This window comes from Pediculus humanus, genomic scaffold (genome assembly GCF_000006295.1).
Source record: "Pediculus humanus corporis 1103172107569 genomic scaffold, whole genome shotgun sequence".
Lineage (NCBI taxonomy): Eukaryota > Metazoa > Arthropoda > Insecta > Psocodea > Pediculidae > Pediculus > Pediculus humanus.
The window spans coordinates 12494-74942 of record NW_002987184.1 but is presented as its reverse complement, the minus strand read 5'-3'; the positions used below and the strand labels follow the sequence as shown (position 1 = coordinate 74942).

The following is a 62449-nucleotide window of genomic DNA, read 5'->3' as shown; positions in this document are numbered from 1 at the left end:
TAAAATAAATAAAAATATTATTATTATTATTGTATGTAATAAACGTGTCATCATTATCATCATCATCATCATCATCATCATCTACTTATATTAAATTTTATATTATTATTATTATTATTATTATTATAATCATTATCGTCATCATCATTCTCTCTTTCTCTCTTTATTATTAATTTTTTAATAAATAATTTATTTATTTTCTTTAATAAGTAAAATATTTTTTTCTTTCTTTTTCTTTTTTTTTAACTTAAAACTTTTTTATTAATTAATTATAATAATAATAATAATAATAATTAAATTTTTTTTATTATTAAAAAAATAAATATTTTACTTTTATTAAATTTATTTTGCATTGGCGATTATTCATTTTATCATATATATATATTACAACTTATTATTATTATTATTACTTTAACCGGCGTTCTTATTTATTTAATTTGAATATTTATCAAACAAGCTCCTACAATCTACCATTTATTATTATTATTATTAAAATAATTTTTTTTTTTTTTTTTTTTTGACATCAATTTATTTATTATTTATTATAAAATAAATAATTTTTGAAATGATAATTTAATTCAATACCGAAAAAAAAAATAATAATGATAATGATAATAACAACATTAGATAAAAGTACTAACGGTAATTGATAATAATAATAATAATAATAATAATATAAAAAATTTAATGTGTTCGTTATTGTGACTAAATCTAATATATTAAATTTATTAATCCTAAATTTTTTTTTTTTTTTTGTATTTTTTCTTCTGTTTTTTTGTCCACCATTGATGTTTATTTTTTTACAATTTCACATTTCCACATGAAAATAATAATAATAATAATAATAATGATAATAATTAAAAATAACAAAAAAAAAAAAAAAAACTTAAGAAGATGACGACGACTCTTTGTATCAAATTTTTATGCGTGTAATTTAAGTTAAAAGAAAAAAAATAAAATTATTAACTTTGAATAACCCTGTACAAACAATAATAATAATAATAATAATAATAATAATAATTAAATATTATTGAATCCATTATGAATATTTTTAATTTTTTATACAACGTAATAATAATAATAATAATAATAATAAAAATTAATCTCTGAGTATTTTCTTCTTCTTCTTCTTTCCTTATTATTATTATTATTATTATTATTATTTATTTTTCCATCTTAGTATTTTTCATTAATTAAAAATTATTAATTAATATTATTGTTTAAAGAAAATTTTATGGCCCACCCACCGATACAAACGCGATTAATAATTAATGTACATAACATTTATTTATGTACATTATAAACTTTTCCAAATTGATAAAAAGATGAAGTATTCTGAACAAAATTATAATTTACCAAAGAAAAGAAAATTTTTAAACAAAAGAAAAAATTTTTTTTTTTTAAATAAATAAATAAAATAATCAAAATATCTAAAAGCAGTTTTCCCGAATGGAATGAATTCCATAATAATAATAATAATAATAATAATTTTTTTCATATAAAATTAAACAATAATTTAAAAGGCGTTTTGTGTTTGTTTATTTGTTTACTTGACGACAATAATAATAATAATAAAATTTTTTTTTTTATTAAAATGGCGCTTTTTTTTTTTACTCACAAATTTTAAAAATTAATTATTTATTTATATATAAATCAATCAACAAATAAAACCCATAAAAAAGTTTCTCTCTCTCTCTCTCTCTTTTGTGACTTATCAAATTTTTTTTTTTCATTTACATTTGATAATAACATTTACTACTATTGATTGATTGATTGATTGATTGATTATCATTTATAAAATTAAATAAACAAAATTAAAATTATAAAATTTAAACAAAATGCTTTCTTTTTTCTTTTTTTATTTAAAATACTATAAATTTATTTATTTATTTAGACAACTAAAAGCCTACATAAAATTATCAATTACATATTTTCCGTTATTAATAATAATCATAATCATAATAATAATAATTTAAAAAAAAACAAAATGACATTTTAAAATAAAAATTAATTAATGTGTTAATTTTAAAAATTTAATTTTTTGTCAAGTTAAAAAAAAACGTTTCAACCTTTTAAAAAAGGTTAATAAACCTTTAGCACGTACATCCAACTTTTCTTTCATTTATTATTATTATTATTAAAACAAAAAATTTTTTTTTAAATAGCGCTTTATTTACTTATTTATTGATGTAGAGAAAAAAAAAAATACTGTAATATAAACTTTTAAATTGCGAATCAATGAAATTAATATAAATTATTAATTATTATTATTATTATTATTATTATTATTGTAATATTTCAATGAGAAAATATTTTAAAAATGAGGAATGTTTTTACAACAGTTAAAATAATAATAATTAAAATAAAAACCTAATTTTTCTTTTTATTGTTATTACAATTATTATTATTAATAATATTTTATTACTATTATTCTTTCTCTCTCTCTCTCTCTCTTATGGCTTTCAAATATCTGTTTTAAAAATATTTTCTTTCTTTCTTTCCTGTAGGATTCATTTATGAGCAAAACGACCGTAATATAAAAATTATTTTAAACAAAAATTTTTTAAAAAAAATGATATTTTCAAATCATTCGTTGTACGATTGAGTACATTATTAAATTATATATAAAAAAAAAAACTACAACAGTGTAATAATAATAATAATATTACGGTTTAATCGTTTGCCGTAAATTTTTCTGCATCATTTGTGTTTTTCTCATTCATTCTTATGTCTATCAAAAAAAAAAAAAAAAAATTCGGTAACTACCTTCAATCAATCTTTGCACAAAAAAAAAAAAAAAAAAAAAAATAAATAGCGCTATTTTATATCATCATTATTATTATTATTATTATTATTTTACTTTTCCTAGTAATAATAAAAATGTCTGCTTTTAGATATATATATATATATATAAATATATGAATATATAAATTCAAATTTAATTTAAATAAAAGAAGAATTGAATTATACACTTAATATCTTGCCGTATTTAAATAAAAAAAAAAAAAAAAAAAAAATTATTATTATTATTATATTTAAACGCCATTTTGTTGAAATGTGAATTTTCTTTCTTTCTTTCTATTCTTTTTTTAAACTTAAATTTTTAGACTTAAAAGAGAAAATGAAGAAATTTTTTAAATTTATTTTATATACTGATAATATAAAGTTTTTTTCTTTTCCTTTTAAGGATCCATTTTTGTTTGTTTTAATAATATTAATTTACATGTTTTGAATAGGAGTTTGGCAGTATGGGCATTCCTTTTGGCTAGGAGCACACTGCGTGCACAAAACGTAATGATTGCAAGGGCCTAGAGTTACACTACGATTTTTATCCTCGCATACCATGCACTTTGTTGCCGTTTGTAAATAAATCACCTAAAAAAATAGTCGTTTTATTCTCATTTAAAAAATTTTAAACGAAAAAGATAAGAGAATAATAATAATAATATTTACGATCGAATGATTTTCTCCCCTTAAAATAAAATACTTTTTTGGGGCTTTTTTTTTTTTTTTTAAAATTATCTGACTGAGCCTTGTATGGCGAATTCTACGATTAATTTCCCGAGTTTTAAAATAAAGTTTTTGTTAATATTTGTAAATATTAAGTTAATTGAAATTTACCTTTTCTATCTCTTCTAAATCAGCTCTCAATTGAGCTTGTAATTGTTTTAACGTAGCCATTGTTAATGTTCTCAGTTCGGACACTCTTCTAAGTCCATGCAAAAAAGGACTTTTTTGTAAAGATTCCACCTCTTTTTGAAGATTTTTAGCTTGGTTTAATGCCTATGGTTAAAATTATATACATATATACATCAAATCAAAATAACGATTCACGATTTAAATAAATAAATAAATAAAAATTTAATTTTTAGTACTTCATCTCTTTGTTTTTCTGCTATATTCGCTTTCCTACTATTATCTTCTGCATCCCTTTGCCATGCTTCGCAAGCCGTTCGAGCTCTAGCCACCATTTGTTCCCACTGCGCTACTTGTTGCTTGCACTTTAATATTTCGTTTTGTAGCCTTTGAATCTGTTTAAATAATATATCCATATGTAAGGTTGCGTAACCTTTTTGCGACAATACACCGGAAATACACGAAAAAAAAAAAAAAAAATGTAAAAATGCTTACTTCATTATTAGATAAAGTACCAGGTGAAGAACCAGTAATGAAATTTGAGACTAGAGGTGAATGTGAAACGGCATGATGAGGCGACATATTTTGACTGAAATCATATATTCCTGTCGATTGAAAATTACCCATTTTTGATTGTAAGTGTGTCTGACCGATAAAACTTGTATTCTGAAAATATATAAATATATATGTATTGAGTTCCCCTTAAAAACATCACTGTGTTGTACAAAATTAAAATTCCTTACATTCTATTTTCGTACAATAATTAAAACGTAAAAAAATTTTTATTTAGATTATTTATAAACAAAAACTTTCACACAAAAAAAAAAATTTAACTCTAATTATAATATTTTTTTTTTTAAACGTATTTAATAATAATAATTTTATTAACGGATATTATATGTCTCAAACGCAAGAAGGGGGTAATGTTAAAGATGAAGAAGCAGATTTTGTACCGGAAGAGGTAGACAATTATATAAATGATTATCATTTTTTTGTTTCTGTTTTTTTTTAAAAAAAAAACTTCTTTGTAGGTATCGGAATTGGCGTTGGGAATAATTGACAAAATTATCGGAGAAAATCATTACAGCGAATTAAAAGTGCAAATGTGGACGACGGCTATTATGGAAAGACTTTTAACCGAATTAGCAAAATTAAAGAGACCATTTAAATATATTATTAACTGTTCGCTTCAGCAAAAAACGGGTGCGGGATTGCATTTGGCCAGTGCTTCCTACTGGGACCCGATCACTGACAATTCTTGTACCGTCAAGTGGGATAACGAATTCGTTCACTGTTGCATTCATGTATTTGGCGTGCAAATATAATATTATGATTTAATATTAAAAAAAACATACGTGAAATTCGTGCGAAAAAAAGAAACAAATCTTTTAAAAAAAGGTACTTACTGTATCTATTGCATCTTGAGAATATCTACTACCTAAAAAGTTAAGATGGTTAAGAGGTGATGAAGCTGTGGGTGAAAAATTAATACTTGAATTTCTATCATTGAGACTTGATCCAGGAATATTGACTGGTGCAGAGCTACCTAATAGACCTAAAATAGAATTTATTTAACGAATAAATATAAGTCTATGCCAATAATTAAATCCCAATAATTAAATATTAAATATATATATATATATTACCACTATTTGCTAAGCTCGCTGATATTGAACTGCTAACGGCAGGTGATTCCCTTTCTAAATCACGATCTATAGAAGCTACTAAATTCAAAGGTTCATCTAAATTTAAATCTTCTAATGCATTACCTAAAAAAAAAAAAAAAAATTTAAACAATTTATTTACGTAATTAAAAATCAAAAAACAGTTTTAAGAACAAGTAAGTTACAATTATTTCTTACCAACGACAGATTCCACAGTATCTGTTGAATAAAAGGATCCTAAAATTCCATTTGTATGTACGTTACTAAAATACATGCTTTGTTTTCGCTGGGCTTTGTCTACAGACCCCAACAGCGGACTATCTATTGCCAAAATTTGTTGTTGTTGCTGTTGCAACAAACTCTAATTACAAAAAAATTCAATACTCAAATTTAATAATAATAATTTCATTTTTAAATGCAATCTCGATAGTTGCTATAAATAAAAAAATAACTTACATTACTAAATAAATCGTGATTGCTGTGTAAGTTATGGTTGTTAAAAATACTTTGAGTAATCTTATTTGCATTTGTTAACTGCGCACCAGGTGCTTTGTTTGACGTATTTGAACCTATACTGCTTATTGACGCTGATTCTGAAGCTTCTCCGCTACCGTTCTAAAAATTAAAAAATCATTTCATGAAATAATTCAAAAAAAAAAAAAAAAATGAAGTCGGAAATGATGCAACTTACAGATGATTCACTTTTTTGGTCTTCTTTTTTTGAATCTGGCGGGAATGCATTTGATAATATTTCAGAAAAATAGTTCCAGTTCCATGTCTGCATCGCGAGCGACGCTCATTTCTTCTGTACGATAATAAAAAAAAATTTTTAAATATCACACTTTGAGAATTTTATAATTATTTAAATAAAAACTTACGATCTATGTGTGCAAAAGCACAAAAAGCTCCTCTTGGACAATATCCAGCTTGTTGCACATCATTGCATTTTGTAGATTTGTATATTTCAGGATGAAATTGTTGTTCTGTGCGTGTGTGACAATATGCACAATTATCTCCAGAGTCACAATTAGAAGGTTCACCCCATTCATCCCCGTGTTTAACATTAGGACAAGGTGTAGATCTAAAAGAGCGAAAAAAATTAAGTAATTTTTTAAAAATAATGAGAAAAAAAAAAAAAAAAAAAGGTATAATTTAAATTTACTCATTTCGAAATTATGCAAACCTGTATTTAAATTTTTTAGGACTTCTTCTTTTATCTCTGCTATTGTGATACTGAGGACAGGCATATCCCTGGCGACACAACCGTGGGGGGCGCTTACACGGTTCAGTCTTGTAATTTGACAAAACATATGTACTATCTGTAATACATAATGTAGGCGATAAATTTAAAAACGATTGATCAAGTCATTCCATCAAATGAAATTTCACAATTTCATAGCACTCACCTTGCCATTTTGGGTCTTCATTCATTAAATTTCTTTCCTTATCTAATACATTAGGCCCATTAGGTGTAGCATTTGCATCTCCATCAGGATTTTCTAAAGCTTGAATTTCTTTTATATCATACACTGGTGGTCTCAGATCGTGATTACCATGTGCAAAAGCACAATGGGGTCCATTCTTGACACAAAACCCACGAGAATCTGTATCATGAACACACATACAAGTCTTATAATATCTCAGATGATAACGGCGCTCAGTATCACCGGCTGTGCGATGCAAATATGGGCATCTAAAAAATAAAATAATATTAATAGCAAAACACTTTACGTGCAGTAATTTAAAAACATATTTTAAAAAAAAAATTAAGTATTAAAATACAAAATTAATTGTGAATAGATTTAAATCAAAGAGAAATTAATTAGTTTTTTCCCCAGAGCGATTGAATTGAGTGACCTTGAAAATTTTCAAAAGTAAAATTTTTATTTAGTGAAATATTAAACGTAGGCAAAGTATAAAATTAAAGATAAATAATTAATAAAAAATGTATTTTGCAACAGAATATAATAATGTAAGCTCCCGTCAAAATGAAAAGCAACCTGCAATATCAAATTATATACAAATATGGCGGGAATGAAGTAGAGAAACAGTTTGCATGTGAATGACATTCCATAAGCAGTTAAACATTATAGTATTAATTATAATTTAAAAGAAAGTATTACATGAGTTAAAAGTCTTGGGTGAAAATATATCATTTTATAAAATAAATTTTAACCGCTTCTTTTAAAAAACATATTCAGAGTGACGCAATTCAATAACGGATCCTCCATTCAAAAAAACGTAAACATAAAAATCAGCCATCTTGAATTCAAATATTTGTATAATTTTAATAACTTACTCATCTCCTTCGGGACACAGTCCTGTAGTTTCGTCAAATTTAGTGCAGTAATTATCAGCACTATAGTTAAACGATCCATCTCGTTTCCTTACCGGACGACGACGTCTCTGGTTCATAAAATGCCAATGAAAACAAGTATACGGCCGATGCTGAGTACATTTATGTTGCAAAAACAATGGGCATTGGTCAACTCGAAATTCTTTTAAATACCTAAAAAAACGGAGAAATGGCTTTTAGGATTTGCACCAGAAAGTTTCACCGAGTACACTTTTTTTATTTGTTACACTTTGCATCACTGTAAAAACACTTACGAATAATGATTTGGTTTTTCTGTTTGGGTTGTCAACAAAGGCTTCGACTCCGACGGCATTTTGTGATTCATACTGCTGCGCACGCTATTTGGCGCATCCAAAGTGAATGAAGGTATTTTTCTCCTTAATCTTACTAATAAAACTTTAAAATAAATGCAATTTTTTTTTTAAATCTAATAATATTAAATTAATTATTATTAATTGATATTATATTTTATTTTTATAAAATTATTTTATTTTTTATCTTTTTAAAAATATTTTAACGTTTTTTTATTACAGTAGTGAAATAATTTTATTTTTCATATTAGCATGCTTAAGTGCATTTCATAATCTAATGTTTTTATTGAAATTTGTTCAATAAATTTTTTTTAAATTAAAAAAAAAAGTTATTACAATCTTTTGATATTTTTATTTTAATATTTTTTTTTTTTGTAAAATTAAAAAATTATACTTTATTTAATAAAAAAATAAAATATCTGTAAGCATATACGAGGTAACAAAAGTAAAAAAATATTTGAATGTATTTTAAGTAAATTTATTTATTCAACTGCATTTTTTCACCGGCTTTTTTTTTATGTTTGGCAACGAACTGTACAAATGATTCATCTTCAACTTCTTCGCTTTCTCCAACACCAACCTCTTCACCCTCTTCAGAATCGTCTTCTTCTTCTTCTCCAGGATGCTTTAAATAAACATCAGTAATTTCCCTACTCGCACTAATTTCAGTTATTAGAGGAACTGGTTTTCCTTCAGAAATTAAATTTTCATCATTGTTTTTGTTTTCTTCTGCAAGTTTAAGGCTTTCAAGTCTTTTTCTCTCCCATTCAACTTTATAGTCTTTTTCAAACTCATCTGCAGCTTCATTGATTAATTCATGAAGTCTATTCATTCCATCTCCTATATGAAACAATATATTATAATTTAACGATTTTTTATGCGGGGAAACATATTATAAATTTAAAAAAGTTACCTGAAAAGGCAGATACTCCAACACATTTTAAATCTTTGTAAAAGGTATCTAATGTTAAAGACATGGATCTAGTCAGATTAGATATATAAGAGGTGTCAGCTTCAAGAGCTTCTTGAAATTCTTCAAAATCTTTCATCCATTGCAATGCATAATTGCAATCTACTACATCTACCTAAATGATTATTAGATTTTTTAAATTTAATAAATTTTATAATTTTTGAAAAAATGTGTTTTTTATTACCTTATTTAATGCTACGATAAAAGGAAGACCAGTTTTATACAATATCGAACAAGCATACAACATGTTTGACATAAAAGTAGTAGGAGATACACTTCTGACTGTATCTACAATATATAAAACTATGGTAGGAAAATAAGAGGCTAGAGATTCGCATATAATGTTTCCAGATACAGACCAAGTAAACACTTCAATTTGACCGGGAGTATCGAAAATTACAATTTCAGAGTTTGATTTTTTAACTAAATCGATGACTTGATTAAATTTGGTGGAGAATAAATTTAATGAAGTCACAATACCACCATTTGGTCCCAAGTTATATTTTTCCATAACTTCTTTGTAACTAATTGCATCTCTAATGTCTAAAATGACAAAATAAATATTATTATTATTATTATTGATGTTTTATAAATGAGAATAAGCAGAAATGACAATTTAGTATTTACATTATTGCCAATAACTCACCGATATTTGCCGGGTAGGGTACTTCTCTAACAGCCGGATCTAAATTGACAATATAAGGAGGTTGTTTTTTTGAATGAAGATGTGTAGCTAAACGACGAACCAAAGAAGTTTTACCAGATCCAGCCATTCCCAAAACTAATAAACATATCGGTTTTCTTTGCCAACCACCGGTTTCAGACAGAACGTCACCACATTCAGCCATGATTAAAAAATAATGACAAACACTAAAATATTTTAAATCATTCACAAAACAAAACTAAACTTTAAAAAAAAAGTATATATATATATATGTCTTTGTCAATTAATATAAAATCGTCTTGTTGCCCTTAATATGTCAAACAAATTGTTTTAATTTATTCGGTCATGGATTTGCTAACTATGGCTATATAACAAAAAGCTCCACTTTTTGGAATAGGTTGCTGGGATAAAAATTCACCACCATCGGGAGATTTCCGATATATTTCTGGAATATTACTATCCGCTTTTTGCAAATCCTCAATCCAGTCAATGTTAAATTCTTTTCCATCGGTTGAACTGGGCTACAAAACATTACATATTATTTTTATAAATAATAATAATAATATTCTGTTTTTAATTTAATAATACATAATAGAGATTTTTTTTTCCGTGGCTGTTAAAAAATAAATTGGCTAAAAAAAAGAAAAATGTTGGCATACCAAAAGATGTTTAAGTTTTATAATGGCTTCGGTCGGTGGAGCTTCTGTAAAAGGCGGTCGGAGTTCACCGCTTTTCACGCATGTCAATAAACCATAAATAAATTCATTTCTTATATTCATTTCTTCAATGGTGGCGTCACATGCTCTGAGTTTTCTAATCCATAAAACGACTTTATTTCTATCTGAATGTGAAAAAAAAAAATAAATAAATAAAATAATTTTTTAAACTTATATAATTAAGATATAAAAATATTTTAAAAAAAAAAAAATACCATTTTGATTTTTTAAATTTCTTTTTTTCATATCGTTAATGAGATAAATATTATAATTGCATTCATAATTTAAACTTTTTCTTTCTTCTTCCATTTTTCCAAAGGGTTTTCCAAATAAATTTGTGTAATTAAATAAATAAAAAAAAAAAAATTAAAAATTTAGAATTTTGGTTCACAATTAAAAAAAAAAAAAAAAAAAAAAAAATTTACAAATACAAAGTTGATAAATAATAATAAAAAAAAAAAAAAAAAAAACAACAAGTATAACGAATTTTAATTTAATGGCGAGAACAAATAGAAAACTGAATAGTATTTAAAAAAAATAACTTAAAACTATTCAAAGTTTTTTTTTCCTATTAATAATAATTTAATCAAAATTGAAAATTTTGTTTAAAAAAAAAAAAATAAATACAAATTTTTTTATAATAAGTTAAATTATTTAATTATTATTATTATCATTAATTATAAAAAAAGTATTAAAAAAAAAAAAAACAACACGAAGATATAATATAACAATTCTTATACAAAATGTTTAAAATTACGTTTTATTGAAATTTTATAATAAATTTTGAACGTTTTTTTTAATTAATTGTATTTAAAATATATATATATATATATAATATAAAATAATATTAAAAAAAAAATGTTTAAGTACACCTGAGTTACTTATAAAATCAGAGAGATTAATATTCTCTTTAAAAAATAAAAAAAAAAAAAAAACATTTTAATACTTTTCAATTAAAAATTTATGTTTAAGTAAATGTAATTAAAAAAAAAAAATACTTTTTAAAGCAAGTTATGCAATAATAATAATAATAATAAAATACTGAATTAAATTTATTATTTTTTTTTACAATGTCTTATAATAAAATTAAATTAAAAAATATACTTTTATTGTAAAATACTGTGAAATGAGTTAAAATAAATAAAATTATCGAAGCGTATTTAATAATAATAATAATAATAATAATAAAATTGCAGGCAATACTTGTAATACTTAAATAGTAAGTAACATTTTAAAAATTATTTAATTATGTTACATAAAAAATAAAAAATGAATTGCACCTCGGAATGCTATCAACGTTTTTTTTTTTTTTTTTTTTTTGTCGCGGATTAACCCGAATCGCTTTCGTCATCGTTAAATCCTTCTTTATGCTGAATTTTATTAACCATGAATTTAGCAACGGAAACCATTTTTTCTCTTAAAAGAGCCGAATACAATTCTCCGAAAGTACATTTTTTCGGTTTTCTACCTTTCCATTCTAATAACATTTGATAGGCACATTCTCGAAAACCCACAGATTGATGGGAATGTTCTAAATTAATTAAAACTATTTCTTCTATCCCTAAAGTGCGCCCTAAATTTCTCCAATCCCTCCTCGCAATGCCCAAAGATATTCTCCAAAGGTCTTTGTCTCTTAATTTTCTAGTAGAATTTCTATTAAAAAAAAAAATTATTTTAATTTTACAAAAAAAAAAAAAAAAAAAAGTTTAGCGGGAAATCCCGGAAATACCTGTATTTTTCGTCAGGCACAGTCTTTCGCACTTCCATTTCATCGTCGGTACTCGTGCTCGGTACGGTTTCTGATGCATCAGAAAATTTCCTACGCTTAGGTGCTATAGGTGAGTTGGCCTTGGATGCAGGTTTTGTCCTTTTTTTATCTTTACTAGTGCTGCTGCTCCCTCTTTGATCTAAATAATGTAAAATAGGAAAAATTTTACTGTTACTCATGCAAATTTGAGGAAAAAAAAATCTGACAAGTTGTATTTGAAGCTACTGTACTTGAATCCGCAGAATCAGAATCTGGAAGTCGACCCCAGGGTCTCATTTTCCAAAGTTTTCTCATTGGAGAATCTTGGGAAACGGATCCGGAAGCTCCGGAATTATTTGAACTGTGACTTTGTATACTTCCTGTACTTTCATTACCCGAACCAGGACTCATTATTTCTCGTGACACGACGTAGGTAGCCTATCAATGCAAATTGAATGCAAATAAGACACTGTCTAGACTTTGATTTGTATATTACCACCTATTAAATTCAGTAATTTTTGTACCTGAACGAATTCTTCGAAAGTTCCACCTCTGCTATTATAAATATCCATCATTGCTAAAAAGGGATCGGGAGAAAATCCCAACATATTTTCTATTTCGCTATTTGTGAACCCAAGAACTTTTGCTAATTGTTTCCAATTAGTTCCCTCGGTTATTTTTAAAGATGTTGCAACTTCTTTCATCGGATAATTCACCCATCTGTCGCAGTTTACAGGAGCAGGAATTTGGTGACCATCATTTCCAGCCTTAAAATTAAAATAATAATTTTTTATCGATGCATTTGTATAAATTTTTAAAATTTATTTTTTTTTTACTTACTTTGTGTAAATTAAATTCGAATAAAAGATCTTTTTTCGTCGATACTCTTTCAATAATAACTTTACCAAAAGTTCCCTTTTCTATTTTAGATTCAGGTTTAAATTTGCAAGCATATTGTTTTTCAAAATCTCGTCCTCTAAAATCTGATTCCTCCTTAATCATTTCACTATCTTCTCCAGCTTCAACATCAGCTTCAAACATCTGAGATCTTAATTTCACTGATATTCTTCCAGGTCTAACTAATTTTGGTTTTAAACTGGCCCCTACTCTATATCGATAGTTTGTAACTTCGGGTAATTTTCTAAAAAATTTATTTTATTATTAATAATAGTGGAAAAAAAAAAAACATAATTTATCAGCTTCCATTAAATTTTAATTCTTTTTGCACTTACCTATCAGATCTATAACAGATGACTTCTAGAGCAAATTTGTCATTTTCCTGACTTTCTTCCATAAATGCTTGGCACATCATTGAAAATGAAATGTATGGGTAAAAATAAGTCATTCCCATTTTTGCTTCGTAGAATGTTGCAGACAACAATTCCCACATAATCTGAATTTAATAAAAAATAGTAGGAAACAAAAGATAAAACTTACTGGATTTTATACATATTAGATTACTACTTTTTTTAAAACCTTTTACCTTAAAAAATGAAAAATGATATACTGGAAAAGTTACGACTGGTATTAATGATCCAGAAATTCCATGCCTGTAACCAATAAAATTAAGTGGGGAAAGTTCGACATCTATCTTTTTCCATACCATTGGCTCACCATCATCAGTAGAACTTTCGTAAGCAATTAATTTAGCATTAGGACAAACCCTGATTATTTCATGATAGTTTGGAATAGGTAAAGAAATGAGTACCTGAAAGAAAATATTAAGTATGATAAACTTCTTTACATTGCAGTAGGGATTTAACAAAAGTATTGAAATAGCTTACAGGTAATCTGTTACTATTAAATTCTAACCCATGAGGTCCCAGAGATATAATGGGAGAGGCTAAAAGACTTTTATTGACATCCGAACAATTATCCATTGAAGGCTCATTGTCAAACATAACCTAAAAATATATATATAAACTTGTAGCACATTGACTAAAATTAAAAATGAATGATTTATGGTTTCAAAATAAATAACAGACCCTCAGGCAAGCATCGACATCATGCTCTAAACAGCCTTTTGGAAAATTTATTTCTATGCCTGGAACATTTCTTATTCTAAGTCTACCTCCAGTCCGACAACGAATTCGTTTTAATATTTCTGGATAAGGTTCTTCAAGCACAGCAGTAAAATAATCAAAATTACATGTGGTAACTATTAAACATCCATTACTGAAATAAAAATCAGTATAACTATAAAATAAAATTTCATTAAGCACTTGGTTAATTTAAAAAAAAAAGTTTCTATTTAATATTGTAGTAAGTACAAATATAATTATAAATACTTATTAAGAAAATAAAAATTAAAACTTAATGAATTTTCAAAATGAAATTAATAAATTTATACTTACAATAATATTTTAACTCAAACCAAAATAAAACCAAAGAAAAAATATTCTGTAATCTGTTTTAATCCTTTTTGATAGTAAAAATAAATAGTAAAGGAATTACCTGTAAAAATAATTTCTTTTAGGAAGTCTTTGCCATTGTAAGGCATCACCAGAGTTTGACGATGAATAAAAACAAGATAACCAATTTTCATTTTTTGGTTTCACTCTAAGAGGCACTATTAATATAGCTGGATAAGCTTCAAATAGACAGATATTATGGGGAATAACAGAAACAACTGGACTAACATGATGAATCCTCATACTACTTTCTAAAATTTCCCTAAAATTATTTTAAATTTACAATATTAATTACGTTTACAACATAATAAGATTTACTCTAGAAATAAACAAAAAATTGAAATGGTAAATCGGAATTACTTTGTAAAAAATTTTCTATCCTCTATTTTTAAACTAAAGGCACCATTATAATTTTGTAAATTTTCATTAGGAATGAGTGCAATGACATTTTTCTCCGCTAGTATAGTAACTTTTGGAACATATTGACTCCTAAGGTTTTCTGCATTATTTTCAGGACTACTAGAATTAGGACATTTCCCATTTAAAAATACTGTCACGTCATTACCTGCAAAAAAAAATTTCAATTAAAATTAATAAATTAACCATACGAATGAGAAATTAAATTGTAATTTATTTTAATAGTATCACTATAATTTACTATTATTTGAGTTTGTGAATTCTTCAAAACACAAAGGTTCTCTCAGTCTGCAAGGATCCGAAAAACCACTTTCTAAGCTATCTCTTGATTCGCTTTTCACGCTTTCAGCACATTCCCTAGAGGTATCTGAAGAGGTACCATAACCGTTATCGATAAAGTCTCTCAAAATATTTTTTTTAATATCGTTATTAAAATCTGTATTTTCCAAAAGAGATCGTAAACGATTTCGTGTCAAAACACCAACTATTCGATCGATACATTGTTTTTTAACTCCATTTGGTTTTGTACTATTAACATTAACAGATTTTAAACGCTTTTCAAATACTTCCGCAACTTTTTCCACAGTATTTTTTAAAAGTGCTTTTCGTTTCTCTTTCACTTTAGGTCCACTTTCGACACATGTTTTCAATTCTTCTTTTTTGAATAGACATGCTGTGCTTCTTGTTAAACGCAGAGGAGGCTTGAAAATATTGTTCGTCTCACAATTCATTATACATTGAATGAAAAAATGTAAACACAACAATCGTTACGATCACACAGCTACACTCCCGTAGTTTACTGTTTGGTTTTAATTCGTATTGTTGCCGTCAAATACCGCTACCACGACAAAAATATTTATAAAATTTTTAAAATTGTTGTATGTATGAATGCATTTACCGTTTTTTTATTCTATGCCTTACAATAAAATTATTAAACTCAAACTTACAAACATAGTAATTTCAATTAAATATTTAAGGAAATTATTAACAACTTTACCCCATACAATTTAAAAGTCTTATTAAATTATGTATCAGTAATATTTTTTAACAAACTTAATTTTCTTCGATTACATACACAACGCGACTACAATTGTATTTAATTTTCTTTTTTTGTGTGAGGAAAATCAATTTGTAATAAACTAATATTCATAAAAACAAAAAATAAATATAGATTTATAACATATTATTAAAATAAAAAGTGCGGCGCCTTATAAATATTACATTGAAATTTTAATTATGCAGACAAATAAAAACTAAGTACAAGAAAAAGCAAGTTCAATGTAACATTTTGATGCGACAAACAATTTTTAAAAAAATACAGAAAAATTTTCATGTGATTAAATTTAAAGAATAATCATAAAGAGAGCACACAGCTCATTACTTTCACAAATAATTAAATAAACAAAACTTTTTTCATGCCTAAACCATGAAAATTCATTTTAAATTTAAATATTTACTCTAAAAAAAATTTAATAAAACAACTTAAACACTTAGCATTTAAGAAAATGCAAAAAAAAAAAATTTTCATGTTTGTTTAATATTTACTTCACATAAATAAATAAATAAATAAATAAATAAAACATTATTTATCAGCACAAAAAAAATTTTTTATTATTATGTAATAATATAAACGTAAAAGACAAGACTATATGAAAACTAATATAAACTAATCAAATGTATTTTTTTCAAAAAGATATTCGAAATTTGATAATTTCACATTTTCAATTTTAATAATATTAATAATTATTTATTTCTCATTTTAAATATTATTATTATTATTATTATAAATCAATTAAATTTCATCGATTAAACAATTTTAATAATGAGTATTGGGTAACAAATGATGATTTGTTTTTGTTAATTCACACAACCAACCAAAAAAAAAAAATAATAATAATGATAATATGTGTAAATGTAAATAAAATTTTTTTTTCGAGTTGTTAGTTTAAGAAATAATACATAATTTAAAAAAAATATTATGCTATGAAATAATTAAATTATTGAATTTATATAAAAAAAAAATTAAAATCAGTCGATTATAGAATAACAACAGCACAAGATTAAATTAATTAAATTAATTATTTAACAACGGCAGCAGCAGCAGCAATTTAAAATCATCATCAAATTGTATAAATAAATATATTATTTATATATATATAATTAAATAAAATTTGAAAGAAAGAAAAAAACTATTATTATTATTATTGCAAATTAAATTATAAATTTTTATATCTGTGTGTAAATTAAATAAAAAATAAAAGAGATTTTAATTTTAATTTATTTTAAAATTAATTATAATTAATTTCTTGTTTGTTTTAAATTCCGATTCGAAGTAATCAATTTAAATTTACTCGGTTAAAATTATTATTATTATTATTATTATTATTTCATCACGATTACATTAACAACAACACAAAATAATAATAATAATAATTTTTTTTTTTTTATTTTTACCGTTGATAACCGTCTGTCTTAACTAACTCGTAACTTTTTATTATTTATGCCCCCCCCCCTTATAATTTATTTTTTTTTTAATTACAATTTAAAAATTTAAACAATGATAATGATGATGATTTTACAATATGAGTAGTATATATATATATATATATATATAATTGATTTAAATAAAATAAGCAACCATAATGAAATGATTATTTTTTTTATCCGTGTAAATTATTTAAATAAAAAAAAAAAAAAAAAAAAAAATAAAAAATCAATTAAGTAAATACACGATTAATCACTCACGTTATTTCCCCTCCCCCTCCTCCCGCCCCTCGTAATAATAATAATAATAATAATAATCGTGTAAATGGTAATAAATAAATAAATAAATAAAATCATTTAACAATTTTTTTTTTTCCTTTTTAAATTAATTTGAAAATTTTCAAACTCATTAATAAATATTATTGATTTGGAAAAAAAAATATAAATAAATAAATTATTAAACCTCAACTCTTTTTCGTTATTATTATTATTATCATTATCATTATCATTTTAAATTTTAAAATAACTTTTTTAATTTTAGCAAAACAATTATTAATTTTGTGCAATGAAAATATTTAAATTTTATTTAATTCCATTATTATTTTATTTATTTATTTATTTATTTTTTTATATTTCACTACTTATTATTAATAATTTTTATACATGTATATTTTTGCATTATTATTATTATTATTATTAAGCAGTAGTTAAATTTAATTTAACAAGCCATAAAATTAATTTCATACGTATATATATATACCTATTATTATTATTATTATTATTTTTTTTTTTTTAATAGCATTTTAATGTAATCGTAATAGGTCCAGCATGATATGCAAACGATTGACAACGGACAGCAAAATAAGATACGAATTTTCGCACCCCTCCCATTTTTTCTCATTCTCATTATTATTATTATTATTTTTTTTTTACCTTATATCTACAAAATCTTTTTTTTTATACATTACGGTATTATGCTGCTGGTTTTTTGTATTCAGATTTGAAAAAACTTAAAACGAACCGAAACAATTAATAAATTATTTGTACGATAATAATATCAAGTTGAATATGTCAGTAATCAACTTATTAATAAAAAAAAAAAAAAAAAAACTATTTTTTTTTTTATGTGGAAGACCCTAAATGTATTTTTTACACAGGTTGAAAACTTTTTTTTTAATATATTATTATTATTATTATTTTTTGTTAACCGAAAAAGAAAAGAAAACCATTTAAAATGGCAACTTTAAATTATGGCAAGTTAAATATTATTATTATTATTATTATTAAAAGGCAACGCAAATATTTTTTTTTTTTTTGCCTAAATTGTTTTGTTTTGTTATTTGATTGATTTTTTTTCATTTATTTTAATTATAATTTAAAGCCATCGTATCATTCTTCCTTTCTTATATTATTATTATTATTATTATTATTTCTAGCAGTTAATATAATCTAAAAACTACAATGGCGAAAATATCAGTACAAAAAATTTTTTTTATAAATTATTATTGCTTCTCAACCTTAGAATTTAAAATTAATATTTCAAATTCTACTCGTCTTGACTTATTCTTTCCCCTTTTTGATTAAAATGATTAAATTATAATGAAAAACGCGCATTGTTAGTCAGTTAATTATTTAAAGGTTTCGAACAAACGTTTCCATCCTCAACAAACGAGAGAAAAACCAAACAAACAAAACAATTTGATAATTAGTTAAATGTAAGTAAATGATACATTACACGGTTGTTCCGTACTGACTGAAAACGACTCTGCTAGAATCTGTATCCAATGAAATGTCTTCGGGTGATGCTAAATCGACTCGTACCGTTCCCGAATTGTTTTTCCTACGAGCAATGTTCCAATTTAAAGTTTGAGGAGGTTTCGGAGGAGGTTCTTCGTCTGGACTAAGAGATTCCGTACTTTCCCCCCGAGTTTCCGTGCTTTCTTCACTGCAACCACCTTTACATCGAGCTACCGAATTTGTAACAACCTGAATACAAATAATTAGAAAAAAATTTTAATACGGGTAAAAAAATTCTTCAGGTATGAGACCTAACCTAATGAGAAAAAAAAAAAAAAAAGTTCACTTAAAGTATTGCAGTATAATTTTTTTTAATAAAAAATAACTGAAGGAAAATTGAAAATAAATCTCGTACCTGGGAATCTTCCAGCGCTTTAAGAATATTATTACACAGTTCCGTACCTAAATTTATGGGATCGTCGGAATCCCTGTTGTGAATTGTGATACCGATATGAGCGGGATGAGGGATGGGCAAAGGTATGACTAATTTTTCAGCATTGTACCACTTGTTTTCTCGTTTCCACGGTTTCCACATAAGTTTTTCATTTTTCTTCGATGGAACCATCGAAGACCAAGTTCTGTGACGTTTAATTCTACTTTTATGTGATGATCCAGAATCGCTAACACAATACGTACTCGTAATTTTTAATTTTATTTAATAATAATAAAAAAACGTCATTTTTTTTAAAAATTTTTAATTTACCTTTTATGATCTCCTTTTCGAGGCATTTGACGAGGATTAAAAGCAGACACGTCCAAGTATGGAGAATGAATTTGAATATTTCCTCTAGGTGCGTGTACAGGACCGAGAAGATCGGGGCCCGAACCCAATTCTGCTCCAGAAACTAATTCAATAAAACGTGATAAATCCACTTGAGGATGAGGCTGTGAAAAAAAAAAAAAAAAAAAAAAAAAAAAAAATTTGTTTTTTATCATTGTTGTGAAAAAAAGGGAATAATTATTTAATTTTATTAAAAATTTACCTCGAGTTTAAAACGAGTATCCGTGTCATCTAATGGCGTCAAAAAATCTAGAGAAAATATATCGGCAAAAATTAATGCCACCAAACCAGACCAATCGTTTACTCCCAAACCCCTCGCTTCCCAAAATTCTTCTTCCGTAGCAGGAAGCCTTTGCAAAACGTGAGTCGGATAAAACCTTTCCAACATGAGTGCTCCTTGTTGTAGAGCAATCTAATGAAAGTTAAAAATTAATTAAGTTATCGATTTAAAGAATTATTAATGGCTCTCAAACAAAAAGAGCTTTAAATCACCTTTAAATGAGTAGCAGTTAATTTAATTTTTGATCTGACGGTTCCGCTAAGGCCATTATTTAACTCCCTTCTCCGTCTTTCCAATTTTTCATGGAGACAAGCTAATAAATCCTGACACTCTTTTTCCAAAACCGAATAAACTCCCGTTTTTGAAATTTGAGCAGAGAAAGGAGTAAAACAACATTCAACAAATTGACTGAACCAAAAAAAAAAAAAAAAAATAATGATGATGACGTGTAAGTAACAGTTTTAATTACGATATCAATAGCAAAAATAATTATACGGATTTTAAATTTACCTAAAATCTTTCGTTGGTTGCATTATTATTTGTTCCATTTCATGTTGATAAGCAGACAGTTCGTCTAATTCCATTCTAGCCTCTAAGGAAGCCAAAGCTTGTTCCGGTTTGATTTGATAATAATAATCACTTGCCAAACCAGGTCCGGCTATTCTTTTCACGACGAAACTATCCGAAGCCGGTATCCGACCTCTTTTTTTAATTATTAAATGAAACATGGCAGCATCCCACGTCAAACGAGCTCCGTACCTTGTAAATGCAACTGAAAAAAAAAAAAAAAAAAATAGTAAATTACCGTTAAAACATATTTTTATTAATGCAAAAAAAAAAAAAATCATAGATGTGTAAAACATTACCTGCGAGAATAAACAAACTTATAATGGGACAAATGATTGCACCCACAATAATTGCAGCTATTGGTTGCATGCAACCTTGAATTAATATATTCCAAATTATGGCTTCTAAAAAAACAAAGTATTTATTTTTTGAAGGATCTGGATTGTCCAAGTCATACAACACCGCCATAAACAAATGTAAAAATAGTGTAAACATGGGCATCCTAACAAACAAACAAACAAATAATCGATAAAATTAGTGATAATTAATTCGATAAAATAAAACAAGAATAGTTTTTAAATATTTACCACAGTACTGCGGAAAGAGCGATAACTATACTAACTCCACTAATAACAATGCATATTATCGGAAATAAAGTAGCCCACGCTAGCGTACCAAAAAATCCTTTTATTATGTAATTCCAAATTCTATTTAAATGTCGAGTCATTCCCTTACCAATAAAGCCTAACAAAAAGTATTAAAAGTATGTAAATTACCAACCAACTTTTAATCTAAAAATAAAATTTATTATTTCCATCATTTACCCGTATCCGGTTTCGTTTCAAAATGTGTTCTAGATTTTGAAATGTGTCTCCAAAGCGAACTAAGTCGAGAACATAATGTTGGAGTCACACTGGATTTTTTTGGAAATAAAGTTCCGTTTACCTGAGACAATTCTAAATCTGGCATGAAAGGTTCTACACTAAAGAGAGCTCGGAAACTAACGGGACTACACCAAGGTATAACAATCTAAAAGAATTTACAAGAGTTTTTGATTTTCATCAAAACTTTTTTTTTTTCTTCTCTTCTCATCTTCTGTAAAATAATATTAAACATTACTTACTCCCAATAAAAACATGGCATTCCAAGTCCAAGCCCACGTTCGATGACAATAATTAATCCATCGCCACATGGGCCATCTGGTCGTTGTAACGCGAACGTTTTCTTTTTCAACTAAAAACACGGGCTAAAAATTTTTTTTTTAATAAGTTAATAGTCTTTAAAAAATTTTGGCATTTATATGAAATTTATTTTCATTTAAATTGAACACTCACCTGACTAGGATCTGAACGCGGAGTTGTTATTGAGGTAGGAGTTGAACTTAAAACTGTAGGGATAATTTCTGTAGTTCCTTGAAAACTTCTTTTGATGATCCAATGAGTGGGCATCCAGATTTGAGTTAACCAATGAAAACTTCTGGTTGGATTCTTAACTTTTCGAAGTTCTTTTAATAAAACCGGCTCTCTCTAAAAAAATAATGTATATACATTCATACACGTATTTATAATGATTTTATAACGAGCTAGTAATTTATTTACCTCTTTCATAAAAGTTAAATCACGGTTTAAGAAATAAACAGTTTGAGATAAACGATTATTATTGCATAAAACTAAAGCTTCCTCGTGAGCACTCCATTGACATTCTTCAATAAATTTTGCTTCCGCTTTTCTCAATTTATCTCTCATCCAAGGTCGAATTCTACATAAAACCGGATGCATGTATTCCAGCCTAAGTTTTAAATTTTCTTTGGTTGTTTTTAATTTTTTCTGTACATTTTCTACAGCCCTATAAGAAATGGGGAATAATTTAATAATCACTCCCAAGAAAAATCATCAAGAAAAATTAATAATATAATAAAAAACCTGTGCATTAACACAACTGAATTTGCTTGTTCTACAAAGAGTTTTGGTACTCCTTCTCCTAAAGCCATAAGATCCGGATGTGATAAGATGCTAGAATAAACCCTTTGCAGGTATTCTTTCATGACGGCATCATTAACTTCCTAAACGATAAATCGAACAATGATAAATAAATAATTTCCTCTCATCCATTCTCATTTTAAATTATTTTAAATACGTTACCCTTTCTATTTGAAAATCTGATAATTTTTGTGCTCTTAATTCTGAAATAAGTTTTTCCCTAAAATGCAAAAACCATCCCCGCGTTTCACGTTCTAAAATAGAAACTAAAACTGGGAGAGCTTTTTTCATGAGATCTCTTGAGAAAAGTCTTAAATCCAGTTCGCAACCCTAATTCAATTTTTTTTATTTATTACATTAAATATCATTGAAAAAAGGCTAGAATCAAAACAAAATCGACATAAATTACCTTACCTTTGGAGTGAGAAACAAATAGGGTATAGAAATAGGAATGTTGGCTGATTCACGTTCTATTTCAAATTTTTCAGTTGCTGCTCGTCTGATTTGACGTTTTACAAATTTACATAAAAATTCAAGAGACTCTTCTAATTCCGGCTAAAAAAAAAAATTTATTATTAAAACAATTTCTTAAAAGGTAATAATAATTAATTAATATGTATGTACCCTGCAAACTAATTCTGCAACAAGATATCGACTTCTTTCTTCACGAATTTTTTCTTCAACGTTATGAGCGAGCAAAGAAGGTACACCAATAAAAATATCCAACAGTCTTAAAAGTCCAGTAAAGAGAGCTTTAACCGCTTGAAGGACACTAAAATAATGTGAAAATAAGCGTCCTAAAAAATAAATTCATTATTAAGATTAAGTAAGACTTAATTAATTGTTTCAAAAAAAATAATTTTCTTCGAGTTACCTTTAGCAGTGACTATAATAAAACGCAGAGCTAATGACAGATCATTTAAAAGTGAATCCCTGCTTCGTTCAGATCCTTTTTGCATCAATTCACTTAACCTCCATTTGTGAACTTGTCCAGGAAAATTTAAACTATCCACTTCGAATTCTCTAAAATTTAAATTAAGTTTTAAATTAACATTTAATTTTTGAAATAATTTTTTTAAAAGAAAAGAATTGTTACATTATCAAAAATAAATAAATCTACAACAAATAATTTCTCGAATTCAAGTTAGTCGATTTTTAAATTAAATAATTTAATTTTTTGTAATAAGAAATTTTATTATTTTTAAACATCATATAGAAAGTATTAAAATTATATAAAATTTCTATTTCTAAATGTTTTTAAGTTTTTTTTACAGATTACTTACCCCCATCTTTGAATACTTTCAAGTTGACTACTGTTTAATCGTTTAGGTTTACCATACTTATCTTTATCAAGCCTTACATATGAAGAAAGCATAAAAGTTAAAAAATTTATTAATTTTTTTTTATTCATTCAAAGATAGTTAAAAAAAAAAAAAAAAAAAAAAGAGAAATAATTTAATAATATTGAAATAAAATTTTTGTAATGACAGTTCTCGATTTTTAGAAGAATCAAAAAATAAAACCCACCCTTAATCATGATAAATTTTGAAAACTAATTTATATAATAATAAACATATAAATTTTTTATTTTATTTTAAACTTACCCTCTTTCTTGTATTGATTCAAAATGTTTGCTACCAAGTCTTCGTTGCTCTCCTTTCGAATCCATCGCCACAGCATCAAGTTCGTCAAAAGAAGGTGTAATGAATAAATCTCTAGCATTTGTGTGTTTATGATGCCTTCGAGCAAGACTATGGCAAGCTAAGAAAGAAAAAAATTTAGTTAAATATCTGTGTCATTAGCAATTATTAAATAAAAGCAATTAAATATAACAAAACCTAACCTGCTGAATGACTATCACCACCACCCAAATTATTATTTGAGTGAGTTAGTGGATCTGAACTAGAATATCTGTGGGAAGTCTGATTTTGAAAAGATTCTAATCCGATAGGAGGAGGAAGAATAATAGGAAATGTTTTCCAGTGGTATAAAAATTGTTCTGCAACATCCTTGATGTTTGTAATCAGTTGCATGACCTCCTGGGGAGCCCCATAGAGATTTATGTCAAACCTCACTGGTTTTTTCTGAAAAGCAAATTATAAATTTTTTATAATATAAAGTTAGTTTTGAAACTACAGCATAAATGTTAATCAGGAAAAATAAATTTTTTAAACAGTTTGCACTGAAATTACTTACCTCTGGCTCCAGGGCATCAGAAGAGTAGCCCAGAGGCCCACCTCTCAAGCCACTCATGGCTTGTGGTCAGCTATCATTTAAAACCATAACTTCATAAACCATTTTATAAGCATAAGAACCTGCGGCAAAATTCATTTAAATTAAATCTACGCATTTAGACCTAAATTTGAAAAATTATTTTTAATTTAGAAAGCAATCACGTTTAAAATTACATTTAATTATTATAAAATATTCTTAATATATTTATTAATCATAAATAAAAATAATTGTGACTGTATAAAAACAATTTAATTAACTAATTTAAAAACAAAGCTTCATTACTCAAATTATAATTAATGTGACATGCAAAACATAATTTATAATTTTTAAAAAAAATCATTTTATTATTCAAATTACGATAAAAAATCACAATTTTTTAAAAATTTTAATTCAAAAATTAAGTGATATTTTTTAATTTCTAAAAATACTTTGAATGAGGGTGGGTAATTTTTTAAATAAAGTTTTAAGCTACGCCTGTTATTATTCAACTTATTTATTGAAAATAATTTGTTTGGTTACTAGAACACGAAATTAGAAAGCAAGTTTTTAAGAAAAAACTAAAATATATTTTACTATCTTTTACCCCTAGCTTAGTGGGCAAAGTAAACCTCCAGCCTGCAGCTTTGAGTTTTGACAAATTGTAAAAATGGCGATTAGACAAACGTCAGTTTAACTAGCTGCGACAAAATGTTGAACCAGCGCCAAAATTTCCATTAATTAATAAATTTAAATGTTACAAACAATTTAATTTTTTTTTTTTTTTTTTTTTTTTATTACTTAATTAAAATTCAGAATCTTTTAATTTTAAAGGCTAAATCGTAGGCTAATTACTTAATTACAAAAATTTTAATAACTAAAGTGCGCAACACTTTACAAATACTTGTTCATTTCAAGTTTATAAATATTAAACAAGATTTTTTACCATAAAAATTTTACTCTTGTGTAATTTTAATAAAATAATTTATTTAAAGATCTCTCAATATAAATGTTATATATTTACAATTGCTATTGGTTATTTAAATTTCCTTCGTTTTCATCTTCAATACCTTCAGCTTTTGTCTCTTTCGACTTTTTCCTATTTTGATTTTTTAATTTTTTTGGATTTTCTTCTAAAACCCTAAAAACAAATATATATATATATATACATATTTTTTAAAAACGTGAATTATTTTTAAAAATTTTCTTTTAAAGCTAAGAAAAATATTTACATTATTTTATGTTTAACCCCAGGTCCCCAATAAGGTTTTGGATTTTCTTGATATCGAGTTAATCCTAATTCTCTAGATAATGGATTAGCATCAGGTCTAAGTGAAAAATCAATTTTATTTTTAATTGGTTGTTTAAGTATAACACCACCAGGACTTGACGGATCAATTTTATCTGAATTTATTGAATTGTCTAGTATCCATTGTTTCATTACATCCCAAATAAAAGACATGGGGGCATCTGTTTTAAGAGACTGTCGTGACGCGTGAGAATACGAAACCCGGTAATTTGAGTTAAGTATAGCTGATCTGCACAAAAAACATATAAATATAAATTACTATTAGCGAGTAAATATAAAAATAATTTCCTTAATTATATGTTATTTTACCGAAATGTGAGGATTGGAATGGAAGAACATCTTAAAACAGATGATAATTTAGAAGTGTTGTAATATAAAGGTACATCAAGTTCTTCTCTGACTACTGATAAAATTCCTGTTATTCGTTTAGAGGTATTAAATTCGTTTATTTCTTTTGAGTTTAACATTTCACTGACAAAATTGTAATCGTGAATGGGTCCACTGTAAATAGGGCCACCCATCTAAAAACATTTAGAAAACTTTTAATAAGGCTAATAATAATTAATTTTAAACAATCCAATTTATCAACTAAACATTCAATATTATACTTACAATGTGATTACCATTACAATGTACACATTTTATTCCAACAGGAGGAGCATCTGGTAAAACCCTTTTAACATTTTTATTTTCTTTGCACATTTTTTTTACTCCGAGAGGCTGTAAAGTAGTTGCACCACATCCCTTACAATAGTAAACCATTGCTAAATTACTAAAATAAGTAATTATTATATGAAATGTTTAAAAAATTCTACTAATGTCCATTTAAAAAAAAAAATAATAATAATTTGTCGATAAATAGTAATTTTGGTATTCATGTCTTGTCTTAAAATTAAGTTATAAGATTATTATTTACAATAATGTATATCATTTTTTTATTGAAAAAAAGTAATTTAAATATAAGTCTGTCATAATCAAAAGTAAAATTAAATTATGTATATAATAATAAATTTTTACCTTGTACCATCTTTGCAGGCTGCAGCACTTGTATAAATTTTTACAAAAATTCTCACATAAAAATCGACACTTAGAGATAGTTGGGGTACAATATATCTTTTATACCTTGCAGCATGAGATTGAATACTTTGTAATACAATTCTAATTGCCTAAAAAAAAAGAAATTACTTTAATAATATTTACCATGATGTAAAAAAATCATCTTAAATAATATCGAAAATTTGTCGTCATCAAAGAAAAAAATTCTTGTAAAATAAATCCATTAAAATTTAATAATACTAATACCATTTCATGAGTAGCTGGACTTTTTAAGGGTATACCTCCATATTTGGCATAACAGGTTTCAGGAAAATTACCGCAGAGAATAGCCATATCTGTGCAAGTGACCAATAACATTCCTCCATCTACCACACATTGAACAGCAGAGTCTAAAAATTGAGTAGGACTTCCATATGGATCAAGATCCACAATATGAAACCTTTTGGAGTATTCCGTATGATTATGCATTAGTGTTCTAAAAAGAAACTTTTTTTTTTTTTTTACTTGATTTCCCAACTTTCTCAATCTTACAAGTGAAAAATGTATAAATCAACTAATATTTAAATGTTTTTATCATACATACATTGCATTGGAATAACTTATTTGAATTAAATTTTCTAATTTGTTATGTTCAATGTTTCTTTTCATATTAATAATAGCAGATTCTGAAAAGTCATTTGCAATAATTTCAGTCACATATGGAACTTCTTTAGCATATCGAATACTTCTTAGACCAGTCGCAGAAAGAGCTTCTAAAATTTTAAAAGAAAATTTGTTATCTTTGTTGTCACCACCAACGGCTTGTTTTTGAAGTAGCTGTCTTGCCAATGTAATAATTGATAGAATGCTGTTGACAAATTAAATAAGTTAAAATTAATTAAAAATAAAATAAAGACAATACTTGATTTCTATTGTTATTGTTATTTTACCTCAAGTCCCTATTGAATTCCTGCACAGGATTATAAAATACTTTTTCGTCATGTTTCTGTAAAATTTCTGCTTTCCCCTCTTTTATAATTACGAACCCATCTTCAGTTTTTACTTCTTCGTTCATGTTACCGACTAAATTATATTTCAAATTCTTGAACAAATTCTTAACAAAACGAAACGAGATATATGGCTTCTGATATGAAGTTTTTATTAAGGCCATACAAAAGTGCACATAAATGAATTGAAATATGCATGAGTATTAATACGTTAATTGTTGACAGTTGTAAACAGTAATAATAATTACTGTAAATTGTAAGTAAGTGTTAATTTACTAGAAACTCTTACAAAAATCTCACATGGAGCATTAGCCCTTCTTGATTCATTATATGTAGGCGGCCTGCTTTTAAGTTTTTATTTGATGGCGACAATATTTTTTGTTTACTTATGTACTTTTAAATTAAAATTCCTTATCTAAATTGTTTGTTTTAAAATATTTTTACTGATTACCGTGAGATTTCAAATGCATATAAATGAGTGAAAACGATAAGGATGAGTTTAAAAATGCTATCAGACAAATTGGCTTTAGTTCGATGAATCTAGACAATCCCTATGGTAACATTATATTGTAATTTGAAATTTTATCCGTTCTTTTGTACTATTAATTTTCCTAAACTAAAAATAATAAATATTTTCAGTGCGTTAAATTTTACTTTTATTCTTGTTTAAGTTATTTAAATGCTAACCATTCTTTCATTTAATTATAAAAAAAAAAAAAAAAATATGTGCTTAAGTTAAAAATTTTCATTTACAATATAACCAAAAGGATTTATAACAACCTATGGTAACCTGGTTATAGGAATAAATATATATATTTTTTTTAATAATCTCAGTTAATATTTTAAAACCGTTTTAAAATTATTTATTCCTCCTTAGATAGGGTTCGAATTTCAGAATGGGTGAGAAAACTTGTTGCAATTGATGATGACAGCTGTGAAAATATTAAGAAAAAGAATGAATATATACAATATTTAAAAATTCAAGTTGCTAATTCTTGTCTACAACTTCCTTTCACAAAACCTCCACCAAGTGCCAATTTGCCATCCCTTCCTGAGCTACTGGTAAATAATACTTATAATTTTACAATTTCCATGTTAGACATTTGTGAAATTAATATTACTTCATCAGCAATTGATTAATCGTTAACAATAATAATAATTTTCCTTGTAGGGTACCTTAGTTTGTGAAAAAATACCTGGCCTTCCCAAACCTGGTCCTATTGCTCCTGCTATAATTCACAAATCTCCTGATGGTAGAGCATATATTTCAATAAAGCATGTTCCAGGAGATGGTGTTTTATGTTACATGGCAGTCGATGAAAATTTAAACAACTTCTAATAAATTTTCAATTTTCAATTATTTTCTTCTAATTTAATGATGACATAAGTTTTAATTAAAATCTAAATAATAAATTTTGCATGATTTATTTGCTGCAATATTTAAAAATGAAAATTATTAAAAAAAAAAAAAAAACAAAAAAAAAAAAAAGTGTTTTAAATGTTATGCGATTCTTAACTTTAAAATGCTCTAATTAACTATTTCGTTATAAAATTTAAAACTCAAAAATTTTACCCATTGGATAAAAAAAGATGGCAACAAATTTAAAGATTTTTAGTATGTAAATTATTTTTAATAAGATTTACTGTTATTAATATTTTTTGTCTAAAATACATTAAATATTATAAGATTATATAAAAATTTCCAATAAAAAATTTATTATTATTATTATTATTATTTCTATTTTTATTCTAATTATATTTAAATAAACTTATAAAAATTATATTCCTGATAAAAAAAAAAAGGGAAACTTGTGACTGTTTTTGAAGAATTTAATAATTTCAAAATACAATTATTAACTTTAAAATTTTAAAAAAAATTAAATACCCATTTTAATTTTACCACAAAATTATTACTCCCATAAAAATAGTAATAATAAAAAATTCATTTCTTACAAAAGCACAATGATTATTTTATTTATATTTCAAAAAAAAAAAAATTACAAAATTGACATGGACAAATATTCATTTGGTTAGAGAAAACTCGAGTTGAAAATGAAATATGACAGTCAAATTAAAGAAAATAAAATCATAGAAAAGCCTAGATATCTAAAATTATTATTGCTAAAGTATAACGTCCTAATTTCAATTGACTTTTTAATAAAACTATTTTTGATTTTAAAAAAAATGCAATATTTAACATTCACAAACAAGTACTACAATAAAAAAAAATTAATAATTTATTGTTTAAGCATAATTTATTTTATGTATGGAGATATTTGATTTATTGTAAAATAAAAAATCGAATTGAAAAACTCACTGAGGTACTAATAATAATTACAATTTTCAAATTTAACTAATTGACGTTGATTTTGTTAGAAATATTCTAATAATCTTTAATACTGAATTGAGCTATTTAATAACTGTTAAACAAATAAAAATTAAAAATTACAATTTTTGTTTTTTCTTTTACAAAAGTAATAAACTTTACGATTTGTTTTCAATATGTCTACAAAATCATTCATTAAAAAATATTAATTTCGAAAGATTCGATAAATGAAGTTAATTAATTGATGTTTTGTTTATTTTTTTTTTCAAAATAAATCATTTACCTTATTCTTAACTTTAAAAAAATTAAAACTGAGCAATTATTTATTTTACTTTTTTTTACAGCCATCCAAAATTAATCCCTGTCATTCTATAAAATTTTTCATTAAAAGGTCTATAAAAATTTCTAAGTCTTTGAATTGCAAAAGGTTCAATGGATGGATGATTGCGTCCTTTAGTTTTACCTAAACAGTGGGGTGTTGAATGGCCCTCAGATTTCATAAGACAGGGAAAACCCTTAGTTACATTGAAATAAAAATATTTTTCAGTGATAACTTTTTTTAGCCCGAGAAAATCCTATAAAAACCATAAATTCATTTTTTAATAAAAATATTTTTTTTTTTATTTTAGAAAGTTTACAGTTTTTTAAAACTTACTTGAACTCTTGCCATTTCAGCAGCAGGATCCATAATTAACAGTTCGCCGCTTACAAACAAAAACTGTCATAATGGAAAGTAATGCAGCCATCTTTCGAAGAAACGAGCGTAAATTCCAATTTTAACAGGACCCCATGAAGTATTGACTATACCATGACTACCATTTGAAAAAGCTAATTCTTCAAATTGTTTTATGTCAGGTCTTTTGCTGGATGAAAAATCAATATTAAATTCAAAGTCTCAAATTTTCATGAAAATTCAATTTTCCTATAACTCACCTGGCTGCTTGAGTGTAATCTGATACAGCTCTAGTAACAGGATCCCGAACGACGACGACAAGTTTTGTTAGTGGGTTCATGGCATGAACTCTTTTTGGAACTTCTTTTGTAATAAAGTAACTGGGAGTTTTTTCCATAGTTATCTGACCCTCTAATGTAGCTGGCATACAACGTCTATACCATTTGAAACCTCTGTTGTAGTGCTTATCGAAAAAATGCACTTCTGAACCAGCTGCTCTTACATCAGGATGAAGCCTGATAAATTCTAATAATGCTCTTGTTCCACCCTTTTTAACTCCTATAATGAGAGCATCTGGTAATTTTCTAGATGGTAATAAACTTTTCTGTTGTAAAAATCTGTATTTATAAGAACCCATTGAATTTTTTTTCTGAAAATAAATATAATTAAAAAATTATGTTAATTTTGAATTTTCAAATAATAATTTTAGAAAAAAAAAAAATACAAAAAACTTACTTTAAAGTTAGAATTTTGCTTCCAGGACAATGGTACAATTCTAACAACGGTCTCTGATTCAAATTCATTTTTACCAAAAATACCATTTTCTGATTTTATCAAATGAGAACTTTTTTCATACTTTTTAAGTATTAATTTAAAATTACCGAACACGCATGAGTTTAACGATAACGTAAAGTAAAATAATAAAAAACAAAATACAAATAAAGAGCAGGTAAAAAAATGCTTTGAAAAAGTTTGCTTAAACATAAGATAATATGTAAATTTAAAATTTTCGTTTTAAAAATAAATATAAAAAATTTCTAGTACGTTATTGATCATTTTGTAAATGTGTAATCCACAGCTTTTCATGGTCGACAAATCGTTTTAAACTTATTCCGACAGCTGATTTTGTCGCATCATAATGAGTAGTAGTCACAAATTTTAAAAAAGTTTTTTTTTTTTTTGTAAAAAAAAATTTTTTTCAGTGCCTAGTAGTGATGAACCATGGTTCAAAACCTTCACATTTTTTTCTTAATATTTTTTTTCTCGTGTTTTTATACTGTTGACCTCCTGTCACAACATCCTATTATTTTAATCGTTTCTTATGACGGTTTTCGTTATGATTACTTATCTAAGGGTAAGTGACTGATTTCGAATTAAATTTTCAAATACTGTAATTTACAATTTAAAATGATAATTAAATTACGTCCATCACTTTGACCCAATCAATTTTTTATATTCTTTATCGATTTTAGTTTTTCTTAGTTCCTTCTTTAAATGCAACTTACTCATTTGTTAAACTTTACATGTTAGGTGTAAACCCAACACTTTCAAAAATCAAAGAATCTGGAACATATGCTGAATATTTGGATAATGTTTTTGTTACTAAAACTTTTCCAAATCATCATTCAATAGCAACTGGAGTTTACCCAGAATTTCATGGTGTTTTGGGTAATAATTTGTATGACAGCTTGCATAAGAAAGAACTTACTTATGGTTATGAATTATGGCACTACTCAAATGACATTCTTCCTATATGGGTTTGTTCAATTCTAACTTTTTTGATAAATAAAATAAAATAATAATAATAATAATTATAATTCAAATAAAAATATTCAGATTGCGAATGAAAAAAAAGGAGGAAAGCGACATTCAGGCATTATGATGTGGCCTGGTAACGAGTTTGAATATTCAGGTGTCAAACCGACTTATTTTAAAGCCTGGAATTATAATGTTACATGGGAAAAAAGAATAGATGAAGTAATGGAGTGGATATTAAATCCACAAAAACCAGCAAATTTAATAATGTTGTATATCGAAGAACCTGATTATCATGGTCACAGTTTTGGAATTGATTCTTCCAAATTTATCGATGAGTTAAAACTCATGGATGAAATTACAAAATATTTATTAGAAAAGTAAATATTGTTTTTTTAATTTAATTTTTTTTTTTTTTTTTTAAAGTCATAGTAAATTAATTTTTTTTTTTTTTTTTCAGGCTAAAAAGTAATAAATTAACCGAGCATGTAAATGTTTTTTTCTTATCCGATCATGGAATGATTTCTTCGACTAAAAAAGATGTCATCGATTTAAGAAATTTTGTATCCAGTGATTATTATGACATATATGAAACATCTCCTGGATTACACATTTATCCGAAACCTGGAAAAGCCAACATTGTGTATAACGCATTAAAAGACGCCGTTAAAAACGGTTCAAATTTTCAAGTATTTAAAACGACAGAAATACCAAATCACTGGCATTTTAAAAACAATAGAAGAGCTCCACCGATATTTGCTCTTGCAAATCCCCCCCACGTTTTTCATGATTTTTATTCATACACCAAAGGAATTGAAAAAAAATGGAATTTTACTGGTATAATCATCGATTATTTATTAATTAATTTCAAACAAACAAACATTTTGCAAATACAAAGGTTGTTGTAATTATTTTTGTTCATGTCAATAGGTCACGAACATTAAAACTTTTTTTTTTTTTTTTTTTTGTGTTTTCTAGCTAACGATAACACTCCGTTTGGTATTCACGGTTACGATAACAGTCACAAGGAAATGAAACCTTATTTTATCGCCATAGGACCTGATATAAAAAAACAATATGAAATCAAACCGTTTAAAACATTGGATTTGTTTTCATTGTGGGCTTTCATGTCCGGGTTTCCCGAATATGCGGAAAAAACAAACGGAAGTTTAAACATCGTTTCGAAAATGTTAAAAAATCCTCAATCGAGTCGTTACACTTCCCAAAGTAAGTCATACTTGAACATATTTTAATGTACCCTCACCATCACCCACCCCCCGCACCCCGCACCCCTTCAGAACGAACAATATCATGTGTTAAGAACAAATTTTTTTCTTTTTTTTTATTTGTATCGATTATAAAACCACAATTATTATTATTATTAATAATACCTGTGCCTTTTTTACTACTGTTATGTTTTTATATATACATATATATATATTTTTGATGATTTTATTGTTTTTATTATTATTATTATTATTAATAATTTTTTTGTTTTTCCTTGTTTGTTACATAAAAATATATTTTAAAAAAATAATAATATTTTTTCTTTGTTTGTTTGTTTGTTTTAATTTTTTAGTTTAAGTAAAATTTTTTTTTTCCCCCTTTAATTGATAAGAGAATAAAAATTAATGATTAAATGTTGCACGCACGCGCACACACACACGCTTATTTATGTATGTTATTAACAAAATGTTGATAAGGACGAAAAAAAAAAAAAAAATTTAATAAATCCTTGAACTTGTTAATAAAATTATTAATTATTACAATGATGATGATAATAATAAGTATGAAAAATTTATATAAGAGAAAAAAGAAAATTTTATTATTAAAATCAATTCGTTTGTTTTTGCGTTTGTTTGTTTGTTTGTTTGTTTTATTGATTAAATTATGCAAACGATAAAGGAAGATGTTGACGACGTGTAAAAAGAAAAACTCATGGTGGTAAAAAAAAAAAAAAAAAAAATTAAAATTTGTTGTTGTTTGTTAAAACGATGATCGAATTAAATAACACGAGTTGTTATCGATAACAAAAAAAAAAAAAACCGTGAAAATTTATTGATTTATTGATTTATTGATTTTTAATTTGTTTGTTATTATTATTATTGTTTTTTTTTTTTTTTTAATTTTTTTAGACGTTGGAAGTATATTATTTGGTCTCATACTTCTTAGCATATCCGTTAATATAGCCGTTTATTTCGCATATAAAAAATGGTATTTTAGACGTAAGGCTTACATGAGCAGGTACGTAATCATTTCTTATCGATAAGAAAACCACAAACAATGATAATAATAATAATTCAATTTAAATTTCATTTTTTTTTTAGACTCAAAGGAGAATCATTGGAATCTCAACAAAGACTTTTAGATATTGAAGAAGAAACATAAATTTTTCTTTGTTTGTTTGTTTGTTTGTTTTCAAATTTTAAAATGATTTTTAATTTTAAATTTTAAAAAAAAACCTCAAACGTAAATTATTTATCGCCATTTTATTACGATTTCGTTATTTAAAAAAAAAAAAACAATAAAAAACAATCAGTATTATTATTATTATTACTATTATTAATTAAGTAAACATTCGTGTAAAAAAAATTACGAGAGATTTTTTTTATTTTTAGAAAATTTAATAATCCGTTTAGATCGCCATCTTTAATTTTTTTTTTTTTTTTTTTAATCGATTATGTGTCGCCTTATTTACGAGTACCTGTCAACGGGTAGTAAATAATAAAAAACAATTTTTTTTTTTTTGCCGCGACGTAAGCGTTGCATATTTACAAAAAAAAATATGCAGCAAATATTAGATATTATTATTATTATTATTATTAGTGTTTTTTTTTCTTTTAAATTGCAATCGTTTGTCGTCATCTTAATGATTTTTACGTTACCGTTTTTTTTAATTATTATTATTAGTATTTATCCGAAAGAGAGAGAGAGAGATAGAGAGATAGAAAAAATTTAAATTTTTACGCTTTGATTTGTTCCTATTGTTTTTTGTTTTTTTTTAAACATTTATTTATTTATTAATTAATTATAATTGGTGCGTTGTTTTTATTTATTTATATTTTTATGTTATTATTTTATTTTAAATAAATAAATATATTTATTTATTTTACAAAATGATTTATTAAAAAAAAATTTCCTTCTTTATTTACCTTAGCGTTAAAAAAAAAAAAAAAAATTTGAAATAAAAGGAAATTATTATTATTATTAATAATATTAAATAAAAAATAAATAAAAAATTAAAAATGTAAATTATTATTTATTACGAAATCGATGAAAAGTAATAGTAACAGTAACAATAATAATAATAATAATTAAATTTACAATTTTTTTTACTTAATTAATTAATTAATTACATTAAATACATATTTATTACTAATAATAATAATAATAATAATAATAATAATAATAAAAACAAAATAAAATAAAATGAAATGAAATAAAAATTTATTTATGTATTTATTTATTGTGATTTGATGACGTGTTGAACTTTGATAATAATAATAATAATAATATCAGTCGATATTTATATATTTATATATATTTATACATAATTTATATTCAGTTTGTGAAATTTGTAAATGATGGTGGGTAAATTTAAATTATTTATTTATTTATTAATTCACGAAACGGTAAAATTATTTTCAAAAATAATTAATAAAATTTTACGCGTTGGGTGGGTGCGTGAGTGCGTGCACGCATAATGCGTATCTCTCAAACTGTAAAAAATAATTTTTTTTTTTTTTCTTATTTAACAACTTTCTTACCTTTTCGTTTCCCGTTTGCTTTTTATCATGCAATTCCTCGAAGGCTTTTGGCGTAATAAATATTGTATGCCCGTGCGCGGGGGGGTGTACGAGTGCTCACCTGTCCATCCTTTGCCAAACAAACAAAGGTAAATCAATCGACTTTCTTTTTTTTTTTTTGATTTTCCATTTTTAATGAGTTTTCCGTCTTCCGACGGTCACTAAAACGGGACCCGATTTTATTTTTTTAAATACCGCTATGGCTTCTTCGTGAGACGTGCCCTGAAGTGAATCTTCGTTCACCGTCAGAATTTCATCTCCTAAAACAATAAAAAAAAAAAGAAAAATTTCATTTGCATTTATACTAATTAAAAATATCAGGTAATTATGATTGGAATGAATGAAATTTTTTTCACCTTCCCGAAGCGTTCCGTCGTCGGCTGCTTGACCGTTTGTAAATATTGTTTTTATAAAAATCCCCATTTTTCCCTTTGGTGAATCCCGTCCTCCGACTATGCTGAATCCGAGGGATTTACAACCCGGTCCCTTACGAAACACGACCGTGTGATGAGATATAACCGATCCCGTCGTCGGAAAAGAACCCTTGTTGTTTCCTTTTTTTCTCTCCTCTTTTCCTTTCGATTCTTCTCGAGTCGACGACGACGCATCTCGTTCTAGTGCCACGATTCCGTGTTTTGCACATTTTATCTTTTTCAAATTTTCCACGGGTTTTTCGCATAGATTTGTTTGACTTAGAGAACGATGAAAATTATTATTATATCCTGTTATTTCGTCTTGTAAAGTCAGTACATCCACGTAAAATTCATCGGAATTTGTTAGGGTGGCAGCTGTGGCGGAGGCTGCGGCGGCGGCGTTTTCGGTACCTGTGTTGATTCCCACGTGATGTTTAAGCAAAGCCCTGGCTTCTTCCGGAAAAGGAAGGCCTCGAAGAAGGCGTCCGTTCACTTTAACAACTTCGTCGTTCACGCGAAGTCTTCCATCTCTGTAATAATAATAATAATAATAATTAAATTTAATTGAAAATGAAAAAAGGTATAAAATGAAAAAAAAAAAAAAAAAAAATTATTTTTTTTTTGTACGAACCTGAAAGCGGCTCCTGCGGGATCGATATATTTTATATAGTACCTTGATTCGTTTCCAATTTCTCTCACTCCCAATTGTATTCCGAGAACTTCGTCTTCGCGAACTTTGGCAACTCTGTAAAGTCGTAAATTATTTTTAGGACATTCGATTCTTTCTCTTGCCATTACCGACAAATAACTGCTGTCGGAAAATCTACGACAGCTATTCCTCATCGGATTATCTCTCGAAAAATATTTCGATGAATAGGAGGATTTTATTGAATCGTTGGATGATTTCTTTGCGTATATACCCGATCTCGGACTTCTCGTTTCGTTTAAAGCATCATCATCATCAAAAGGCACCGGTGGCAAACTAAAGGAACTACTTGGGTCTTCTTCTTCTTCTTCTTCTTTCGTCGATATTTCGCTGTCGTTGTACACGATGCAAGGTTCGGCTTTGACGATTTCCGACGGCGCGAATTCGGGTTTCCTTAAAAAACTCAAATTTAAACTATCCTGAAGATCTTTGCTTTGCATTTCCGTGATGTCTAAAAAGGAAGACATGGGAGTTTCGTTTCCGGATTCGGATTCGTGTAGGGATCCCGTATCGGAACTTTCGTTGGCAACGATACCGCTATCTCCGTCCAACTCCTGAGTTATCCTTTCCGATTTGTTATCATCGCAAGGACGGTTTCCATCGCTGTCGTATCCGCTTTCGGCAGAATTAACGTAGTTGGGCAAACAAAGAACATCCGAACCGTTCGAAAAAAATGAATTTTTGTCATCTTTTTTCCTTTTTCTTTCCAACGTCGCGTTCACGACTCGATACAGCGGATGTAAGGAATCATCATTTTCCGTTATTATCATGCTACTAAAACATTTTTCCGAAATTGCTTTTTTCATTTTCGAATTTGTCCCATCGACGGAATAATTATTATTATCACTATTTTCAACAGAGTTTTTATTTTTAATATTTTGATTAACGACACTCCCCCCGTTTTCTTCCGGCAAAACGGATAATTTCGATCTTAGGAAAGCATATGGAAAATTCGATCGACGATTCGACGATGATTTTGCTATTTCCGTCAGATTATCCACGCTCAGAGTTTTCACGGATAAATGCGGCGGCATCCTGTCCGCGTTATTATTTGATTTTTTCACGTCCGCGTTTGAAGGATCCAAACAATCTGCGGGATCGTCTCCGCGAAAATAAGACGCGGACAGATGAGAGGTGGAACAACTTCGAAATAAATTATTTTCTTCCGGTGTTTCCCGGACCGGTTGCCCTTTATTCATTCCTCCTTTGTTCAACATTCCCGTCGAACCCATCCTGTGGAAAAAATTTTTCAACGACGACGGAGAATTCAGCGAAAGATTTTCGAATTCTTCCGTCGTCGTTGTCGTCGTCGAGAGTGCCACATCCGAAGACCTTCTAAGTCTCCAATTTGGTTTTTTTCTTAAACTTCCTTCCGACGATTCGTCGGCAAACAATTTTTGTTCGCCATTTCTAAGTTGTTCTAATCTTTTTCCGACTCTTCTTCCCCACGTGGAAAAAACTAAAAACAAAAAAAAAAACAAAACAAAAACAAAAGCCGTTATTATTCTTCATAAGAAAAACTGATATAATAATGTTTTTGATCATTTTTTTTTTCTCCGGAAAATTTTTACGTACAAAATGGCGGATTAAAAATAATAATAATAATAAATACAGTACCTTAATTAAATATAGATATAAAATAATAAAAATAATAATAGAAATAAATTTTTTTTTTTGTTTTTTGCTGCGTGACATCGAGTTTGAGGTAGAGTTTAGGTATCGAGAGAGAGAAAAAAAAAAAAAAAAGAAAATCAACATCGGCGATGACGGTGATCTTTCACGTTGATCTCTAGCACAGTGCCATTTCTGTATCAACACGAAAGTGGATCACCGTGCTGGAGGCCAACACGGAAGACTTTTCAAACGCCTTTTTTTGTTTTTTGTTTTTTTTTTTGCCTTTTATTGATGTGTGGACGCAGCATTTGAAGGACGATGTCAATTGTTTTTTTTTTTTTTTTTTTTTTTTTTTTCGTTTCCGCTTCTTTAACATTTAATTAATAACCTATTTTCATTGTAATCATTTTTTATTTTCATTATTCATTTCCGATACGCTTTTCCGAATCGAAATTCAAAATTTTAGAGACGTCAAAACTTTGTTAGCGTTTAACAACGCGCGCACGCAAAAAAACAAATAAAATTTTAAATTTTTGGCCAGAATTTCGTCGAATTGTTTGTTGAATAAAAAAAAAAAGGAAGGAAAGCATCCAAAAACTGTTCTTCTTCCCCCCGCCCCTCCATTTTCCGTTTTAAAACTTTTAAAAGCAATTAAAGGCGCGAATGAATGCATAATAAAAAAATACAAGTAAAAAATAATAATAATTTTGGAAAAATTCAGGGTCAAGTCGTCACACCTGAGACGAAAATTCAAAACAAAACAAAACAACAACGATTTTTTTTTTACAATTCTAGTCACGGTACTGGACAAAATTTAATTTTATTATTAAATTATTTTTTTCTTTTCAATATATTAAATCGATAATTTTTTTTTTTTTGGTTTTACTCTGTGAGAAAAACAAAATCCATTTTTTTTTTTTGAGTTTAATGACAGGAAATGAAATCATTAGCAGAAAATCATCGAACATCATCTTGTTTAAGATTGAAACGATGAGAAAATAATTTTTTTTTTATTAAATTTCTCCAACGAATTTTATTATATTAATTTTTTTTTTTATTAATATCATTTCTCGTTTGTTTTCTCCTTTCCTTACTCCTTCCCCTCCCCTCCCCCCGGTAAAATGAGTGCATTTTATTCGTACAAAAAAAAAAAAAGAGTAAAAAAAAGAGTAAAAATCTGATTTAATTCAAGGTTAATTAAAAGAAAAAAAATACTAAAATTTAGACAAAAAAGTAAATAATGATAATAATGATAATAATAATAATAATAGGTAAATATAAAAGGAAATTAATTAAAATATTAGTCGGTTTGAAAGAAAGTTGACGATTGAGATCATCAAACATCAACTTTGAAACTTTGCGTTCGAAACCAAAAAAAAATGAAAAAACCGAAAAGAAAAAACACGTCAAGTTATTATTATTATCATTACCATAATCATTATTATTATTAAAAGAAAGGTATGAAGGCATTTCACGATATTAAATGTCAAATCGAGGAGTGGCATTTTGGTTAATGGGTTACATGCAACCAAATGCATTTTCTCCTACGGGTTACGACGACGACGACGACGACGACAACGACATTCTTTTGCATCGTTACGAAAATAATAATAATTTTTTTAATTAATATTGTTATCATCATCGTTGTTGAAATTAAATAGTCGACCATACTACCTGGATCTACTGTACCTATCCTCCTACCTACTACCTGAAGGAAGAGAGAAAACAAAAACACGCGGTCAAACACGAGTAAATGTCAACCCGACCGTGTTATCTATCTTAACTAACAGAACAAACTCGAAAAAAAAAAAAAAAAAATTTTTTTTTTTACGCCGCGTAATTTTACGTAGAAAAAATAATTACGGTCGTTTAAAATTTTTTTTTTGTCTACGTTTGTCGTTTGTTTGTTTGTTTGCACACAAACGCAGACACAAAAATAATTCGATTGTTGTTATTTTCGAATAAAATAAATTTTTTCGATTCGAAATATAAAAAAAAAAAAAATTAATAAAAATTTTTTCATTTTTTTACGCTTACGCGCTCGTTGTTAAACTAAAAATAAAAAAATAAAATTTCTGCCGTGGCTGTAGAAAAAAAAAATAAAAATAAAAAATCCTCGTTTTTTAAATTGTTATTATTATTATTATTGTTGTTGTTGTGGCGTCCACAACGTCGTCGTTATTTTTTTTTTTTTTTTTTTTTTTTTTTGCACGGCGCACTTTAAATTCTTCACGGATGCGTTTAACGACATTCGATCGGACGACGCGAAACTCGTTTTAAATTTTTTTTTTTTTTTTTTTGTTTTGTTTGTTTGTTTGTCTTGTCAACGGTCGACCCCAAAGTTATGATGATGACATTTGCGCGACTTAAAAAAAAAAAAAAAAATGGACGCCGGGACGCGAAAATCCACGTGATGTACACGCCAGAGAAAAATCGCGACGATGGAAAAACGAATTCAAAGCAGACGAAATCATTTACGTCTAGCATCATTATTATTATTATTATTACTACTAGTAAATTACACTGTTTTTCCCCCCGGTGGTGGTGATAATAATAATAACAATAAAATGGGTCACAAAAAAAAAAAAAAAAACACGCGATCCATTAAAAAAAATTTTTTTTTGACGTCCATTTTTTTAAAATTATTATTACGTATTACACGTTTTGTCTTCTGCTTCGTTTTTTTTTCTTCTTTTCCATTCAAAAAAAAAGAACGAGTCGACATAGTTAATGCTTAAACACAATCATTGTTTTAATTGGTTTTTTTTCTTTTAATGGAGGTTTTTAAATAACGTCAAGGCCATTAATAACCTGAAAAACCTTGAATGATGAACCTGCAGCGGAATAATTTAAAAACCCGTGAAATAAAAGTTAATTTTCTTTCTTTCCTTTTTTTTTTGTTCGTAACGTTATGTAATAATAAACAAATTTTTGTTTTCGTAATTAAAACGAAATCCTTACCATCATCATTATTATTATTATCATCATTAATAATAAAAATCATTTATTGTAAAAGAATCGTCGTTGTCGTCGTCGTCGTAAGAGAATTTCTTTATAGAAAATTTTCTATAAATAAATAAACTCTCAAGAGAAATTTCTAAAAGTTTCGATTTCGAATAACTTGTGAGTAACTATAATTCGAAATGGAAGGATAACCATTAACACCGGTAAGTTTTTCCTTGACAAAAGAAAAGAAAAGAAAAACCGGAAACTTAATTGAAATTAAGTAGAAAAGTAGAAAAAAAAAATTAAAAGAATAAAAGAGAGAATAAAGTCGATGAAAAACACGAAAAAATAAATAAATAAATGAAATGGAAAAACTTTTTTCCCAGTTTTTCCAGTTTTAAAGAGAGAGAGAGAAAAGGGAAAAAAATATTAATTTCGTTATGACTCCGATAAAAAAAAAATTTTCTTTTTTCCTTTTTTCTTTTTCCTTTTTTTTTTTTTTTTAATTTTAAATTTTCGCGAAATTAAAAAAGTTTAAAAAAAAAAATTATTATTGTGATCATTATTAATTCATGAGGGTAGGGGTAGGGGGAGGGGAAGGGTGGGGGAGAAAAAAATTAGAACGGAAACGGAAATAAATAATAAATTAAAAAAAAAGAAAATTTTTTTAAGTTGAAAGAAAAAAAAAAAAAGAAACGAAAAAAACGAAACGAAACGAAAAAAAAGACTATCGATCAATCAATGAATCGATAAATCGATTTATCGATCGATCGATCGATCGAAACCCTTTCGCTGTGAAAACACAAAAACAAATGATATTTACATTCCCAAACAATTTTTATTCAACATGGAAGCGAAAAAACTACGGAAAAAAAACGGAAATGGTGGCAATTTTTCGTTTCCGGTACTTACTCTTAATTAATTTTCTCGAACGGATACCTGAAAATGATGTTTATCTGAAAATTAATCAACTTACTTTTTTTCTTTGATGTTTCATCTAAAACAAGAGCAGGTACGGCTTTGACCGTTTGAAATTCAACATCTCCCGACGGATTTGATGATGAGGAGGAGGAGGAAGTGTAGGGGGGCGGATCGCTGTGGCGCCGGCTACGAAAAAGACGCATAACGGACGATTTGATTTCTTCTTTTCTTCTTTCAACTTTTCACGACCATTCGAATTTTCTTCTTTCCTGCGTGGGGGAGGGGAGAGGAAAAAAAAATTAAAAATTAAATGAAAACGAAAATGATTCTTGTCCATTATAAATAAATTCGAGTTTTTTTTAACTAAAAGAATTAGGTTAAAACGTGAATAAATTCCCGACTTTACTCGTTTTTTTTTTTTTTTTTTCGTCAATAAAAAAACTTGAATCTGCCAAAGTTGTATAATTTACCTTAAGAAAAAAAAAAATATTTAGCATAATTTAAAAGATTTACCCTATTAAAAAAAAAAAAATTTCGAAAAACTTTTATTTATTTATTTATTATTTATTTATTATATAATTTAAATTTATATACTTCGAACAAATAATTTGTTACGTTCGATTTTTTTTTTTTTTTTTTTTTTTAAAGTTGTTGTTGTTGTTGTATTAAAACAGGATTTAAAATCATTTAAAAAATATTTATAGTAAGATGATGGAATTTTTTTTTTTTTTTTTCGCGTCGAGAATTACATAATATGCTTAAAATTATTATTATTATTATTATTATTATTATTATTATTATTATTATTATTATTATTATTACTATTATTATTATGTTTTTTAAACAAACAAACAAACGAATAAATACTTTTTTTTTCGAACGTTGGCACAACCGTGTTTTAAAAACGATTTTATTCACGGTTCAAATTTTTTAATTTTTATAAACGATAATTTTATTTTAACCTTCCCGCACCCCTCCGCCCCGTCTCCCCTTTTAAAAATTAATAATTTTAAAACGTCTCCTCACAGTTCCCCTCCCCCTCCCCCAACTAAAATTGATTCGTTGCCAATGAAAAAAAAAAAAAATTATTTCGCGAAAAAAAAAAAAAATTTTTTTCTTTTGTTTTTGTTTTTGTTTCTCGCATGGAAACAAACTTTATTTGTTTGTTTGTACCGACCCAACAACAACAACAACAACACCAACAACCTGAATAATAATTTAATTATAATGATAAAAATCATTTCAAATAATTATTATTTTAAATTATACGAAATTTAAAAAAAAAACTCATTTTTTTTTTAGGCTAAAAAAACTTTGCAAAATGCACACACGCACACACCGAGCGCCATTTTATTATTATTATTATTATTATTATTATTATTAATATTATTATTATTATTATTATTATTATTATTATTATTATTATTTTACACGATCGAGAAGAATAAGTGTATAATTTAAGAAGTATCAACTCGGATTTGTTGATCAGTTTTTTTTTTTTTAGCAAAAGGTGTGGTTGTCCTTGGACAAACACACGCATTTACACTCGTTTTTTTTGTTTGTTTGTTCGCACGAGAGAGAGAGAGAGAGAGAGAGAGAGAGAGAGAGAGAGAGAGAAATCATTAAAATTTTTTTTAAAAAAGTGAAACTTTTTTTTTTTTTTTTTTAAATTCTCGTTCTCCTCATTAACTTAATATAAAAAAATAAATTTAATTACGCGTGCGGAGGATGATGAAAAAATTAAACAAAATACAAACAAAAAAAATTATTATTATTATAAATATAAAACCGGTAACGTTTGTCGTTGTCGTTGTTGTTGTTTGGATACCAACATTTCTGACGACTTGCACGGTCGCCATCGTTTCTTATTATTAAATCGTCCATTTTAATTTTTTATTCTACTGCCACGATTTTTAAATAATCAATTCGAAATTGCCAAAATAATCATTATCAGATTATAACGATGAAAGCCATCATCATCATCATCATTATCATCATTATCATTATCGTTGATATTTTACGAAATCCCGAGAATTTAAATAAATTGTTTTAATCTTTTTTTTTAACGATAAACGAGAGAGAAAATGTTACGAAATTTAACATTTTAAAAATAAAATATTTAGGACCCGCGGATTTAATAATTAAAAACCATAATAATAATAATAATAATAATAATAATAATAATAATAATTACGACAAAGCATTTCTTTATATATATTTTTCGTAAGAGTTTTTTTTAATCCTAAAATTCATCTTTAAAAAAAATAAAAAAAAATAGAAAACGATCGAAAATCAATCAAGAACACCCCCCCCCCAAATAATAAATGATAGAAAAATAAAGATGGAGGCGAAATAAAAAAAAACCTGTACCGACCTGTACCTGAACCGAAAAAATTAATCGAAAATCGAGTTTCGAAAACTTAAAACGTACCACAAACAAACAAACAAACGCGGTTCGTTTTTTTTTTTTACGTAAGACCGGTCGTAAGAAATATATGCAAATAATTTTTAAAAAAAATTCCAGACATTTGCCAACTGGAACTAATATCATATCTCTCTTATCGATAATGAATTTTTAAACTAAAACAAACGGTTAACAATAAATTTGGCAACAACGTTCAATATAAAATACCACTGGAAAATATTTTTCTTATTTTTTTAAATATGTCCACTCCAGACAAACCCAGAGAGAGAAATATCATGACGTATAATACAATTTTTTTTTTTAAAATCATCATAACGTCATCGACGAATAAAATAATGATAATAATAATGATAATAATAATAATAATAAAAATTTTCCACCGTGAAAAAAAAATTTCATTTCGAAAATCAATTATCAATCACGTAATTCCGAATCAGAGCAAAAAAAAAAAAAAAAAAAATTATAAAATATGTCAAAATTACAAAAAGTCGATTTAATTCCAAACTGTTTCCCCCCCTTACCTCTTCCTCTTTCCACCCCCACCCCCCACATCTCCCGTCAATCGTATCAACCAAAAAACTTTACAAAAAAAAAAAAAAAAAAAAAAAAAAACCGATTTGTAGCAAAGTCTCAATACAAAAAAAAAATATAAAATAAATATAATTATCGACTCGTATTATCATCATCATCATCATCGTCATCGTCGTCGTCGTCGTCGTATTTTTTTTTATATTTTAATATCCATGTAAATTATAATAAAAACTGACGGACGTCATAATTTTTATATTTATCCGATATAAATATATATAAAATTAAAATAAATTTTTTATACGAGAGCAAAAAAAAAAAAAAAAAAAAGAAGCAAATACATTTATAAGTAGACCCGCGAATGTATACGCACACGCACGCACGCACACACGCACTCGCGGCCGTTTTGTCATCGTTTATTTAAATTTAATATACATAAATATACGTATACAAAAACGAACAACAAATTAATAATAATAATAATAATAAGTTTTTTGTACGGTTTTTTTTTTTTTTAAACGAGACAAATTTATACTGTCAAGATGTTTACGTTTCCATTTTTCTTTTTTATACTAACGAGAAACATAAAAAGAAAAAAATTATTAATGTAATTTGCGTATACGAATCGAAAAAAAAAACGACGCCATTTTTCTTTTTCCTTTTTCATTTTTTTTATTTTGGATTCGAAAAAAAAAACATTAACGAGAAAATTTTAATATTATTATTATTATTACGAACGAATCATTAACGTTAAAAAATTTTCATATCGAATAAATAATAAATGAATAATTGCGATCAATAATAAATCCGCCGATCGATCGATGAATGAATGAATGAATGAATGAATGAATGAATGAATGATGGATCGATTCGCGAATTTGTCATTTTTTTTTTTTTTTTGTTTTTTTAACGAAAGTTTTAATTAAGTTACATTCGCGTAGAGAATAATTAAAAGAGAGAGAGAGAGAGAAACGTTAATTATTAATTTCGATTAAATAATAAATAATTAAAAAAATTCGGTTAACTTTAATTTTTTTTTTTTTTGCTTTCACGGATTCGTCGCACACGTTTAAATTATAATCCGCCATTTTTTTTATAAAGCCACGTTTCCTGGAGTCAACGTTTATTTGTTGACATTCGTTCCAGTCTTATGCTTGATGTCTGCTAAAAAACTTGAGATGTGTTTTTTCAAAAAAAAAAAAATTTATAAACCCGTCGAATTTTCTCATTTGAAGAGAAAGAGAGAAAGAGAAAGAGAGAGAGAGAGAGAGAGAGAGAGAGAGAGAGAGAGAGAGAGAGAGAGAGAGAGAGAGAGAGAGAGAGAGAGAGAGAAAAAACCTTTTCGAATCGATTTCAACGACGACCTGAAATGTCTTTTCGGTGCTCCCACGACGACGATGAGAGATTCTAGAATTTTCTTTAACGCATTCATTTATTTATTTATTTTTATTAACTTGTGCGGCGGCGTCGGCGGCTGTCGTTTAATATCATCATCATCGTCGTAATTTGTATTTGTTTCAGTATAGAAAACAAAATCCCACATTCAATTTTATTATTACTATTATTATTTTCTTCTTCTCACTTTCGTTTATCCCCAGTAGTCGTAATAATAATAATAATAATAGTAAACTTTAGTTTTCCTTTTTTACGTGCCGTTTAATTTTGTTTATTCGCGAATTTTCCTTTTGTTGTTAATTTGCCGTTCGAAAGAATTGGTAAAAGTAAAAATTTTTTAAATGAATAACTCGCGTGGAAATTTTTTTTTTCACTTTTTCACTTTTACCACGTGATCAATAACCGTTTAATTAAAAAAAAAAAAAATAATAATAATAATAATTTTCCCCGATTAATTCTCGACAAATTTTTGTACTCGAAGAAGAAAACTTTTAATTATATTTTATCCGTCGCGTCATTCTTTTTCCTTTCCGTTTCGGAATTTTTAAAAATTCGTTTTTTACGAAACCAAAAAAAAAAAAAAAAAATAATAATAATAATAATAATAATAAAAATAATAATAATAACGAAAGAAAAAAGATTTGAAAAAAAAAACAAAAGTCACTAAAAAGTGTAATTTAAAAAAAAAAAAAAAACTACGGATTTGAGTTTGAAATCGTAAGTAAAAACTAATTAAAAAAAACTAATGCAATTTAATTATTATTATTATTATTATTATTATTATTATCCTTACATAAACTTTTATTGTTATTATCGTTCTCATAATCATCATCATCATCATCATCATCCTCATCATCATCACGATTACTTTTTCTTTCTTTTCTTTCGGTTAATAATTTTTTTTTTTGTTACTTTAATGTTACGTCGGTTGTACGCATTTCTGGATTATTCTCTACCGACATTATTATTATTATTATTATTATTATTTTCTGTTATAAAACGACCATTTTGAAATTAAAGGGTTTCGTGGCGTCAACAGACATTTTACTGCAGCAGCAGCAGCAGAAAAAAACAAGAAAAAGCAGAATACGATTTTTTTTTAAATATTAAAATTATTACTCGTTTTATTACAAATCGACTTTAATTACTATTTATTTATTTATTTATTTATTATTATTATTATTATTATTATTATTATTATTATTATTATTATTATTTTTATTTATTAATTTGTTTACGTCGGGTTTTAGTGTCAAGTAAAAATTTTTAATATCGTAAATTACTACAAAGACCGGAGGGGAACGTGATTCGATGATAAATTTAAAGATTTTCCATCTTGAAAATTTTCTAATCCTTTTTCAAAAAAAAAAAAAAAAAAAAAAAAAAAGGTTTTCGGCCAAAACCTTTTTGTCCTTTTTTTTAAATCCCATCGAGATTAATTTAAAGTTGAAATTTCGTAACAAAAAAAAAAATAAAAAAACAATTTATAATTACACGCAATTAATATTATTAAAAAAAAAAAAAAAAAAAAACGACAGAGTAATTATTACGTCATTAATTTTTCTTTTCGATTTCAAAAAAAAAAAAAAAAAAAAATCATTTAATTAAAAAGCGAAAGTTTTATTATTATTATTATTATTATTATTATTATTTTTTTTTTTTTGCTAAAAATGTCGTGCAGAAAAACTTTTTTTTTTGTAATTCCTAATTACTTATTATTATTATTATTAAACGGACAAATTTTCTTCTTCTTTTTCTGTTTTTTACTTCTCATTGACATTCACGACAACGGAGAAAAAAAAATTTTCTTTTATTATTATTATTACTATTTTTTTTACGTCATCATTTCTTTTGGTATTTATTCTTCCTTTTTTTAAAAATTAAATAATAATGATGATAATAATAATAATGAAATTGACGAAATTTCAGAGAGTGAAATAATTATTAAAATTACTGACGTAACTGACGTAATGATAAAAAAAATTTTTTCGAATCGATTTCCGTTAACGATTTAACCCGCCATATTGATTATTTTTTAATTCACTTCCGGAACGCGGACGAGGGGGGGGGGAAAGAGGGAATCGTTTAACTTTCGCGAAAAAAAAAAAAATCAAATCAAATCCACGCTTATTTTAATAATAAATTATTATAAAATATTATTATGATTATTATTTTTTGTAAACGACCGGAAAAATTTTGATTTTAATTTCTTAAAAAAGAAAAGAAAAATGGAAGCCGAGGAAAATTGATTTTAAATTAAAAAAATTTCATTTCGGTTTTTCTATTTGAAATTTAATTATAATTTATTAACGGTAAAAGAACGGATTTTAAATTTATTTACTTTTTTTTCCCGCCTTTTTTTTTTCTTTTCAAAAGTCAAAAACGGAAATAAAGATTGATTTTAAATTTTGGCGGTTAACACACACACACAAAACCTAAATATTATAAAAAATAATTTAAAACCCTCACCACCACCACCACCATAACAACCCATAAACACATTTCCGGATTAAACGCTTATTACTCGTTACGTTCGAAAAATACAAAATGGCGGAATTTATTTTTGTTCACGTATTAATTCTTTAAATTTGTTGCAACAACAACAACAACGCAAACAAATATTTAACTTAGGTAATGTTTACAATCGATCTGTTTCCTACTTTTACTTACGCACCTAAAACAATTCGTCGACAAATATTTTCCTTTTTTTTTTTTTTTTAAATTTTTTTCACACGCCACGAAAAAAACCTTTCGGCGCGTTAACGTCCGAAACGTGACGTTCGAGAACGTCATTTAAAAAAATGCAAATATTTAAATTTAACGGTTTTTAACCGTACTTACGATATGATATATATATATATAGGATATTTGAATCCGTGATGTGGAGTTGGGTGTCGTCCTACGAAATCTCCATTTTGTTTTTCATCTGAAAATAACGTCAAATAAATATTATTATTATTATTATTATTATTATTATTATTACTGTCACTTAATGTAATTTTTTAAATAAATAACAAACAAATTTTCTTCTTTACCATCTTAAAAATGAATAATTTACACTCGCATGCACCGCATTTATTATAAATATATATAAATTTCCCTGTATGGGTGTATGCGTGTGCGTGTGCGTGTGCGTCAGTTTATATAAATTATACTTAAAAACATTATTATTATTATTAATATGGTTGTAAGAAACATAATTGCCATGTTGTTTGTTTCCACACACTCGTGTGTGTGTGTGTGTGTTAACATCCTCACGTTACACTTGGAAAAGCCATTTGTCAAAAAAAAAAAAATTTTTTTTTTTTTTGCATTAACGAGACTAAAATCTTCGAGTTCCCCCCCCTCTTTCCCCCATTAATTACGTCATAATTTATAATTTTTTTAATAAAAATTCGAGTAGTGACGTAGAACGAAATACGAAAAAAAAAAAAAAAATCGAAAATATTATATTAATTTTCACGCGTTAGCTATTTTTTTTTTACCCTCGAGGAAAATTCGAGAAAAATGAAAAGGAAATAGTTGAAAATTTTTTACTGTAATTAAAAAAAAATCCATTTTTTTTTTTTTTTTAAAGAGAAAATCTTGTTTGGTTAAATTAAAACAAGTCGTTCCACCCACCCACACGCACTCACTCACGCGAGCACACGCACACCCCCAAAACGAATCCTCCCTTTTTCTTTTTCTGGCGCCAAAAACTAGAAGCATCAATAATAATAATAATAATAATAATAATAATAATAATAATAATAATAATAATAATAATAATTCATCCGTATGATTCAAGTAAATTATTATTTTTCAAAAACAAATTATTATTTGCAATTATTATTTTTCTAAAAACGTATTTTTTAAATCGCTTCTCTTCGAATATTTTCAAGGCAAACGCGTACCTTGGTTGTTGTTGTTGTTTTTGTGGTTGTTGTTTTGTTGTTTTTTTTTTTTGCTGAGAAAAATAATTATTTACACAAATATTTATCCCTCCAAAAAAAAAAAAAAACGTAGACAAGAAAAAAAAAAAGAAAGAAACCTCGTTTTGATAAATTCCGTTATTCTCGATTTTTTTTTTTTTTTACTTTTTTTTTTCTTAATTGATAATGATAATAATGATAATAAATTTGCATTTTTTTCTTTTTCTTTTTCTCCTCGTTCTCTTTCGTTTTAATTCCTCCTTGAAAATCTTGTTTCTTTTTTCTTTTTTTCCCGATTCCGAGTCTCTCTCTCTCAAATCAACTCAACATTTCGACAAGGAGGAATTTAACTCGGAGCAGAAAACATAGCAGTAGTATTAATAGTAATAATAATAATTATTATTTAATAAATTTTATTGAAGCCAACATTAAAAAAAAAAAAAAAAAAGAGAAAGAAAAAGAGAGAGAGAAAGAGAGAGAAAGAAATCGATAAATCAAAAAAGTGAAATTTAAGTTTTATCGGTAATAAAATAATAACCGAATGATATCAATGTTAAATAAATTTAATCTCGCCGTTCTCTTATTATTATTATTATTATTTTTCGCCATTTTTTTTTATTTTAAATTAAAAAAAGGCGAAACCCCCCCCATCTCTCTCCTCCCTACATCAACGGAATTTTAATTTTTTTTAAAAAAAATGTCGTTCGAAAAAAAAAAATAAATAAAAACATCACACAACCAAAGCGTAGCAAACCACGCTCCCCCTTTCTCTCTCAATCCTCACCCCCACCCTCCGTCCGCGTCGTAAATCATCGTCGTAAAACGAAATTTATTATTATTATTATTATTATTTCTCAAACAAATATCTCCCATTATTAAAATCTCATTAATAAATAAAAAAAAAAATAAAAAAATGATTTTGGGCGTTTGTAATTTCAAAAAAAAAAAAAAAAATTCCAAAAACGATATTAAACTTTTTTGTAAAAGGAAAGAGAGAGAGAGAGAGAGAAAGAGAGAGCTAATGAGAAGGAAAGAGAAAAAAAAAAAACGCGGCGAAACGATGAATGACGTGGCAATTTAATTTTTTTTTTTTTCAACGACTCAAGGGTAAAAATATATTATTATGATAAGGCAACAAACGATAATCGATCGATGTGTGTAATAATGTTCCTTATAGTTTTCTTCTCCCCTTCGACGAATAATTAACAGAAACCCCTCCCCTCCCCTCTCTACTCCCTCCCCCCAAAAATAAAAAAAAGAAACGGAAGCGAGAAATAAAAAAAAAAAAAAAAGAAAAAAAGAAAACCAATTCAGAAGTAAATTTAAAAAAAAAAAACTTTTACTTTGAAATTACCGTTCCGGTGAATTATGACCGTTAATGCTAATAATAATAATAATGATGATGATAATAATAATAATGATAATGTGTACGTATTATTATGAAAAAAAAAAAAAAAAAACTTGTGAAATTCAACGGAATCGCGTCTCTACTCTAGTCGACGACTTCATCCTTTTACAACCTGAACAATTTATACCCTTTTATATCACTCTTATAACGTACCTTAAATGAAATTTAAATTCCCGAGAGGAAGAGGAAGAGAGAGAGAGAGAGAGAGAGAGAGAGAGATAATTTTTCCATTTAAAAAAAAAAAAACCGCACGAATCAAATAAGTAACCGAATCGATTCTTAAAAAAAATCAAATTCACGTCGATACGTGTGAACCTTTTTTTTTTTTTTTACCGCAAACTCAAACGCAAATCACAAAGCAAACCTAAAAATCTCTCTCTCTCTCTCTCTCTCTGACCATTTTTTTATTATCGGTAAAAGTTAATCATTTTTCAAATGTACAAATAATAATAATAATAATAAAAATTGTGAAAGGTTTTTTTTTTTTTTTAAACACTTCCTCTCCTTACGTCGTCGATTTCAAATTGCAAAAAGTTAAAGTAAAAGTTATACGGTTAAATTTAAAACAAAAAACGAACTTCGATATTATATTTTTTATTCTCGAATTACGCCGTGTTTCCCACCCTATCCCCCTTCCCTCCCCTTCTCCCCACCAACCCACACACACACACCCCACTCTCATCGTACCTTCTTTTTTTCCCTTATCGGGAATTTAATTTTTTTTTTTTCCGCTCACCCACGATGGTCATATTAGTAGCATTCGTTTAAATTAAGGTTTAATTTAAGGTTTTAATTTTCAGGTAGGATGTTTATAGTGCCTAATAAACCTACCTACTACTCCTCTTCTCTATTAGAGATTGAGAAATTATATTATTATTATTATTTGTTTGCTACCGAAACGCCGCCTATAAACGCGATAAAATATAGAATTAAAATCATAAACAGAATAACAAACGCGGTTGTTTGGTGGGTTGAAAAGAAAAACGAAACGATTCGATATAAATCGGAAAATTCGTTATAAACGAGGAAAACGATCGATAAAAAATGTTTTTTTTTCAACAACTGCAACGCACACGCACACATTTTCAAGGCAAATGGAAACACGCACAAAACGTCTTTCTTTAGTTGAAAATTGTGGTTAAAAAAAAAAAAAATCAAACCACAAATGTAACAACAACCAACGCCATAACACAATTTCCCCGCGTACCTGACGTTCTTGAATTTTCCTTCTTTTTTTTGTTATATCGATGGGAAAATTATTATTATTATCGTTAATATTACTTTTTAAATCGAATAAATAACTCGTTTCTGTTCTCAAAACGTTTTGAAAATATATATATAAAAAAAAAAAAATTGTACCAAAGGCGCTAACGCGTTATTATTATCATTATTATTATTATTATTACTCATGTTATTATTGCATAATAAATTTTTTTTTTTTTAATTCGTTTTCTATCGATTTGAAATTTTTACCGTTGTCAAACCAGTTGTCGGTTTTTTAGAAAACAAAAAAAAAAAAAAATTACGCGCCTACCCCCCTCCACCCCTCCCCCAATCACGGATTTGGTTTTTAAAAAAAGAAATGAAAACCGCAAAAAAAACCAAATCGTTCGTCGTTCATTCGATTCTTTATAAAAAACAAATTCCCCTCCCCCCCACTCTCACCCGCCTTCCATCGACGTGCTATATAAAAAAAGGCATTTCCGTACCTGAAATAAAAAATTTATTGAGAATTTTTATTTATTTTTTTTTCACAAAGTGCAAAAATCGAATTTTAACAGTTGTTTGTTTGATCGATGGTATTTCCTCGAACGAATGTTTTTCTATCAAAACAACGATGCCGGATTTTCACATTCCGGTGTAACGAGAAAACCTTTAAAAAACCTTAATAATAATAATAATGATAATAATAATAAAATTCTCGGAAAAAAAGAGAAAAGAAAAGAAAAGATGGGATGAAACTTTTTGCTAATATTCGTGACTTGTGAAATTCTATCGACTTGGGTGTGTGCGCGTATGCGTGTGCGTGCGTGCGTGCGCGTGTTTCTGAAAGAATCGCCAACTTTAAATTTTTTTTTTTATAGTTATAGTTATAGTTACGAACGACCGCAAATTTTCTAACCATATTAGAGAGAGAGAGAGAGATCTGGTTTTTTTTTTTTTTTTTTTTAAAGCCCTTTTGGCGAGTGCAACACACACAATAAAAAAAAAAATAAATCTGACTGTTACCATTATTATTATCATCATCATCATTACTATTATTATTATTATTATTATTATTATTATTATTATTATTATTATTATTTTTATTGAAAGCAATCGAATTTTGCCTAGACTTAAAAATTAAAGTTCGAATTTCCGTTCGGAAATAATAATAAATAAATAAGTTTTTCCATCATTCATTATTTATACACGTCTTCGTTTCTTTCCTTTTTTTTTTTTCTCCGTTACATAAAATCCGAAGCGTACAGGTTTCCGTGCAGGTTTTCATGCAGGTTTTCACAAGTTTCCTTTTTTTTTTTTTTATTTAAACCGAGTTTTAATTACACGTTACGTTTTCTTTTATCAATCGCGTCGAGAATTTAATATAATAAATAAATAAATAAATAATCGAACAGCTACAATGTAACCTGCACTGAAATCATTATTATTATCATTATTATTATTATTTTGTTAATCCGCGTAAAATATTTGAAAAATTTCAAAATGGATTCGAAAGAAAAATAATGACGTAATAATACTCGCCATTATAAAAACGTTTTGAAATTTATAATTCTAATAAAAATCATCGATGTCATAACAATAATAATAATAATAATTAATTTTTTTTTTTTTTTTCGAAAAACTTTCGTTGAAATCGAACGCGGGTTTAAAAAGGAGGGGAAGGGAGGAGGGAGGGAGGGAGGGGGAAATTTTTTTTTTAAATATCAAATGAACTAATTAAATAATTAATAATGCCCGATCGAATTAGTAACGAAAGAAAATAAAAATAAAAAAAAAATTTTTTTTGTCATTTTTATTGCATCGAAGGTCGATTTCGTGGCCTCCTCAGGTACGACATTATTTATTTATTTATTTATTTATTTGTGCCTTGAACCTTTGTTTTTGTTATCGTTTTAATAAAAACTTTTTTTTTTTTTGTTTTACACAATCGTAATAATAATAATAATAATAATAAGACGGAAGTTGATTCATAAACAAATTTTTTTTTCTTTTTTCTTTTCGAAAGAAGGTTGGTTGGCTTCACGTCATTCGTCGTGAAACTATCATTTTTTCCACTTTAACCACGACAACAAACAATTTTTCAATTTTTAAATGGTAAAAAAAAAAAAAAAAAAAAAAAAACGAAGCGAATTCCTACCGGAAATGTAATAAAAAATTTAAATTAATAACGGTTTCCCCCCCCCCGGACCCGTATATTTTCATCTCCCTCCCCCGTCAAAATAAATCCCGTTGACACTTTATTAAAGAAAAAAAAATTTTTTTTTGCATCGTGTCTTCTTCTTCTTCTTCCACTTTACGACACGTGCACTCGAATTTTCAGGTACGCACGCACGTACTCAACGATTAAATAAGTTACATAAAATTTCCGGTGAAAGAACACACACAAAAAAAAAAAAATTAAATTAAATTGTACAAAATGTTTACACAATTTCTCCCCTTTTTCTCGGTCATTAGAGAAAGATAGAGAAAAAAACATTTCCCGCCCGCCCGCCCCCCCAAATTATTACTTATAAGTATTATTATTATTATTATCGATTTTAGTTTCTCTTCATTTCCGGGTTTTAATTTTTTTTTCTTTACTTTTACCCGATTAAATTTTTATTTATCTTTACTTTTTCTTTTTTTTTTTTTTTTGGATTTCGAATCCGATTTCGATTATTTTTCCGTTATCAATTATCACACACATCATCATCGTTATCATTATTATTATTATTAAAAATAAAAATAAAAATAAAAAATCATTAATAACGTAACAACAACAACAACAACAAATTAATTAATTACGTAATTGATGGCAAAATCTTTTACTGTTTTATTTATTACGTAATTTAAAAAAAAAAAAAAAAAAATGTCAAGTTTAAATATTTTTACTTTTTTTTTTTCAAACAGGTACTTTGAAGGTTTAAATTTGTCGTCTTATTAGGTCCATCAAAATTAAAGAAAAAAAAAGTGAAAATGAAAATGAAAGGAAAATTTTTTTTACCCGTCAAAAAAATCTTTTTCGTGATTATTAAAAATTAATCGTCCGAATACAAAAAAAAAAAAAAAAATAAAATAGGAAATCAACGGTAACGAGATTTAAGTGTGTGTCAACAACCGATTCTGTTAAAATTTAAACTTTCTTCTTACAAACAACAACAACAACCATAACAATAATAATAATAATAATAAAACAACGACAACATTATCGTGTTGCGATGAAAACGTATAACTATTATCATCATCACACACACAAAATAAATTTACAGTGATTTTGATACGATTTTTCCCTTCTCTCACTCACCCACTCTCACTTTCTCTCTCTCTCTCTCTCTCTCTCTCTCTCTCTCTCTATCTATTTTGTTAAACTTTCAAAAACGAAATGGAAAATTTTTTGTTAAAAAAACTACAAAAAAAAAAAAAAAAGTTTTAGTCATTAGACCATGTTATAATTTTAATTACTCGCACCGAATTTGACTATTATTAGAAAAAAAAAAAAATGTGAGGGAAAGAAAGAGAGAGAAAGAGAGAGAGAGAGAGAGAGGGAGAGAAAATTAGAAAGTCCTCTAAATTTTTTTTTTTTTTTTTCAAATTCATAGAAAATAAGAAGCAGCAAAAAAATTTCGTTTAATTAAACGATTTTCTCGGGCGTAATATATATATATTATTTGTTTACTGTTTTAATAAGGTAATAATGGTAATAATAAGGTAATAATTTGTAATAATAAAACTTGCGTGAAAAATTTACGGTTTAACGAATGAGTCGAGTCAATGGAAAAAAAAAAAAAAAAAATTAATGACAGGACCTCAACGCTCAAGTAATAATAATAATAATAATACGGTTTCCTTTCGTAAAAAAAAAATTTCTATTTATTACTCTCACTATCTCTATCTCTATCTCTCTCTCTCTCTCTCTCTCTCTCTCTCTCTCTCTATCTGAGAAAAAAAAAGAGATTTGTCGCGTGTCCGAATTACACGTATTACTCGATACTATCATCATCATCATCATTGCCAAAAGTTATGAAGAAAGTTAAATGATAATTATCCGGTAAAGCGATCGTGCAAAAACGCCCAAAAAAAAAAAAAAAATATTTTCACGTGTTTAATTTAATATAGCGTAAATAATATTTAATTAGTTAAGAAAATTTTTTAACGTCTCCTACTATTATTATTATTATTATTATTTAAATAATAATAAATAATAAAAAATGAAAGTTTTTTTTTTCTTTCCTTCGTCGCATCTTTATTTATTTATTTATTTATTTATTTTTATAAAACTTTTTAAAGTTTCGACATAATAAAAATAAAATAATACATTTTTAGATATTGAAAATTTTAAATTTAAAACCCTTTTTTTTTGGGTAATTGTTTTAAAGCCAAAATAAACATGACAACTTTTTTTGAAATGAAGGGAGACTATATTAAAGTGGGGGGAGACTTTGAGTTTTGTCTCACAAATCAATGAAATAATAAATAAAACTTGTTGTAATTCATTATTATTTAGTTTCGGTTTTTTTTTTTTGTATTCCCTTCCTTCTTTCTTCTCTCTCTCTCTCACTCATTCTCTCTGTGTACGTGAAATATCATTATTATTATCATTACTAATTTCATTCGAATAAATGACAAGTACGGGGGGGGGGTTGGGAGAAAAACGGCCTATTATTAATAATTACGTCTTTTAAATTCTTCCATTTCTAATAAATAAAATTAAAATTAAAAATAAAATAATAATAATAATAATCGGAAATCAATCAATCGTTATCATTATTATTATTATTTTCTTTTAAGGTACCTGAACAGGTTTTAATGTTTCCTATTATTTATAAAATTTTAGATAAAAAGCTACAAAAAACAAATCGAGAGCTTTTAAAAATTTTTTCAATCAACTCAAACTCTATCAATAATAACAATAATTAAATAATTTTTTTTTGTTACGTAAGAATTTTTTTTCTGTTTGTTTGTTTGTTTGTTTGTTCGTTCGTTTCTTCCCCATTTTGTAATCTCAACAAATAAATAATAATTATTAAATAAAAAAAATAATAATAATAATTTGTTTGTAAAAGTTTTGGTGTCAAGTCAATTTTTTTTTCTTTTGGTATTTTAATTATTTGATGTGCAATTCTCCAGCAACGACAACAACAACAACAAACAAACAAACAAACAAATTACAAAAGCTTAATCATTATTATTATTATTATTATAGATTAAATTTTTTTCGCAATGAATTTAAACCATTTAAAAAAAAAAAAAAAGAAAAAATTTGCATTCTAACATCTACCGTCAAATTCATTATAAAACGTCACGTGAAATTATCAAAACGTCTCACGCTATGTATTTATTTAAACAAAAAAAACAATAAAAATAAATAAGTAAATAAATAAATAAATAAATAAATAAAAGGTTCGACTTAAATTTAAAAGGAAAATAAAAAAAATAAATAAATAAATAAAATGACAGAATCACGATTGTTGTTTATAAAATTCAACGGTTTTTTTATGGTTTTTTTACACACGCCACGGTTAAAAACAATTCTTTTAACTGGAACCGGAGGAATAAGATGATGATAATGATGATGATTAATTTTTTATTTGTTATAAAATTCAAATAAAAATTTGTTAAACGTGTATAAAAAAATCGTGTTGTCAAAATTGCGAGACGCGATTTATTTTTACATAAGAAACAAATAAAAAAATGTGTGACGACATCGACTTTCCCCCCCCCCCCCGTATAATACATAATAAGCAAATCGATTATATTATTATTATTATTATTATTTTATCCTCCTGTATCAAAGCCCATTCAATTATTTTTTTCAATCGTTAAACGCCGCCATTTTTTAATTTTACATTTCTTGCTTCCTTTTTTCATTTTATCCATCAATAGATGGAAAACCCAGATTCGAACGGAAAAGTTATTATTATTATTATGGATAAACAATATTTTTTTTTAATTAGAAAGAAAGAAAAAGTGATCGACATTCATTCGTTTTTTTTTTTTTTTTTTTTTTACTTCAGATTTTCCGACGGTGTTTTCGCCCGAAATAAATAAATAAGTGCGAAAAATTCTCTTTAAGGAAAACGTATAACTTTTAAATTTTAAAAACAGAAGAAAAGCAGAATAATATATATATATATATAGGAAATTTCGCTTTGGTTTTTTTTTTATTTGTTTTACGTGATGGGAATGATTTTTTTTTTTTTTTTGTTTAACCACACATGGCACTTAGCGGTCGTTGTCCACAATATGGACTCTCACACACACACACACACGAATTTCCATTTATAAATTATATTTTAACGATTCGAAAACATAAAAAAAATGTTTTTTGTTCGATTCGACCTAAAAACGAAATCGTAATGGTGTGAAAATTCTGTCGAAATTTAAACGACGGATGCAAATCTGTCATCGGTTATTAAAAAAAAAAAAAAAAAAACTTTTAGGAAATGATTTAACAATAATTACATAAATATTTTTGTTTTGTTTCCCTTGTAAAAGGTCAAAATAAAAAACCTTTCGAAATGATCTGTAAAAGAAAAGTTCACACACACACACGCACACACATTCGACTAAATTTTCTCGAGCTTTTGTAAAAAAAATAAATAATAATAAAATTTGCATCAATTTAATTAACGCGTATAAAACTAACAGAGAGAGAGAGAGAGAGAAAGAGAGAGAGAGAGAAAACGTTAGAATCGTTTTAAAGAATTATTAAATGACAGGTTATTATTTATATAAACCGCAGCCGCCCCCGTTGCCACCATCATCATCATCATCGCGTTTTTCCACGGGGAGAAGGGGAGGAGGAAAAAATAACAAATTTCAAGAGAGAAAACGCGAGATATATATTAATAAAAGTAATTTTTCATGCTCCGGCTCATTTTATCATTTACGTGAAATTTAAATATGTGGGAAAACGTCTAACCTAATTTAAAATCCTTCAATGCGACAACAACAACAACAACAACAAACAAACGTACAATCGCTACGTTAATAAATAAATTAAATTAAAATAAAATAAAATAAAAGCGACATTATTAACGGTGTTCTTCTACCTAATTAATAATTTTTTGCTGCTACGGATATCGGGGGAAAGAAAAATTGCAAAAAAAAAAAAAAAAAATTTGCATCGCATGCAACGCACGCAAACAAACAAACAAGCAAACAAACGAACAAACAAACAAACTTGATTTTGCATTATCACTTTTGAAAAATGTACGTGTGTCAGCATAAAGTTAATTAAAAATTTTATAATAATTTCATATTATGCCAATAATTATATTTAAAAAAAAAAAAATTTTCCGAGAAAGTATAGAAAGAAAATTTTTTTTTTTTTTTTTGCGCGCGTTATAATAATTCAATGTCAATGACGAATCGTTTAAATCTTTTCTTCCATTTTTTTTTTTTTTTTCGATCCTAAGTTCAAACGTGTGAAACGTTTGCGTTTGTTATTACATTTTTTTTTTTTTGGTCTAAATACGATTTCTAACAATGACTACCATTGATAACAAAACTCAAAAAACTCGTTTCGTGATGTTTCAACTACCACAACTACTACAACTAAATCTTTTATTTTTTTTTTTTTAGTTTTTTATTGTCATGCTCTAAACGTCACAATTTCGGACAACGAAATTCTTAACTGTTTCTTTTCTTTAAACAAACAAACAAACAAATTAATAATCGTCGTGTACAAAAACAAACTCACGAAAAAAAAATTTTCGTAAAAACGAAAAAAAGTAATAATTCCACCGATCGATAATCGTTTATAATTAATTATTAAAGGGAAAATTTTTTTTTATCGAAATCAACCAATCATTCACCGGAAATCGAACGAAACGGGAAAACCGGAAAACGAAAGACTAAAAAATCGTTAAAACTGAGAAAATCAATAAAAAAAAAAAAAAAATTTTTTTGTTACGGATAAATATCTATTTATTTACATCAATCAAAAACGCGTTATCTATAATTTATTATTATTATTATTAATACTACCGACTATCGTTTAACTCGTTAATTATCGTGTGGCGGGGGGAGGGGGAGACGGGAAAGAGAGAACCGTGGAAAATTTACGTAAAGAAAA

General features: G+C 26.5%; 11 protein-coding genes across 11 annotated transcripts; 3 read left to right on the top strand and 8 right to left on the bottom strand.

Moving 5' to 3' along the window:
* Nucleotides 1-3219: 3219 nt before the first annotated feature.
* Nucleotides 3220-7981, bottom strand: Phum_PHUM219250 (zinc finger protein CCCH domain-containing protein, putative; the record flags this gene model as incomplete). The annotated part of the gene is made up of 13 exons (XM_002425714.1): nt 3220-3375; nt 3622-3783; nt 3876-4031; nt 4132-4302; nt 5043-5191; nt 5283-5405; nt 5499-5661; nt 5757-5902; nt 6179-6381; nt 6484-6619; nt 6707-6993; nt 7600-7809; nt 7911-7981. The coding sequence occupies 13 exons, from the start codon at nt 7979-7981 to the stop codon at nt 3220-3222; spliced, it is 2133 nt and encodes a 710-aa protein (XP_002425759.1).
* Phum_PHUM219260 (dynein light chain Tctex-type, putative) lies at nt 4535-4961 on the top strand (the record flags this gene model as incomplete). The annotated part of the gene is made up of 2 exons (XM_002425715.1): nt 4535-4597; nt 4668-4961. 2 exons carry the CDS (start codon nt 4535-4537, stop codon nt 4959-4961), a joined length of 357 nt encoding a protein of 118 aa, XP_002425760.1.
* Nucleotides 7982-8445: 464 nt separating the features above from the next.
* On the bottom strand, nt 8446-9785 carry Phum_PHUM219240 (XPA-binding protein, putative; the record flags this gene model as incomplete). Its single annotated transcript, XM_002425713.1, has 4 exons — nt 8446-8807; nt 8881-9052; nt 9122-9480; nt 9584-9785. The coding sequence occupies 4 exons, from the start codon at nt 9783-9785 to the stop codon at nt 8446-8448; spliced, it is 1095 nt and encodes a 364-aa protein (XP_002425758.1).
* Nucleotides 9786-9936: 151 nt separating this feature from the next.
* Phum_PHUM219230 (uncharacterized protein) lies at nt 9937-15623 on the bottom strand (the record flags this gene model as incomplete). Its single annotated transcript, XM_002425712.1, has 14 exons — nt 9937-10122; nt 10261-10442; nt 11651-11958; nt 12047-12224; nt 12292-12502; nt 12589-12732; nt 12905-13172; nt 13297-13457; nt 13548-13772; nt 13849-13968; nt 14050-14239; nt 14519-14719; nt 14836-15040; nt 15134-15623. The coding sequence occupies 14 exons, from the start codon at nt 15621-15623 to the stop codon at nt 9937-9939; spliced, it is 3069 nt and encodes a 1022-aa protein (XP_002425757.1).
* Nucleotides 15624-19107: 3484 nt separating this feature from the next.
* Nucleotides 19108-25033, bottom strand: Phum_PHUM219220 (uncharacterized protein; the record flags this gene model as incomplete). Its single annotated transcript, XM_002425711.1, has 21 exons — nt 19108-19362; nt 19529-19808; nt 19877-20058; nt 20157-20366; nt 20447-20642; nt 20745-21006; nt 21101-21303; nt 21389-21545; nt 21626-21830; nt 21925-22047; nt 22136-22327; nt 22400-22646; nt 22724-22863; nt 22943-23110; nt 23195-23335; nt 23405-23577; nt 23655-23803; nt 24064-24135; nt 24385-24541; nt 24624-24864; nt 24977-25033. The coding sequence occupies 21 exons, from the start codon at nt 25031-25033 to the stop codon at nt 19108-19110; spliced, it is 3810 nt and encodes a 1269-aa protein (XP_002425756.1).
* A 987-nt stretch (nt 25034-26020) lies between these two features.
* Phum_PHUM219210 (uncharacterized protein) lies at nt 26021-28410 on the bottom strand (the record flags this gene model as incomplete). Its single annotated transcript, XM_002425710.1, has 8 exons — nt 26021-26132; nt 26224-26529; nt 26610-26821; nt 26913-27072; nt 27318-27466; nt 27603-27831; nt 27940-28203; nt 28286-28410. The coding sequence occupies 8 exons, from the start codon at nt 28408-28410 to the stop codon at nt 26021-26023; spliced, it is 1557 nt and encodes a 518-aa protein (XP_002425755.1).
* Nucleotides 28411-28816: 406 nt separating this feature from the next.
* On the top strand, nt 28817-29681 carry Phum_PHUM219200 (uncharacterized protein; the record flags this gene model as incomplete). Its single annotated transcript, XM_002425709.1, has 3 exons — nt 28817-28898; nt 29220-29404; nt 29514-29681. The coding sequence occupies 3 exons, from the start codon at nt 28817-28819 to the stop codon at nt 29679-29681; spliced, it is 435 nt and encodes a 144-aa protein (XP_002425754.1).
* A 1325-nt stretch (nt 29682-31006) lies between these two features.
* Nucleotides 31007-31356, bottom strand: Phum_PHUM219190 (heparan sulfate sulfotransferase, putative; the record flags this gene model as incomplete). Its single annotated transcript, XM_002425708.1, has 2 exons — nt 31007-31243; nt 31324-31356. The coding sequence occupies 2 exons, from the start codon at nt 31354-31356 to the stop codon at nt 31007-31009; spliced, it is 270 nt and encodes an 89-aa protein (XP_002425753.1).
* A 33-nt stretch (nt 31357-31389) lies between these two features.
* Phum_PHUM219180 (Heparan sulfate glucosamine 3-O-sulfotransferase, putative) lies at nt 31390-31978 on the bottom strand (the record flags this gene model as incomplete). Its single annotated transcript, XM_002425707.1, has 2 exons — nt 31390-31531; nt 31602-31978. 2 exons carry the CDS (start codon nt 31976-31978, stop codon nt 31390-31392), a joined length of 519 nt encoding a protein of 172 aa, XP_002425752.1.
* Nucleotides 31979-32562: 584 nt separating this feature from the next.
* Nucleotides 32563-34349, top strand: Phum_PHUM219170 (Ectonucleotide pyrophosphatase/phosphodiesterase, putative; the record flags this gene model as incomplete). Its single annotated transcript, XM_002425706.1, has 5 exons — nt 32563-32695; nt 32872-33098; nt 33178-33476; nt 33557-33933; nt 34075-34349. 5 exons carry the CDS (start codon nt 32563-32565, stop codon nt 34347-34349), a joined length of 1311 nt encoding a protein of 436 aa, XP_002425751.1.
* Nucleotides 34350-37034: 2685 nt separating this feature from the next.
* Nucleotides 37035-40042, bottom strand: Phum_PHUM219160 (pdz domain protein arc, putative; the record flags this gene model as incomplete). Its single annotated transcript, XM_002425705.1, has 4 exons — nt 37035-37162; nt 37259-37845; nt 37947-39480; nt 40024-40042. The coding sequence occupies 4 exons, from the start codon at nt 40040-40042 to the stop codon at nt 37035-37037; spliced, it is 2268 nt and encodes a 755-aa protein (XP_002425750.1).
* Between the last annotated feature and the right edge of the window lie 22407 nt (nt 40043-62449).